Raw genomic sequence first — 67,665 nt, 5'->3', positions numbered from 1 at the left:
ATGATCCCTGACGACAACAACATTAACTCCATATCACACGTGTGTTTGACATCTTAGCAACCATATCGTTCAATTGTGTCCAGCAACTTAGTACAACTCATTTCCAGCAAAACAAACGATATCGCATAACGAGTTTAACCATACATTTGCCATCATATATTTTATAGAATTCTAGCTATGGTAAAAGATTAGCAACTTGGGCACTTCACTGATTTGCACGACTTAAATACTTGGGCAACTTGTAGACTCAATTAGATGTAACTATATCGACTATCATTTAAACCAAAGCATATCATGTGAATCATCGAAGGATTATCTTATTATAATTGTCAACATAGTTATCATAACAATCTTTATTTTAATGTAGTTAATAGTAACGACTCGAGAATATAAATATGCCAATTGTCGTGTTATACCAAACAGTTTCCTTTATATCACACTCATGCAATTGCAAGAATCACTTTAGTATTTTTACGATATTGTAATAACGAACATATTCAATAACAAAAATAACGACACTGTTTATTATCATGTTATAGGTTTAGGTTCAACCGAAATAATTTAATGCAATGGAAGCAATAGGTATAACTATAGGCACACAGGCTCACAAAAGGGACCTTAGGACTCAGAGGACATCCTACATGTGGTAATATTTAGGCATAACTATTACTACCGTTCCTGTGTAAAATATTTAACATCATTATAGTAAATATTCATGCGAGTACATTAGGACATTTAACGCCACCAAATTTACCAAGATATGATAATATGGTTTTATGTTTATGTATACCCGACCACTATACGAATATGATGAATAACAGAGGTATTACAACATGCCACAAAATATGCAAACAACTGGACTCGTACAAACATTTCGCCCTCGATTAAGAATCAAATTAAGCTATCCAAATTTTACTCATGCTATCATGCCAACAATGTTATCAACTAAGTTTTAATTGTATCACTTGTTAAGATATATAACTACTGAACATGCGTGCTACTATCATCATGTAAAACATTATAATTTCACTTTACTAAGGCTCATTAATTAATCAAACAAGCGTATGAAAACTTAACATAGAACGTACATTTTACAGGTCATGATTCACGTTGTAACTTTCAAAATCACGAATAAAAACAGCCGTCAACGAAAACTTGAGTTACATTAATTTTCATAACATACAGAGAGTTAATAGTTCGTGATAAAAAGAATGAGGTCGAAAGTTCAAGAATTCAATTTCTAAAGAATTTTACAACTCAGTTGGTCCAAACAAGTATGTGACAGCAATTGGTCCGAAACTTGGGTCAGTTTGCAAAGCTTACCATTTAATATAGAGACATCAAGAATTTTCGTGGCTTATCAATTTGGAAACATGTGCGAAACCTCTAGTCGATGGAGTTGGAATTATGCAAAAATCATTTACACAAATTAAATGAGGATTTTTACAAAAACGTTGGTCAAAACATCACTGCACAGGAACTTCCCGACCACAGCCCACTAAAACATTTATTACTCTTAATCCGTATACCCTATAAGCATGAAACCAACGCCAAAAGAACACTAACTCACGAGGCTATTTCTCATAAAATTTTCATCCGTAGAAAATTAACAGGAGGGAAATGACAGCAAGATCAATTACAGAGTAAAATCAAACAAAACGGATTTCAACACTACATCATTCATTTTCCATGTTCCAAGCTCTTACAACCATACTATCGATACTAACTCATCCTAACTTAAATCTCACGCTTTTGTATTTACGTAAACATCTATCCCATAGAAGTCCCTTCGCCTCCCGACCTACCCCTTACATCTAATCACGATTGCTACAACTAGAAACAAGCAATTCAATGGTGTCTCTCATTACTATCACGATACTATACTAGCATGGCTTTGGGATAACCACATATTACCAGACATAATAGCACTATCAACACGTCATTCACATCCATCCAGTTAAATATCATAAATTCGCAATTATTCTCATGCTCACGATTACCACAATCCAACGCTTCATTGATTATCCATCCGGGTAAATATCATAATTTCAAAGACTAGGTCTCAAGGTATACATCAACTCGCTTATATCCAAGGTTTTCCTTCTAACTACCCCATTCACTCGTTTTCTCTTGGGTTGCCTGGTTCAAAACTGAGAGGGCAAAAGAGCACGCATTAAGGGCGCCTTCTTAACCGCATTGTGAGCTCCTATCAGTTTATTCCCAGGGGTTCATTTTATTTAGACACATCCTACGTTCATTGGGTTCATTGGTTTAGGCCTGAGGATCGTTCGCTCTGATACCACTTTGTAACACCCCGGTTTATGAAGGAGCCTTTGGCAAGACATTCCCTAATAAACCGAACTGTTACCATCTCGGTTTCCCGAGGTAGTGAATAACAAATTAAACTCCAAGGCAATTTATTTAACATTTTAACTTAACTATTACAAATTCTCCTTCTAAATTAAATTACAAGAACCGCGTAAATAAAGGTGAAGTCTTCTAGATGATGAACTAGCCACTAGGTCATCCGATCCCGATGTCTCACGCCCATCCGCCTCCGTCCTATCTCATAAACCCTGTCAAGTCTGCTCCCATAAAACGGTTCATCACGGTGTTCACGAATACACGGGGTCAACCACGAGGTTGAGTAGGAAAACAATAAAAATAAATATGATATGCATGATACTCCGTCACCTCCATCTCCATCTCAACTCATCACACACAACCCCAAGCACGCCTTGACCATACCGATCCCGGTAGACTATATATATCGACCGTAGTCGATCTGCCCTTCGCGTGTAGCGGAGGACACAGGGCAAGTCTGCAGAACCGACTGGGCCTTATCACAACATCACATCATATCTCATCATCGTCACCACCACACCATCCTCCAACTCCAATGCATATGCAATGCTCCACGATAATCAATGCAACATGATATGTATATCAATGAATGAAATCATGCCAGCTATCAAAATAACGAAATAACATAATCAACCCGAACAGTTCAGTCAACCACACTCCAGTGTATGAATCATAACACAAATTACAACCACACACAAGTCATCGATCACAGCTCGGTCACATGTAACACAACAACTCAACACAATTTAACAACACCGGTAAGTCAAGTGTATTTCCCTACCTCAGATCTGCAGTCAAATAGTCGGGTGCTCAGTGATAATCCACAATAATTCGCCCTCTGAAAGATAATGAAATGATAACCAATTACTTAACTATTCCCGTTCCCAAAATAGAAATTACTAAAAATAGAAACTTTCCCGATATAGAAACTTTTCCATTTTAACAAACCGACTCGAAACCCGTCCCCAGCTAATCAATTATTATTAATTATTATTTTATTTTAAATAACTCGGAACTTAAACAAAAACGATAATCAAAGGTTTAAACGAACAATACGATAAAGCGAATCAAACATTAGTAGAAGTAATTTAGCGACGACAACTAATTTGTTCACTAATAACATACTAACACTTTATTTTGTAAATAACTAAACCCGACTTATGCACTAATATAAACACGTTACAACTATCCCAGCGGTTATCGTCCCGACTCAAATTACGAACTCGAAACAAGGCTTTGTAACCCGTTTCAAACCGGCCCCAACTCCCAACCCCCGACCGGATGCCGCCACCAACGGTGGCGCCGCCACTGCCACCGTGGTCCCCCATCTGCCCTGGACCCTACTGACCCCCGCCACCGTGGTCGACTCAGGCAGGCGAGTCTGACCACGGTCACCAACATCACCGGACGCAGACAACAACCCCACAAACCCCTTTGACTACCCCATCGACAATACCCCCGCCGCCAAATCCACCGCCCAAAACCCGCCTAACCACCACCAATAGGAGCGACTCCAACCACCCATCACCAACACCCCGACACCAACCACCCTCATCGCCTCCCTAGGACACGCAATACCGCCAAAAGCCCGACAGAAAACAAAAACGAAGGGGAGGTTGTACTCACCTTTCTTACCGCCACCACCGCCACCGGGGCCGCTCACGGACGTCGACAACCACCGTAGGGTCTTCCTTCTTGCGCCGTCAACCACCCACACGCACTCTCCCTCTCTCGATTTGTGTGAAGGTTGAGAAAGGTGTTGAAGAAGGAGGGTGGCGGGTTGAGGGAGTAGGTTGTGTAGAATTAGGGTAGATAGGTTAAAGTTTAGGTTAGATGGTAAATGGGTCATGGGTAATCGTGCCCGGGTAAAAGGGTAAATGTCATGGGTCAGCGTGGTTGGTAAAAGGACTAACTATCGTGACTTCGTCCAGTTAAACCCGTCTCGACAAGCTTACGAATAACTCACTCCTACGATATTAATACGACCAAACAATTACTCGACTCAACTATTATCCCGACATAATAGTAACATAAAATACATAATAATAATATATATAATAATATCCGTTTACACGATTATATAAAATACGGGGTATTACAGTTTGAGAGAGCTACACCTACTTGCAAGCGGGTATGTATTTTTTCTATGGTGAACATACTAATAATTTACAGTAATTGCAAGCATGTCCATAATCTTTGATAGTTGATAATATGTGGATGATAGATGGTCCACTGTTTTATCATATGGTACTACAGATGCTATCAAACTATCCGGTACAATCTTTCGGGTTAGAAAAAAAAATAGATTATCTTCAAAACTCCACGAGATCTAAAAAATCTCTAGTGAAATCTTGTATTATGAAACAACGATATAATCATATAACAGAGGACTGAAAGAAGTATGAACTTAGCTGATCAAAAATACATTTAATCGAGACGACGTGTAAGACACTGCCCTAAATCAGTTAGACCCTCACACAGGTGCTCCTTAGGTTCCGTGATCACCGATTCTAGGGTTAACGCCTCCTTCCGCACAAGTAACAGAGAAATAATAGAGAAGAAGATGTTTTGTATGTAAACTATGAATTCGGAATTGATTGTGGAATAAAATCTCATGTCACGAAGCCGAGCCGGACGGACGGCGACAGCGCGCGCGTGGGGAGACTATAGTCTACCCTCTATAGTCTAGTTAACACTTATTAACCCTCCTCCGTATATAAATACAACACTCCCCCACTATTCTTCCAATGTGGGACAAATGTTGTCTTCTTAAGTTTTGGAGCAACTAAAACTTCAACAAGGATATGCAAAAGTGGAGTAAATCAAATTTAAAGAACTTTGTTTTATGGATAATTTATTTTGTTTGATTTTTATAGGGTTGTACTTTTTTCAAATACACAATTTTCTCTTTTACATTTGTCTTTTACGACTTTACCTTTGTCATTTTTTTTGCTCCTCCCCCAATTGTTTTTTTCTTCATCTCCCTCTCTTAACCTCCGGGCTCCGAAAACCCACTATACCCATCCTCCAGCAACCATCATCCCCTTCTCCGACATCCTTTTCCCACACCGAACTTCCTGATATACACCAGGTACAAATTTGCAGTAATACGTATGAACATCTTGCGTTGGGACTACATTTGCAATCCAGGAAGTTAAAATACCTTAATACTTGTGCAAAGAAATTGCTCGTAATGTTTGAAACGGTATTTTTTGCATTAGTGATGTATTGAACATTACAAGTAATAATTGATTAAGAACTAAACATCTTAATTTCATTAATTGATAAACCCTAGTAATTTCAACACAACATATTTAATAATTGATAAACATTTAAATTACTTAGTTAATTAGAGAATTATGATCCATTGTCAAGTTTTTAGAGCAATCTTGATTTTAGGGAAAAAAGTATATAAGATCGAGTTAATTTGATTAGCTTTAGCAAAGAGGGTATATAACATGGAAATTAATTTAAGAATAAATTATCAAAAACTCCCTTTTAAAATACACTTTTTAAAACTTACTCCCTTTTAGAAAAAAGTTTAAAAATTACACCAAAAATATTGCAAAAATTAAAAATGGTTTCCTAATCTATATTTTTGCAATTTTATAACAAAAATGCCCCTCGTTTTTTTATTTCTCATATGTTTATCTACCTCCATTACAACTCTGTCCACCTTTCTACCACCCAAGGACCCCACGGTAAACCACCACAATCCTCCACCCAAAATCCACCAACATATTCGTTATACGGAGTATGATAATAAAAATTTAGAGGCATTTTTATCATAAAAATGTAAGAATAGGGGTTTGGGAACAATTTTTAAATTTTTGCATTATTTTGGGGGTAATTTTTAAACTTTTTTTTAAAAGGGAGTAAATTTTAAAAAGTGTATTTTAAAAGGGAGTTATTGATAATTTACCCTTAATTTAATGAAAAAAGTACATGTAAAAGTGTAAAGTTCGTATCTAAAAAAATAATTCGGTTTGTATATTTGTATTTCGACACATTTTTCATATAATGATTATCTTATGATTTTTATTAATGATGAAGTGATATAGAGTCCATTTTTGAAATAATGGTCAAAAATAAAATATTTGTCGTTTTGGGTCGGTTTTGAAATTATTTGTCAAAATGGTGTCCACGTAGGCTCGGGATTTCTAGACCTGAAACACGCCACTACTAATGGCGTGTTTTGTAAAGGAAACACGCCATTAATAGTGGCGTGTCTTTACAACAATTTTTTTCTCAACTGACTGAACTTAAAAAAAAAAAAAAAAATTACATAAGACACGCCATTAGGGGTGGCGTGTTTCCCCTCCGAAACCCGCCATTCTCAATGACGTGTTTGTTTTAGTTCATTTTTTAATGAAGTTTCTTTCCGTACTCATTATAAACACGCCACTGGTAGTGGCGTGTTTTAGGTCCAGAAATCCCAAGCCTACATGGATACCATTTTGACAAATATTTTCAAAACCGACCCAAAATAACAAATATTTTATTTTTGACTATTATTTCAAAAATGGATTCAGTGATACGAGTATTCGCTAAAAAAACCGAATAGGTAAATACTAAATAGGAAGAAATCCAGACAGCACCTGCACGTCATCGAACTAGAATTGGCAAAAGCATGGACACCCACATCAAGTCCAAGAACCCAAACCCCACCACTTCAATGCGAGTCCTTACTCGCCCGCCTCCTTCACCTCCGCCTCTACCGCCGCCGCACTCCCAACCATCTCCCACTCCACCACCGCCAACTCCGCCAGTGTCTACCGGTGTCGCCGTCGTCGGATTCATATCCCGGCGCCGCACCGACGTCTCAGACCTCATTAATCGAATAATCGACGCCGATATCTTCGGTTCTAGCCGCCGCGACACGCCACTCGTTATTCCCTTCTCCGACGGCGACGAGGATGAAGCTAATGATTATGCTAAGGAGTGGTTTGACTGCCGTAGAATTAGCTATTATCATGATGCAGATACTGCTACCGTCTTTCTTCAACTGTCTTCTACTAATTGCCCTGCTATGCGCAAGGTTTCCGAGTTCGATTCCATTGTTGATGACCTTGAGTTTGGGGATCTTCAAGCCATGCTCTTCATGTTCACTGTATGTATACTTACCTAATTATACAGCTACGAGTATTGATTTTCCTATTTCTTGATTATATTTCGCTTTGAGTATGAATTGTACTCCCTCCGTCCCGGTCATTTGTCGTTCTTTGGTTTTGGCACAAAGACCAAGAAAAGGGGCTCCGTCCCATTCATTTGTTGTCCTTTGGTTTTGGCACAAAGACCAAGAAAAGGGGGAGAGGGCCAATAACTAAATGACAAGTGGAATAAATTGAGTGTGAATGATCAAATTACTCATCAAATTCATTCTTAAAATAGAAAGGACAACAAATGACTGAAACACCCAAAAATGGAAAAGGACAACAAATAACCGGAACAAAGGGAGTATTTGTTAATTGGATGGAGTATAGTGATTGTTTTTATGTGGTTCGCGCTTTTGTGTACTGGACAATTATAACATTCTGAAGCATGTATTGTATAATTGGTGGAGTTTTACGACATCAGAGAACTACGCTTTGTTTCTCTAGGAAGAGATGAGTCGAAGTTTCTACGTTGCCAATGCAGTAGCTGATTTATTGCTCATTGTTGGCGGTGTTGTGGTGGTCGAGATTTATATTTATTCCTAATAACTTGAATTGCTTGAGAGTAATTTTTGTCGAGGTAATAGAGGAAAGTAAGAAGTTGTAGTTAGTTAACTGGCATTTACAGAGTTAGTAGCGAAATTGTTTTCAAGACCCTATTTAGAGATGACTGACATTTTAGACCCTATTTAGAGATTAAATGGAGATGTTAGATTGTCAATTCAGTTAATCTCTTTGAATTTGTGAGAGTATGAAGTTTGGCTTTCATCGGGGATGATAATAGTTGAGTTCAAAGTGGGAGTTATGTCAAGTTAAAAGAAAGTTTCCTCCGTTCCAAACTACAATGTTGCTTTATGTTTAAGATTATGTCAATGGATAATACAGGCGGTATTTGCCTATTTGCACGAGTTCCCATGTAATCATGTATAGAAATTCGTGTGTTTTTTCCATACAGATGTATTTCCGAAAGGCACAAATGTTTACTTCTACTCCATGTTCAATAACCCTATGGTTAGTTAATGGTAACATACAACTGGGGTAAGATGTTCTAACGGTGAGACGAGGAAGTGATTATTCCACTATGGGGACTTCTTGACGATTTACTCTTTTGTCCTTATTATAGGAGATAAAATTTCCACAATGTTTTAAATGCACCCCTCACTCTATCTTTAATTGTTTTCATTTCATTTTATTTTATTTTTTTGTGAATGAATCTATGTAGTTACTTCTACTATAGGGTCAATTTTCAGACCAATAAGTAGAATGGGTGATAGACTAATAATAGGCAAGTGACGAAATAATTACTGATGTATTATTGTCATTGTGTTATCTCCTTCCGCTTTTGTACAAGGCTAACAAGAAAGGTTGCACTGAATTAATTGAAATAGCAACTTTATTGATTCCTGTAATAGTTTGCTGGTTTTGAAGCCATTGCTCATGCCTGTTACTCAACTCCACGACATTAAGGCATAATTTGCAACCCAATTGCAGGTATGCCATGTAATTATTTATATCCAAGAGGGCGCAAGTTTTGATACCCAGAATTTGAAGATGTTGCGAGTTCTGCAGTCTGCAAAACATGCCTTAGTACCTTTTTTAAGGTCACATAGTATATTGCCATCACTTGGTAGGCCTTCATCGTCGTCATCACGTCCTACTCAAGCAACATCATCCAAGAGTCCTTCCCCACGAAGAGGCAGCAACATCTCAAGTCGTAACAACTCTCCAATATCTGTCATGTCAGGCTTAGGTTTGTATCCAGCCTTATTTCCTGGACAATGTACTCCTGTTACTCTCTTTGCTTTTGTTGATGATTTCTCGGAAATGGTGAACTCTAGTGCTGCATCCGAGGAGTCAAATGATGCTTCGTCATCTAGTCGATCGAGCACGAGTAGCATGGTTAGGTCCAATCAGTCCCTGAAGGGTTCTAGTTCTGTCGTAGTGCTATCTCGGCCAGCAAATAAATCTGAAAGCAGTTTTTGTAAGAAAATGCTTTCTTCTCTTGAAACACAAATACGTTTTTTGATTAAAAAATGCCGGCCCCTTACTGTCTCCGAAAACAGTAGCCTTACAGGATCAAGAAGTGGGTCCATTTCTAGTTCAGCTCCATTGTTGACACTAGACGCATCTAGAGCTGTTGTGCTTTTAGACAGCTCTGGTATCCGAAGGGGTTCGTCTCTCGATTATGCAACAAGTCTCGTGGAGGATGTTGTGAGTGGAAAGATGACTTCAGATTCTCTGTTACTTGAAATTCATAGTCAAAACGGCATGAAGGAGGACATTTTGACTCTAAAGGAATTCATCAATAAGCAGACTGATATCCTAAGAGGGAAAGGAGGGTTGGTTACAAATGCCAACAGTGGCTCAGCTGCAGGTGTTGGTATGGTTGCTGTTGCCGCAGCTGCAGCAGCTGCGGCATCCGCTGCTTCTGGAAGGCTCACCACCACTCCTGAGCTTCCCAGCTTGGAGATGTGGATATCTTCCAGCCATCTCATTTTAAAAGGAATTTTACTTGGAAAATCCGTTTCTCTTGATGAGACTTATGCAATCAGAAGGAAATTCCGGCAAAGAAGTGGTGCTCCACCTCTTGTTGAAGGGGTTGCTGCAAGACCTGTGGATCCTCCGGATATTGCGGTATCTCAATTAGAGAGTGGGAAGGGGATTAACAGAAAATTTTCATATTTGTGGTGCTTGAAAGCTCTACCAGCCGCTAAAGAAGTTTATCTGAAAGATTTGCCTCCTTGCTACCCTACTTCAGTACACGAAGCTCAATTGGAAAAAGCTCTGCATGCCTTCCTGTCAATGGTGAAGGGCTCATGTGTACAAGAATTTGTGAAAAAACTGCAAGAGGAATGCCTTTCAATATGGAAGTCTGGGAGACAATTATGTGATGCAATTAGTTTGACCGGAAAACCATGCATGCACCAAAAGCATGATATTGAAAATGACAATCTTTCCACGGAGGCGACGGGCACGGAACATAAAAGTGGATATGTTTTCCTTCATGCTTGTGCTTGTGGCCGTTCTCGAAAGTTACGAGATGACCCTTTTGACATTGAAACTGCTAACGTCAAATTTAATATTTTTCCCGACTGTGATAACCTTCTCCCCATGCTCCAACTGCCAAAACTAAATGAGAGTCGGCTTTTTCAACCTTTTCCGTGGACTCTGGTTCGTCTTGGAGGTGCAAGGTACTATGAACCTTCTAAAGGATTGCTCCAAGCTGGATTTTCTCCCAGTGAGAAGTTTCTTTTAAGATGGACTATTGTTCTCGAGAACGATAATCCCCCAAGTGTTTCATTTGCTAATGCTCTCAGGCAAGGATCTGCAAGTTCCAAAGTAGACTTAAAGATAGTATCAACTGAAGCTGAGGATGCCAAGAAAAGCAATAAAGCGGCGGTAGAACCAGGAGAATTGCAAACTGGAGGTGAAGGCCATGGGAAGGCTGTGAATTTTTCACATTCTGAAAACAAGATTAGCTTTGGTAAAGGCCTTCCAAATATTACAATGAGAAAGGCCTTTTCTGAGGTCGTTGCAGGATCAAATTCTAATTCAGCATTTCCTCCTTTACAGCCCAAGGCCCAATTAATTTCTGGTCCTGGTAAAGGTGGTAAGAGGACTGCAAAAGTTACCAGCACTGTGCAAACTATTATCTCCAGTGGTGATTTTCAAATATCTGGAAAATCGAAAGAAATCACCTCAGCAGGTTCAGAAAATTCTAAGACAAGAAGGGACAATAGCCACGGTGATGGCAACTCTATGCTAGATATCAGTAAGAGTGTGGTCCCACTTGATGCGAATAATGCTAGTAATGCTTTTGAAGTCAGTGTTACTGATAGTGGAAAAACTAGGTTTAGTCCTACTTGCAGGCACTTTGTAGTTTATGTTGGCTTTGAGCATGAATGTCCTCGTGGCCACCGCTATATTTTATCTCCCGAGATTTTGAACCAGCTTGGGCAGCTGGATTCCTTGCCTGAAGAATCTCCTCGTACTCGCCCCGTTGAACATGGTAACCGTAAGCACAGAGGCCCAGTGAAATTGGGTAAGAATGATGGTCACAATAAAATTCCTCGATTATCTAATGGTAACACTATTAACATGGAGAAGGTAGGCAATTTGGAACGGCCTACTGAAGCTAGGACTGGCAGTGACACTGCCGTAAACGGATTGCCACACTTGTTTAAACCACTAGACCAGGCAACACATGATTTATCATACTCTGGTGCAGACCAACAGAATCCCCATTATATAAGCCTTAATGATAACGGGCCTGCATTTTCATTGCTAAACAGAAATATACCGATATACCTGAACTGCCCTCATTGTAGCACTTCAAAAAATAAGGATGCACAAAACTTGAAGTTTGCGAGTTCAATATCTCAACTACAGAGGATCTTTGTGGTAAGTTTCTATTCCTGTAACCTTCCTGATTTGTCTCTTAATAATTGACACATTGATAACTAGTACAGTTTGGCCTCAGTTGGTGACATGAATGTTAAATCTTTCACGTCATCACATGTCTGCTTCTATGTTCTTATGTGGCCTGAAATCCCTTTTTGTCCCAAAGAAACACTTCAAGACTTGAGATGCTTTATGTGGTTATTGCATGATTGTAGTTGAAAATGCTGCGTGAATCCTTCGTAAGGTTGATGGCATCTATAGATGGACGTTAGTTTGTATAATAGATCTTGAACTTTCATGTCCCTGCATCGTTTTTAAACGCTTCATGAGCCCATCATGATGGTAATTTGTATTTGTTAATGCAGATACAAGAATGTAATTTATGTAAACAGTTGACTTAGACCTAAATTTTGGCGAATACCTTAAATGTAGGATCACCTGAACTGATGTAACTTTACTTGTAGATATATTTATATGGATCACGTACAAAAGGTTGAAGTGGGTGATCCAAATATTGCATTCTGAATGTCAGTAAGTTGGAACAGAATTTTAAAGCAATAATTTACACGGACTTCTTATAATTCACTCTTGTTAACCTCTTGAACTTTCCATTTTTTGTGTGGACTGCTATGGCGTGCTATTTACTTATTATCAATTTTTACTGGTCAATAACTTTTGTTCTGTTATGACTGTTGCAAAATGTCAAGAGATGATGCTTTAACTAAAACCATTAAATCATGATACCTATAACCTTATAACTGTTGACTACTTATAATTGCTCCATTTGAACCTTCATCTTGGGTCCTTCTACTATGTGCGTCAAATAAGTACTGTGTCCCATCAGAGCATCTTTACCAGTGCCTCCAAAGAGGCTGCTGCTCTAAACAGTGCAAGGGACAGAGGGTGGAAGTATGAAGCCTTTCCTTGCAATATTTCCAAGGGACCTTGGTGAAGCCGAGGCGATCATGTGCATAAAAAGTAGCACAAAGAGCATTGAGCTGTTTGACTTGGTCCATTATAACCTAGATTCTGAAGAACATTAACATTTGCCTCCACTGAAATAGGTGGAATCATGGCTATAAAAAAAATAATTCTGTTTCCTACAGAGCCATAGATATATAAATCTTTGGTTTTGGGACGATGATTAAATCAAAATGGGTCTTTCAAACTTCTATTTTGGCGAAGTAGTATTAGATTGTCTTACTTTGATTAATGATTAGTGCCACTTTGGTGCCCTTAGGTTTGGGTTAATTCCAATTTGGTATCTTGATGTTTCACTCAGTACACTTGTCATTTGTTTGAATCAGGGAAACAGGAGGGGTAGGAATTGGAGGGAGGCAATTTAATTTGTAAGTTAGATAATTGGAGGTGGAGGGATTTGGAGAGGAGGCAAAATGGATCGCTCCATTTCCCTCGTACTAGGCAGATTATTTCCCCTTCAACAAAGGAAAGATTTGGAGGAAAAACTCCCTCCCTCCATTCCCCCTCCCCTATCCTTCCTTCCCCTTCCCTTCCCTCTCTCCCCCTTCCCTCTCTTCTCCATTTTTTATATCCAAACAAAGGGTTAGGCTGGGAGGTAATGGTGTGACAATCAGAATGGACACAGTACTTATGCGCAGGAAATTTGTTTGTTTAGACAAGTTTTGCTTTTATCCAATGTTCTAAGCCCAATGGTAAACCTTTTCAACTCGCACTTTTGTTTTGTCCCTCCATTTTCCTTTTCTGATCAGTGAAAATTCATTATTGAAGGACAGCTACTAGTAATGGTGTTGGTAATAAAGCTTGTACCAGCTATATGGTTATGGCGCTATACATAGCTATGTGATTAGTTTCCTGTGCTTTGTTTCTTGTGTGTTCCCTCTTATACTTTTATAATCGAATTACCTTTACAAATAATGCATGATTGAGCTCATTGGAGGAATTCATGCCTGATGCTTTATATTGTTTTATATTTCTTTACAGGTTACACCTCCTTTTCCAATTGTCATTGCAGCGAACCCTGTAGTACATTTTGAGGTATGCATCTCACTTGATTCCTATGCCTTGGAGGATGGAGTGCATCATATTTGATTTTTAAAGTATACCCACACGTTCACAAATTGTCTGTGTAAATCTTTCATATATCGGCAACACCCTTAGCCATTCCAATAGATTAAAGTTTTTGACTGTAGACATTGTTGAAGGCACTAAGAAACTAGTGACATGTAGCTGTTAAGCAGATTACATTTCTCCTTTTTATATTATTATGTCATTCCTTTCTTTTGTACAGGCTTCCCGTCAACCTACCAGTGTTATAGACCATGATCAGCCACTTCAATTCAGCTTAGGATGTCAAGTTATTTTGCCTCCTGAGAGTTCCATCTCCATCAGGCTGCCCTTTGTGTATGGCATTGATGTCAAAGATAAGGGGTTCAATCCTCTTAAACCCTTTGAACCTGAGCCTGAGTTAACTGGCTGGCTCATGCAAGGCACGGCATTACAGGTCATTGCAAAGGGAGCAGCACAGACTGAGAGCTTCAGTAATACATAATGCATGCTATAGTAGGATGTTGATCATGTTTCTACAACTCCACTGAGCTCTTAACGGTGCGTCTGTCCATCCTGAGGTAGGTTCTCTGTCTACTGTGGCTCTTTTGGCATTTTCTTAGTTTATCGTTTGTGACATAATATTATAATGATTAATTCAAACTCCACATTTCTTTGTATGCTCCGTTTACGTTATGTAATAGAATTTCATGTCAGTGTTACGTGATGCCATAGAAAAAAATCCGTTCTCTTGTCTTCATCAACCGACATTTCAAGATATCAATGTTATTTTACTGCTAGTTCCGCATCTTAATTTGTATTATCTGCCATTTTGTGAAACAAATATAGGGAAACATGTGTACTTGCAATGTAGCACGTATGTGAAAAAATTTGGTCATAATATGTAGAGTATAGACTAGAAACGTAGGGAAGTTAACTCTTAAGTTTCATATATTAAAGGGAAAGATGAAAATATTCAATGCATCTACTACACGTTTTTGAAATTTCGACCGCATTGCGATCCATTACCCTGCATTCATGATATCCAATACCCATGTCACGATCTTTACCGCATCTGTGATCAGTACTGCATTTTAAGACCAAGACTGGAAATGTTTTATACTCCCTCCAATCCAATCCAAACTACCCACTTGCTTTTTGAAGGTCAAACTTTTCAAAGTTTGACCGTTAATCCACGGAAAAATATAAAACTTTGAACGATAAAATTTACATATTTAGTTGTATTATGAAAATATCTTTCATAAATTATAGTATCTTTTTTGAAAAAAAAAATTATATACAAAGGAAGAAAAACGCGGTCAAAGTGTCGCCTCGAAGACCACCCAAAAGCAAGTGGTAGTTTGGATTGGATTGGAGGGAGTACATGTGTAGAGCTAGGCCCTGTTCTCTTTTACTTAATTTCAGTTTACTTCACTTCATAATTAAATTAGATTATATCAATGTGAAGCTATCCTCATGAGAAAATATAATAGGGGATCTGAAAGTCTGAAATTAGCACGTATATGTGATATGACCCCATCTTCCAATTGCGCAAAGATTGTTGGCATTCCTTTAAGCAAACAATGGCACTTCTCAGCATACTCTTAAACTCACAATTCTGAAAGTGTTTTGACTAGCCTTCGTCATGACGATTGGTCTAGTAGCTAATTGTGGTCTTGTTATGGTAATATAGTTTGCCGCCAAATTTCCCTTGATGATAGTGTTTACGGCAAGCTGCTCTGCGAATGCGCGGTTAAATACTTAAATGTCTTTGTAACTGTTGCATGGTCGGCGTTTAATTTGAAATGGAAAGCATGGTTGAGTTTGTGGAATGCTGATAGTTTGTGCGCGAATGAACTCCGTTCCATGATGGGCAATTCGTCCTATGGATTGGCTGACCGAAAATAGTATCATGCGATGTTTGTTATCCGTCTCAATATCGTGTTTTTTTTCTTTCTTTCTGTGCACTTGTTTTTCTCAGTTGTACCTTTCCTTCAATTTTTTTATTTTCTAATTTTCTTTAATTGTCCCTTCCCTTTCCTTCACTTATTAAATGTTTGCCTACCTTGCATGACAGTTCTATATGTCGATTCTTATTTGCTTAGGTGTTTGTTCATGGGTCGGATTCGGTTGGTTTTAGGAAATATATGCATATTGCTTAAAATGAGGTGCCCAAGTGCCATGTCCTTGTCCAAATATCAAGTGTCGAACTCGGGCATGCGAGGAAACATGAAGAGTAGGAGTAACATAGCTCATCGTAAATATTTTGGGACTAAGACTTTGTCGTTTGTTCTTTATGACAAAAATAAGACGTTTCATTTTGGGACTACTCAAACTAGGAAGATTTTTTAAAAAAATTAGCAAATTGTTTAATCCCTATTCTTTATACCCCTCACGTTCTTTCGAATTCCCTATTTTGTAAAAGATTTTTGGGTTCCTTATTTTGTCGAAGATTTCCCTCGTTTTTTTTTTTTTTTTGAAAAAGGAGGCAATTCCAAACAATCGAGATATATGTTTTTGCATTAAAAAGGGCATCTTAGTTTTCTTTTTCACCTTATCGTGCTACTTGCGGAAGCCGGGAGCCCTTGAGGCATTGGGGTTAATTGGGTAATGGTAAATAGTGCTCATATTGTAAAAGTATGTCCGTGCATGAGACTTCTCCCGCCACATTTTAACTTTTATAATCATGGGTTTGTTTCATTTCTGCAGCCATTCAGGGCTTGTTGTGACCTATCATCCGGCATCAGTATGGAACACCTTTATTCCACACTTCCAGAGTTGTATGGAAACATCAAAGATTACATGAATGAGCAGGTCACTCGTTCTAGGGAACTGCTTCAGTGTAGCCAAACTCTAAATTCTGTCTGGGAATTCCAAGGTCTGTCCAAATGAAACTAACTCCACTGTTCATTAAGATGGACATTAAGGTCAATTGACATTCTTCTGCGTGATATGTGTAGGAAGTATATCAGCCTTTTGGATCTGATTATCAGCGGGGAGGATTGCCCAACTTCTCATTTTGAGATGGCGTTTGGATTGATCAAGATCACTCAACAACTCATTTTGGCGGTATGCCGTTTGTACTAATTTGGAAGACTCAACAATCCATTTCACTGGTATGTCTTTACTATTGAAGCTTTATGTTTGTAGCTATAAATCAGTTCCTTTTAGACTCTTTTGTTACTTTGCTAGTCGAGGCCTTAGCAAGCATGTAGGGCCTGCATGTTGAATTGTTGTGAATATTGTCATGTAAGTAATTTGAAATCATTCAGAAAATGAAACAATGCCTGCGTTTATTTGTAGAAAAAAAAAATCAATCAAATTAACAAACTGGTCTAGAGTCTAGACTGTGTAATTTATTTGTGGGAAATTCTACATGGTACCTCTACGTTTTCGCAATTCTAAAAGGTACCCCTCATTTCTAGAAAATCTATACGGTACCCCTGTTCTTTTTAAAATTCTAATGCATGTCCCTCGTTTATAACTTCTGTTTAATTATTTTGTGTCTAGTGCTGGAAGTTTCACCATCTTCGCTCACCATCTACACTTACAATCTTCATCATTTTCACCCATCACCTTCATAACCTTCATCATCTTCAACCTCCATCTTCATCATCTTGAGCCACCCATCATTTTAAACCTCCAACGAGGCCTACCTTTCAAACTTCTTTTTCTTTAATTCGGAACTATTGAACTTTCTCGTTTCCTTATCAAGTGAATAGAAAGTGAAAAATCGTAACAATTTCTTTGATCTACAAACAATGTGATATTGAATGTAAAAGTAAACTTCACAAATGCAATTATTGAAAAATATGTTCATTGGACGTTGGCTATGCTCGTAGTGGTTCCCATATGAAGAGGCCCTCTAATCGAAGTCGAATTTTTGAGTAATAGATTCAGGACTCAGGTAGACGATAAGCTAAGAGCGTAAGATCTTTGAATTGATTGATAGTTTAGGAGTATCAGAATGTGATGGTTGAAGGTGGGTATAAGCAACATAGGAGTTGACTATGGTGGTTGTGTTTAACTTCAACATAGGAATTGACTATGTAGGTTGTGTTTTTATTTTTGTTCACTTCAGTAAACTCTGATCATTTAAATAGTTTGACTTTGTTAAATTCAGTTCAATTTGTTTTAGAATTGAATTTAACTCAGTCAAGTAGTTTTGCTCAACTCAGTCAAGTTGAGGGGGTAATAATTTATAGAAGGGAATCCTCACATTCCAGTTTTCACAATTACCAACCCTTATTTTCCTAACACAGCAACACCTTCTCATAAGCAGTTAGTCTTATATAAAGGCGGTTTTACACAATGTTATTGTAAAACAGATCTATACATAACTATATTATTTGGTAAAGGTAGTTATTTAAACATGCTTGCCGATTAAAGCTTGGTTGGTGAACAGAAAATCTGTATCCATCTCCTCAAGGCAAGCACATCCATGCTTGCATGAATAGTTATTTTTGTCAAAAGAAAAATCAGGTTTTAGCCTAAATCATGAGCTCCCCTCTTTGAGCGTCATGCTGAAATAAGTGGTTTCTATTTGGAGAAGAATCAATAAAATCTCTGGCTTGTGTAGTTGTGTTTTTCATATGAATTGACCTTTTTCTGTTGTTTTAAGTTGGAGTTAAACTTATTTATCAAAATGATGTTCACGTAGGTTGGGAAATCTTAAACCGATGGCGTGTTTATATCATAGCATTACAAGAGGAAAAAAGCCTACGGCACGCAAATATGCCGTTGGCAATGATGTGTTCAAACAAGGAGACATGCCAATGGCACAAAGAGACCCGTCCTGCCATTGGCATGTCTCTTAAGGTGAATTTCCCCCGCAGGCCGCAGTGCAATATTGGATGCTTATTAGCCAATGGCGTGTTTATGGCTAGTAGCGTGTATTAATATCATCCAACAGTTTTTTTTTTTTTTTTTTTTTTTTTTTTTTTGGACTTTATTTCCCTACATCAACACAATTTGCAACATCATTATTTTATTAAATCTAGTTAGAAGGGTTAGGTGATCGCCACAATTAAAGATATTTTGTAAGACTTCGATTAGCCATCCTTGAAATATTGATTTCTTTGTACACATTACAAAGTTGCCTCATCTAGGCATTGTTTGGGAACCTTTGACCGACAACTCATTCCCATTTTTAATGTCGATGTCCAATTGCACTTGCTCGTAGCTGCCTTTCCATTAAAGGAAATGGAAGAAAACGAAGAGGGAAAGAAATGAAGGGGATTCTTACAAATCTAAAAGCGAGCTACTATTCGTTGTCTACAAAATTAGTGAAATGAACAATTTTGCTCCTCTCACAAAATAAACTCAATCGCTCTTCACTATGTCGGTTCGCTCTAATCAACTTCAAAATTAAGTGAATTAACTATCAATTAATTGACCAACAAACAAGCCAATTAAACTTAATCGACAAACAAACCAATAATTGAATTACTAATAACAAACAATATCAATTTCATTCGGAAATAATTTAAAAAAAATTACTAATCCAATTAAAATTAACTGAACTATTTACAAAAAAGGGTTGGTGAAAGTTTTATGTCTACCCCTGGGTAGAGACATGGGAGTTCCACGTCTAAGCCTATGTTTGAGAGTGGATCTCCAACGTCTCGACCTAGGTCGGGACGTGAAAGATTCATGTCTAAAGGTCGAGACGTGGGAGATCCACGTTCGATTTTTTTTTGTAAGTAATTTGATAAATTTAACATTGTTTAGATCAGTTTAATTCATTTAGTAATTTGTTGTCCGATAAGTTGTTAGTAATTCGATCTTAACTATTATTTTCGAGTAATTGATTGTTGTTAGTAATTTGATCTTAATTGTTAGTTTCAATTAATTAATTAAATAGTTTGTCGATTAATTTAATTAAAGTGTTTGGAATGAAAAGATACTTTGAATAGCTCATTAAAATTATCAACGACGTTAGGAGTTTGTTGCCAATTGGGATGTAAAACCTACACCCAAAATCAACCCACTTTACAGAAAACAATTAGTCTCAGGGTAAACGAATACTATCCGTCGAAAGATGTAGACGGGTTAAATATGTTATGAGTCCTGCGAAACGTCGTCGACGTTTTGTAACGAATCGTCGACATTTTTAAAAAAAAAAGACCATCACTACCCTTCCCCACTCTCTCTCCTCTATTCTCTCCCAATTCTCCAAAACAACAAACATTTTTTTTAAAAAAAAGATTTTGTTAATGTTATTCGGATTCAATGTCAAAAACGAGTCACCTAAGTCAAAGGCTAGCGACGAATCATCGGTATAAATTTATTTTTTCTCATTTGAATCGAATTACTTTGAATTGAATTTATATTCAAATCACCTTATGAATGTGGACTAGTATGAATTACCTTATGATTAACCGAATCCCCACTAAACTAAAAGAATAAGAACTACTGAATATTTTCCCGCCTAAATGATTAACAATAGTGATGAGCCCATGCTAAAATTATAATAATTGATAATTGATTGACTAACATATTTGCCACATAATACAATATCTCAATAAATTATAAAGTCAAAACAAATTATTTTTTTCGAATTCAACGCAATTGATATACGGAGTACAAAAGAAAGTGGGACCCATATTATACAGTAACAAATGTAAATTATATGGTGAAGATAATTGTATAGAAATGGGGTTGATTTGGTGGTCGTCGACATACGGTGTCACATTATGTTATGGTCTCATTCTGGTGACTTATTGTTTGTAAGAATATGGAGTAAAAAGTATTTTTTTTTTTGAAACAAGGGTAAATAATATTTTTAATTGTTATGAATCGTCCTTCAAGATGTGTCGTACAATGTTTATATATGTCTCCGTTATAAAGTCAATATGCGTTTTACTTACATTTCGTTTCTAACTCAATCCTCCTATCCCTCAATAATCCTCCTACAAATGACTAAAACTAAAAGATTAACCCATCTATAAATTTTTCCGATCAATGCAATAACAAAGTAGTGACCCTATATTAGATTATGTTTTCCATAATAGTCGGCTATCATTATTTTTAATAATAAAAATAGGTTCGCACAAAAATAACTTAATGTTAAAGTCCTTTAAATAGTACATTTTTTTTTTATAATATCACTAACATTATAATCAATACATTACAACAATCTATTATAACTACAACTAATTTTTACTCCATATAAATATTTTAAATTCTTACTAGCTCTATATAAGAAACCCACAAATATCGTGCTTTAGCACGAGATCTCAACTAGTTAGAATCAATAGAATTGAGTTTCAACATTTGGGCCATATGGGGACGTTGAAATCCAACGTCTGGGCCATATAGGGACGCTGAAACCCAACGTCTGGGCCATATATGGACGAGCAAAAGAGGCGTCCATCTCCAATATGGACGTTCAGTTTCAACGTCTACCGTCTACCCTAGTTGGACGGACACCTTCAACGTCCCCCTCCACCACCAACAAGCAATCTGCTCGTCTCACTCCACACCCAACATTGGGTTACAACGTCCCTAGCCATCATGGACGTTGAAACTCAACATCTATCCCTTGAATCAAACAAGTGGCGATTGTTTTAGTTGTGGTTTCCGCCCCGGTATCGGTTCGAACCGGGCAGATTGTTTGCCCAAAATTCATGCGTGTTGGGTTCTTGGATGGTAATATTGCATGTCACTTAGATGGCAACAAACAAGGTAATTTTGATAGTGCTAATCATGTTTAAGATAACTTGTAGTTTTGGGTTTGATTTTGAGTGTGAGATTGTGTTTTTCATTCATTTTGGTCGATGGTGATTGTTTTTGTTATGTATGACAGCCAACAAAGTGAGATAAACGAATAAACGATGTGAAAGCCGGGGTTGAGCTTCTAGACTTGATTTTTATCGAAAAGGTATAATCTTTCAAGCTTCTAGACTTGATTTTTATCGGAATTTGAGAAGAGAAATGGAGAAATGTGTCTGCGGTGGGTGCGTGGTGTTGCTGCGGTGGGTGCGTGGTGGTGCAGTCGGGGGTAAGGAGGAGTTAGAGAGGGTAAGATTGAAAGAGGGAGTAATGAGAGGGTAAGGGTATATTGGTCTTTTTTTTTTAAAACGTCGACGATTCGTTATAAAACGTCGACGACGTTTCGCAATCGGGTTTTATAACAAGACAACTTCCACCATTTCAATTCCACTTATTGTTTGTCTTATTATGAAAATTGTGATATATTTGATCCGTCTACAACTTTAGACGGATGGTAAGTGATATTTTGTGTAAAAAAATAATAAACACCAAATGGCGTAGAATGGAATCCAAGTTGGCAAGTTGGTGTAATTGGTGACAAGTGACAAAGTCACAAGTTCACAGGTTAGGCCTTGTTCTTTGGACTGAAACTTATAGGATCTGAACTGAACTGAACTTATAAGATCTGAATAGAACTGAACTGAACTTATAGGATCTGAAATGAAACTTATAGGATCTGAACTTAACTGAACTTATATGATCTGAACTTAACTGAACTTATAGGATCTGAACTGAACTTATAAGATCTGAACTGAACTTATAGGATCTAAACTGAACTTAAATTAAGTGACGTATAGGATCTGAACTGAACTTATAGTCTTATAGGATCTGAACTGAACTGAACTTCTTATAGTATCTGAACTGAACTGAACTTATAGGATCTGAACTAAACTTATAGAATCTGATCTGAACTGAACTTATAGGATCTGAACTAAACTTAAATTAAATGACTTTAAGTCCAAAAGAACAGGGCCTTAGTAATTTACGATTGGTTTCCCAATTTAGTAAGACTAACCCACTAATCAAAATCAAAATCCGGGTGCCGATGTCATCCACTGATCCACTGGATATATTCCTTGTTTATTACGCACAAATATTAATCATTGTATTTAGATCTATCATAGATTATGATAATGTAACCGGAATTTATCTGATCCAAGTCAGCTCTTACGGCTATCCAAATCAGCAGTATGTATGTGTCATAGACTCATAAGATAACATAATTATAATTATTGCTCCTCCTTCCTATAAATACCCTTTTTCTCTTTCTTGCTTCCTTCTCACAATATTATCATTGCCACTTAATTTTTCTACCACATTTTTTTATTTTATTTATTTTCTTGTTCTCATAATTCAACTCATTTGTTCATCAATTATTCCATTGTCATTGATCCATTTTACATTAAAAGCTGAAATTAATGGGTTTTGGTTGTGACACACAATTGCCCATTAAGGGTTCTCAACAATTTTATATGTCTTCCACTTCAATTGCTTCGCTTGATCTTCCATTTGGGAATCATGGGTATTTCTTCATAATCATTTCTTCATTTTTACTTATAAATAAATGATCATTTAGCGGATTTAGCATCTTTCAGGGTAAGACTGTGTACATCCGATCCAAAACTCTAAATATTTCACACTTAGCTGAATCAAACCTAGGTTAAAACATAGGAGTTTCACGTTTGAGAGTGGATCTAAAGATCGAGACGTAGGAGATCCACGTCCGATTTTTTTTTTTTATTTGTCCAGGGGATATGCGGTTCGAACCCTGTGGACTAAATTGCTTGATGTAGGATTCGAACCACAGACCTTTAGATGACTTATCAAATTTTAAACCACTAAACCACCTACATTTGTTATTAAATTTAGTATTAAATTCTATTATATTCTATAAAAAAAGAGATTATTTTAACATATATTTAGAATTTAATGTATTTTAGAGAAAACATTATTTTTTGAAAAAAAATATCTATAGGACCAATTATTTTTTTCATTCTTTTACTTATATAATACTTCATCCGTCATCTGGCCAATCGATTGTTGTCATTTTAATTTTTGCGAAGATCAAAGATCAAACAAAGAGAAAGGGGCTAATTATAAGATAACAAGTTGACCAAATTGAGGATGGAATATCAAATTGTTCGTTAAGTCATTCTTAAAATAAAAAGGACAACCATTAACTGAAAACCCAAAAATGGAATAGGACAATAAATGACCGGGACGGAAGGAGTAGCTAATTTAGGAAAAAAATGCAAAATTTGTCTTAAACACGCGTAAATAACGCGTGAAAAAAATTTACACGTCAAAAAAATTTAGTGCCCCCGACACTAAATTCCTGAGTCCGCCACTGCCTCTCAATGGGTATTTTGTGAGAGAAAACGGTATCCGTCACAAGCTTGTGACGGATATCGTTCGTCTTCAATGAGATTGTGTTAAAATTATCAACGACATTAGGAGTTTGTTGCCAATTGGGATGTAAAACCTACACCCAAAATCAACCCACTTTACAGAAAATAATTAGTCTTAGGGTAGATGAACACTATCCGTTTAAAGATATAAACGGGTTAAATATGTGACCAAGTTCACAAGTTAGTAATTACCATTGGTTTCCCAATTTAGTAAGACTAACCCACTAATCAAAATCAAAATCCGGGTGCCGATGTCATCCACTGATCCACTGGAAATATTCCTTGTTTATTACGCACAAATATTAATATTAATCATTGTATTTAGATTTTTAGATTATGATAATGTAACCGGAAACTATCTGATCCAAGTCAGCTCTTACGTCTATCCAAATCAGCAGTATGTGTCATAGACTCATAAGATAACATAATTATAATTATTGCTCCTCCTCCCTATAAATACCCTTTTTCTTTCTTGCTTTCTTCTCACAATTTCTTGCCACTTAATTTTTCTACCACATTTTTTATTTTATTTATTTTCTTGTTCTGATAATTCAACTCATTTGTTCATCAATTATTCCATTGCCATTTATTATTCAACACTAGTTATTATTTATCCATTTTACATTATATAAGCAGAAATTAAATAATGGGTTTTGGTTGTGAGACACAATTGCCCATTAAAGGCTCTCAACAAATCTATTTGTCTTCCACTTCAATTGCTTCGCTTGATCTTCCATCTGGGAATCATGGGTATTTCTTCATAATCATTTCTTCATTTTTAATTATAAATAAATGATCATTTAGCGGATTTAGCATCCTTCGGGGTAAGACTGTGTACATCCGATCCAGAACTCTTTGGTTGGCTCTCTTGGAATGGATTGGAATGGATTTGCTCCATTCCAATGTTTGGTTGGAGTATTTTGGAATGGAGTTAGATACTCAATGGATTCTAACTCCATTCCAACCCCCTAGAATCTCATACCCAATTTCTACCCTTGGTATCAAACTCCATTCCACCCTTGTACAATTTTAAGATGAACCAAACAAGTTTATGAAGGAATGGATTTAGAACCCCATACCATTATGGATTCATATTCCAATCCATTCCATTCCATGCTAATGAACCAAACGCCCCCTAAATATTTCACACTTAGCTGAATCAACAATGACTTACTCATGTTCTTCATCATAGCTCATAATTATCAACTAAATTATTAAAAAGAATACTGGACTTTCTGATCTTCCAATATCTATATCTATTTTTGTAAATAATAATAATAATTGGAAAAATAAATCATAATTAAAAGGTCTCAAGAACATATTCAAACAAAACTAATATTTAAAAATGAATGATGGGTTGTTTGTAAAACAGATGCAAGCATTATAAGAGAAGGTGTAAGATAAGAGCACCTTGCTGCAATGCCATATTTGATTGCAGGCATTGTCACAATGAAGCAAAGGTTTGTTTCATCTTACAAATTTAATTATTATAATTATAATTTTACAAGAATTGCTATTACTTTGATGATTGTTTATGTTAGTTTCTAATTTAAAGTGTGTTGGTGTTTTTGTATTGGAGTAGAATGGCATTGAGATTGATCCTATGGATAGGCATGATATTCCCCGTCACGACATTAAAACGGTTCGCCTTACTCGTCTCCCTTTTGCTTTATTCTTACTATTTGCCATTTGCAAAGCACGATAGGAGATTAATGAATTGGCTTTTCAAGTTGGAAGTTAATATTAATATAGTTGCTCTATAAACTCGGTTTTTTTTCTAAAGAATGATTTTGATGTTGACGGGAATTGATAGTGTTTGGTAAGGTGGAACTGAAATCAATACCCTTAAATTTTACTTCCGATTTTCAAATCTTCTTGATTTAAATTTTAAGTTTTATAAAAGAAATTCGGACTTCGTTCTTTAAAACCTATAAGTTGACTTTTGTATTAGGTTTCACCCCCTTTTCTATTTTGTTCGCATTTTGAGGTGTGCGTTCACCCATGCACAGTTCTAAAGGATGATTCATGTCGGCCGACCCAAATCATTTTGGGATTAAGGCTAGGTTGTTGTTGTTGTTGTAATGATCCCATGGATATGGCTTCTTGTAGTAATTGTAAATGCTAGCATATTATTGACATGGAGAAATCTTTCACCTGTTTGTGAGGTCTAGAGTTGTTTACTAACTTTACTTCCTACATGAATTAATTATAATCGCCTCCTTTTTTTTCTCGGGTTTCTTAGGTGATATGCTCCCTTTGTGGTGAAGAACAAGATGTAAGTAATGCAAGCATCAAGATATGGATAATTGTATAACTCTTGTCAGGAGAATAAACATGAGATCTTGTTTTATTTAAATGCTGCAGGTTCAACAAAACTGCATTAACTGTGGGGTTGTAATGGGAAATTACTTTTGTTCAGAATGCAATTTCTTCGACGATGATGTAAGAAAACACTTTTGTTTAGTCAATTTGATTCAATATTTGGCTGCCAACCACAAATCGTAATCACTAACATTGGTACGATGACTTTGATGTTGCATGTAGGTTTCTAAAAAACAATACCACTGTGATCAATGTGGAATATGTAGGTATGTATCTTGATATCTGGCGTAATTTATTCGTCCTTGTAAAATGAACTGCTTATGACGGAAATTGAAGTATCTGAAGTAGTTTTTCTGTTTGACTGTGATCTCGCTCGTAGTTTGATTGGTTTTCTTAGCAAAGTAAACCATTTCTTTCTTCCCTTTTTAGTGATAAATTTAAGTTCAGAATAACCAAGGTAGCTTTAAGAGTTAAGACCGAGTGTGACGACCAGTCTGTATCGAGAAATGACAAAATATGAGAACATAGAACAACAATAAACACCATCACAATGTGGACCATTTATTTCTGAACCCTGGAGATAATGTCTTCCGAGTATTAAATTAAAATGTCAAATTATTGTTTTACGTTTCACAAAACAGTCGGTTCATTTTATTTTGGTAATTGGGCAGGACTGGCGGCAAAGAGAATTTCTTTCATTGTTCATCATGTGGTAAGTTGTTATCTCATTTTGGTAATTCCTGCCTTTGCTTTGTTACGTTGCCTTTACGATATTTGACTCTGGCCTTCCTTCGTTAGGTTGTTGTTATCCAATGGCTATGAAGGGCACACATAGATGCTTGGAAAAGGCAATGCATCATAACTGCCCTGTTTGTTGCGAGGTAACCACAGTCTCTTCACTCTCTTGTTTGCATATTTGCTTATGTTGAAAACGGCAAGATACGTGAGAACTGTCGTTTGGGATGTGTGGATTGTGTTAATCTGGTTGACGTTGTTGCTGCTCTAAAATCTGCAGTATTTATTTGATACAACAAAGGAAGTCAGTGTGCTTCTTTGTGGCCACACAATGCATTTAGATTGTGCTAAAGAGATGGAGCAGCATTATCGGTAAGAACTCAAGTTGGATCTCTTGTAAACTATGCATGACAAATATTTTAAGGGTCTCTACCTATTATTTCTTTTCCCTGATACATGATGAGAGGTTTTGGGTTCAGTATGAGTAAATCGTTCGTAGGCCAAATCAGGGATGACAAATGAGTCCAATAGCGAATAGAACCGGCTCACATGAAAGAAGAATTCTATCCAAAAATAAATTCAAAACGCGCACTTAAACCGTTTTTTAAGGAACCTGCACCCAAACCCGTAACTTTTAAACCTTTAACCAAATCCATTACCAATTGAAATCAAATGCAAAAGCGACATGATCCCATTCAAAATATAAATTGCATATTATGCAAGCTTTGTTGGGTGATAAAATATACATTTAATGGAAGATTAAAAAAAATAGTCTAATTGAGTATTGATCGGGTGTCTGGTTTGGGTTTGAATTGCATAAAATTATTGTGGATCGGTTACAGGGTGGGTAATTTGTGTTTGGATTTGGACCAGTAATACAATAAGAAGAATTCGTGTCGGTTTTGGGTTATTCTGAATAGAGTCCGGAACTGATCCGTTGACAAATGCTTCACATCTATTTCAGATAAAAAGAGAGAATTCTTAAGGAAAATAAACTCTGTAAATTTTCTTGAAAGTGAAAATGACGATTTTGTACAACAGAAGTAATCGCGCATGTACATTGGTAGTTGCTTGTTTCTTGGTTGAAAGTGAAGTTGCTTCATTCTAACTGTTTCTTATATTGTGGTTGTTTACCTTATCTGGCAGCTTCTTTCAGCCGGTAATTATCTAAAATATTGCAGGTACACATGCCCTATTTGTTCCAAATCTATGTGTGATATGTCGAAAGTATGGAGGAAACTAGACGAAGAGGTTTGTATTTCAACTCAAAACTTTTCTACCAAAATATATAGCATCATTCCAATAAGTAGGTTACTGAGTTAGGCTCACCAGAGGCATCTAAGGTTTTACAGTAATACTACTGTGTAAGAATCGAGTCTGAATTCCCTTAAATTAACCTTTTTAGTTAAGATCTGCCACTAGTTAGGCTCACATGTAAGACTATATCGTTTGAGTTATGTTGTCGTCTTGTCTATAGGTTTTCCATGCATTTGGTATCCCTTTTCTGCTTTCTGATCTTATACCTTGGAATTGCTTTAATTTAGGTTGAGTTTACGCCATTGCCGGAGGAGTGCCAAAGGATGGTAAGTTGTTTGAATTCTCAAGATAAGACATGTCAGACACCATAGATTCTAAATCTTTTGTTTTATGGATGACTTTCAGGTCCGGATCCTTTGCAACGATTGTGAGGCGAGTTCCAACGTGTCATACCATATAATCGCTCATAAATGTCCAAACTGCTGTTCCTATAACACTAAATTGATATGATGAGCTCCCAGAATACCACAGCTGCAAATTTACTTAGCATTGTTTAGAGGCTCCTGAAAATATGGTTCAAATTTCTCGATTGGTCGGAGTTATGATTAGAACAGCCTCCAGATGAAATTCTTCAATGATCATTGATCCTTAAATTATGGTATTCATCCATTGGTAATGATTGTAATCGGCGACTAGGTTATTATATACATGCCTAATTAGGCTACAGTTCATTTATTTATCGAAGATATCATTTCTATTTTATGCTTCGATTTGTGATTAATGTTAAATCCCTTGGCTCTCAAGTCTGCCGGTGATTGTAGCGAAACATTATAATAGAACATGTCCTTCTGAAAGATGCAGTCATAAGTTTCAGAAGTTGTGCACCCAAGCCCCTAAGAGGAGGAGGGTTAAATTAGGTGCCTTCAACATATTTCAACCATACTTTATTGATTAAGAGGGCAGTTAAATATCAACGACGTTTTGGTAACTATCGACGATGTTCTGGATAACCAAATTGTCTTTTACACGCTAAACTCCCTCACTCTCTTCTCTCCTTTTGTTCTCAAACTCTCCTAAAACCACTAAATTTTTAAAAAAAAAAAATAACTAACAAATTCAATTGGTATTGCGGAACCCGAATCTCCAATATGTTAACAAATTAATGGCATTGTAAATTATGTTAATTTTTTTCTAATTGTTAATTCATTCGTATTAATTCTTTCGTTACTTGAATCACGTTATAACTAAATTCGACATGCGGAAATTTACGGACATTCGAAATATGTGCAGGACTAATGGAACAACATCTACAACCAAGCCCGGTGAACCCGGAAGTTCTCACACAACATGAGTTTCAAAGGGGTCTGTCTATGATAAGTGATCGTGTAGTTGATTTCATTAATTAGGGAGTCCTAATGTTTATTTATTCATTGGATAGTAGATATGAAGTTTTTTTTTTTTTTTTTTTTTTTTTTGAAAGGCAGTAGATATGAAGTTTAATTTGGATTTAATACTGCTTCAGTTGAGAGATGGAGGTCGGAGAACCATACCTTTCACTTGACTGTTGGCAAAGCTACTATGAGTTATGACTTTGCATGATGTCCAAGTTTAATGTGGATTCAATGTCCGTTTCACTGATCTAGAACCAAATTATACACGTGTCAATCTCTCCTTGCTCCTTTTCCCGCCTAACACAACTCTCTTCGACATAACCCTAAAATAACCTCTTATTTACTACGGAGTACCTTTTATCTAATCGCCATTGTTTTCCTGGCTGTATACATCATTGCACCTCCTTCATTCTACTTCTTCATCCTCCAAACATACGATTAGAGTTCAATCAATCAATCAATCAATGTGCATCCATTGACTTTTAAGCCAAATTTCTTAATCTATCCTATTCCCCTACAATTTTACTCTTCAGTTCGTTTCTCTCAACCATTGGCGCTTCGCTTCGCTGCAAAATTGATTGGAGATTATCGAATGCCAGTTTTCTTAATCGGGTATTTTCATCGTCTATTAGATTTCGGTAATTAGCTTCAGTCATTTATATGTATATATCAGATAGGATTATAAATTTGCATTATAATTGACAATTTAATTAAATTGATTAATTATTAACCCTAAAACATACCAAGTACTCCGTATTTCTCTGTAACTTTTTCTACTAAGTACTCCGTTATTTTTTGGGCGATTTATGTGAGATTTGCGTGACATAATGCTTTTGAGGATGTTTTGATGCTCATCACTTTACAATTAAGAGCCCTTATCCATTAAATTTAAGCATTAATTATAGAAAAAGATGCACAAAGTAGTTACTGAAGCATGAGAGTTTTCAAATCAATTGTACCAAGTTCTTAAGAGGTCAGTTAGGAATCTCTATTAGTATTAGTATTAGAAGTGTCGCTGTTTAAGTTTCTGAATTCCGATCAATTGGAAAAGAAAATTTGCCAAGTTATAGTCATCTCTATTATGATTGACTATTGCGATTAAATAAATTTAATTAAACGACTTAGGGTCCGTTTGGATTGAAGGAATTGGAGAGAAGGGGAGGGGAGGGAAAGGGAGGGATTTAATTTCCTTTGTTTGGATAAAAAATATGGGAGAAAGGAAATGGAAGGGGAGAGAAATGAGAGGACTTATTTTCCCTCCTATAGAACAAATTATAATCTTTCCAAAGGGTGGCAAGATTTGGAAAGAAAACATTATTTGGACTCTAATTATACCACCACCATTCTTCAATCCTCCATCCATTCTTCATCTCCCTCCTTCTTCCCCTTCCATTTCCCTTCATAATTTTTGTTATCCAAACACCCACATTCCATTTGCCCTCCCCTTCTCTCCCCTCCCTTCACCTCCCCTCACTCCCCCTCCCCTCCCTTTCCCTCCTAAAATTGTATCCAAACGGACCCTTAGGGTCATTTAAGACAGGTATATCGGGGATATTGAAATGGAGGAAGTATTATATAAGACCGGTATATCGAGGATATTCGTTTTAAGCTTAAGACGGGTCAAGTAAGTAGAATAAAACATACATCCGTCCTAAGGAAGGCTAACAAACTTTAATACTTGGCTTTTATTTGCATTTGAAACATAAAGAAATGGTTCATTTATAGTATCAATCATTCCTAGACATGGCTACATAGTTTAGTTACCATACAAATGTAATTTAATCACGCATTTTCGGCTCAAGATGTATTGAACATTGATTTTATGTTTCTTTTAATTTCCACAATGATATTTTTCACTTATATATAGCTGTTAGAAATGGTGATGCTTGACCGCCCACCATATAGATTTTATGCATTTTCGGCTCACTGTGTATTGGGCATTATAGAAATGTAACTTAACAAACCAAATGAGTTTGGTGTGGTGGTTGCTCACCTCATCCCTTAACCATGAGATCAGGGGTTCGATCCCTGTCCATGCAAATGGAGCAAACTCTTTGGCCAGCCGTTTACCTCTTCGTGAGAGCACCCGCGGCGAGGGGATTATACACTGTTATCGACGGTGGACACCCCGATTACACCCAAAAAAAAATGTAACTCAACTAACATCAGGCTTTACTAATTAGAACGGAGTAGTATAATGGGATGAATTGAATAATCCTTTAGGCCATGTACTCGATCCGTCTCAGTTTTTTATCTACTTATTTTATTTATGGGTGTCTCATTGTTTGTTTACCTTTTTATATTTGGAATATATTCAAACGGTAATTTGATCATCCATATAACCCATCGTTCATTTGATCATTCACATAATCCATCTTTCATTTATCTAATGGTCTTATATTGAGTCTTTGCACCGAATTTTCCAACTATTTAGAACTAATAAACGGTAATCTATTTTTTTGTGATATTTAAACATAATACAACCTTAGAGAGACTTTTTTTACTTTTGGGTTGGGTCGCAGACTCGCCGGGGCCTTGATTATGCTCTGAAAATAGGTTTTGTCGGAGGAAGTGAACGATTAAAATCATTAAGAATTTAAGATGACTTCAAGATTGTGGATTTTTAGTGTCATCATTTTGTTATGGCATACTCATTATAAATTTGTTCGATTGAATATCATGGCACCCTCATAATTTCGGACTCTATTCATTTTTATAAGATGTTTGTACAATATTTTATTTTTAGCTAAAATTTAAGACTTTTTATTCATATTATTTATTTATATCCGTGCAATTTGAGGAATTTTAATCAAATCTAGAACCAAATTCTATGGATTGTCAAACCAAGAATTTGGCCCAAATATTAATTATAGATCCAAATGACTGTTTCCTCGAATCAATGAGATAAGCGTCTTATAAAACTTTACTTGAGATTATACAAGTTGAGTTGCTAATTGCTAATCATTTTAGTTTATTGTTTGGTTCATCTTTACAGGTTGTGGGTCAATTGCAATTCCTTATCAAGTGGAAGGATCTAAAAAATGATTAGTGGAAATGAATGGTTGGCTCCGATGGCAGAATCAAATGGGATTCTAATGTTTGCTTTCACACTTCTGACATTGTTTCTGGTGCGGTTATTACATGTGTTTTATAATACCGGGAAAGCATTGAGATCCACGTGTATGAAACCTCGTAGTACCCTCATTGTTCTGGGTTCTGGTAAGTCTTTGTTCTACCCTTTGTTTTGTAGTTATTTTCACACATAGTAATGAGGTTTGTTCCAAGCTGGGTTAGTATTTGAATATTTGATGGTGTGTAGATCAAAATGCTTTTTAGCAGTCTTTTTGAAACTTTCAATCTCTCCTTTTGGGTTCTTGATTGAAATATAGGATTTTGGGAACGTTATTTATTGATTGTCTTCTTTGTTCATAAACCTAAACCTGTAAGTCACATGGAGTTTGTTGGGCATCTCTCAAGTTATGTTGATTTCAGTTGAACATTACTTCCTATCTCCTTATATTGCCAAAGTTTGGAGTCTTTGAGGCATTGAGAAGTAATGTCGCTGCGGTAATTGATAATAGCCACATAATGTAATTGATGTCTTTTGTTAAGCAGAGCATTTGAAACTATTTAGAATTAATTCATGAGAAGTACATTATCTATTGTCATTGGTTGTGATTCGTGTAGGGGGTCACACAGCCGAGATGCTTAATCTCTTGTCTGTGCTGCAAAAGGACCGGTTCATGCCCATATATTATGTTGCAGCAGCCACTGATAATATGAGCCTACAGAAAGCTCAGACATTTGAGAGCTCATCTAATAATGCGGTATGTTTCCAAATGGCACTCTGTCTGGCTTTTCTAAGTCTTAAGTCAACTTATGTTTGAATTGCAGTGAGTTTGTCTTGTGCAAAACCTTTTGATGCAATATACATACTGAGAAGATATTTACCCTACCTTATTGTCACTTAGCTAGATAATCTCACTTAAAGTTTTCATTATTTTTCCACCGGGATCTAGGTTATACTCAGTATCATAGACCACTTCAAACATTTGTTTTTACTTAGCTCTCTTACATCAGTTAGAAGGAAGTTAAACTGTTTTCCAGATAAAATTCACTTGCTAATGCTTTTATGGTTAAAAGTTTTGGCCATGCATCTTAACCACACTTGCCTGAGACTATTCTTACCGTACAAAGCTGTTTCCCCTAAATTTCGGTTTAAATAATGGCACAAATGCAAAGCGGTCTGCAGCAAGCAAGACTCACTGAAACACAATTTTCTAACAAGAAAACACTCTACAGTCAGAACTCCCATCACCGGCCAAAAAGGGGACTTCAAGGAATAAAAAAGCTCCACCTAGCAGAGTTTAGGATCGCTGGCAAACACATAATAGATATGCCACCTCAAAAGGGAAAAAATCTAATACCTGACTGTTATAATGTGGACAATGCACTTTTTTTTTTTTTTTTTTTTTTTTTGGTAAGGTAAGAAAACTAGGTTGATCCTCTAGGGTAGGACCAACCTATCTCATCCTTTCGAATGAGAGAGGTAAGTTGAAGCCACCAACTATTTTTGCTTAGTTTCTCTCAACTGTAAAAACTGTTCCTATTTCAAGTGGAACCAAAGACTCATTATTTGTTCTGGATCATGATCAAATTGTGCAAAATGACTCACTAAAAGTGGGCACAATTCTTTTTGTTGTGAATCAGCAATTTCTTGATGCACTTCTCGACAATTTTCATTTTGAAACATCCGGAAATAACACTCTTTGCTGGGGACTGTGGTGCTAAGGCTGTGAACATCCAACCCCTTTGCTCTGCAATTAGTGGGATCCCTGAGGCAGTGGGTTTATGTTGTTGACGCCTCTCCACCATAAAGCCATGAGCCCATGATAGCCTTTAATATTTCGTGTTTTGGTCCGACGTCATTGAGAATAAAATTTCTGAATTTCCTTGGTTAATTGTCATCAATATCTGTTTATTCTGGTTTTGGTGCAGAAGGAAACTGGAAATGCACAATATATGCAAATCTATCGAAGTCGAGAAGTTGGACAGTCGTACATAACGTCTGTTCTTACAACGTTGATTGCGATAGTTCATGCAGTGTGGCTGATGATTAAAATCAGACCTCAAGTGGTATTGGTTCTCTTTCCTTTCTTTTGGCCGGTATAGACTATCGATCAAAAGCAGATGTGACAATGGAAGAGACCTTGTATAATTCTGCAATTTTACTGAAACAATTAGATTCACGATGAGTTTTCTTAATGTTATCTTCCACTACTTGCAGATCCTCTGCAACGGCCCTGGGACTTGCATTCCCTTGTGCGGAATTGCCTTTGTCTTTAAGGTCAGTTAGTTACTTATCAACTGTATTACTCCGCCTCTTCATATTAGCTTGCATACATATTTCGAACACTTGATACTCAACACTCGATACTCAGGTAAGGGTATGACACATCGACACACTCTTTTAAAGACGAAATAACATTAAAAAAATTTACGCACATGTGTGTCGTATCCTTCCAACTAGACCTGGATTAAGTGAGTTTGGATTGGGTCATTTCAGTTTGGATCATTTAGGTATGTTTCAATTGTGTTATTTTTCAGTCGTTTCATGGGTGGGTCAACTGGGTTGATCAATTTTGCCAGATCTACTTTCAACAAACTGACAAAGTCCGAGTAATATAGTCTTTTAGCTCTTTATTAAAATGTGACTAGCCTATTGCATTGATGTATTTGATGCTAAATGTTTAACGATTCATTGGGGGAAAAACTATAATTGCCTGTGCAGGTGTTAGGGATAAGATGGTCGTCGATCTTTTATGTGGAGAGCATAGCAAGAGTGAAACGGCTTTCTTTGAGTGGGTTGCTGCTTTACAAACTAAGGATAGCGGATCAAGTTTACGTACAATGGCCTCAACTTCAAAGGATGTATCCTAGATCCATCTATGTTGGTTGCCTGATGTAAATAGCATGTAATAGCTGGTTTGATGTTGCTGCAAGCCTTGCCAGGAGTATAATGTATATTGACGAGGTTTTCCGATTATACAAATTACAAATGTAGTTATAGAACTTATCCTGTTCAAGGTCGGTCCTAAATGGGACAAGGTAATTGGCAAGTATACATTTCTCCAAAACAATTTTGTACCAAAAAACGCATTTACCACCAGTTGTGTAGAAGTTGTCATTTTTTTGTTTAAAGGAAGCTATAAGGGCAATTTTTTATGCTGATGGGATTTGAACCCGTGTTATTTTAAAACGATATCTCCGTTTTAAAATTATTAAGATGTACTGCCATTCAGACTTGGTAATGTTGTACTATCACTTCTTTACGTTTAGGTGTTGGGGGATATGGGGATGGTGTTTTAATGCTCTGTTTAATGCGTCTCTTTTGTATTTTCATTCTAACAACACAATTATAAGAACAAGAAACATAAGGATAAGTTTTTGCAATTTTGATATTCTATTCTTAAGTACGAAAAAAGGATTACGCGTTTAATACGAATGTATTACATCATACCCCTTCTTGCGCGAATACTTACCTTTACTCCATATTATTCACTGCATTTTTCTTTCACGGGATATGTATAATACTTACCTCTGTGGCTCTGTCAAAACCATTTTGGGTTAACCTTGCATAAATCATCATCATCAAAATATAAATCGTTGATGAACATGAGTGCAATATGATTTCAGTTTATTCAATAATCATTACCACAATTACGGAGTACTATGCATTGTTATTCCTTGTCTAATTCAATCAATCAAGTAAGTATCTCATACCGACGATTTACAAAAATACGGATACAGTTTGGACGTGAAACATACACGTGTATGGTCCACATCCGAACTTTTTTTTTAAATGGATTCGTTTAGTTTTACGTAGTTAGTTACAGGGTTACGATTAGTAATTCATCGTTTTGATTTTTGTTTTTAAATCGATTCGTTTAGTTTTACGTCGATTAGTTTAATTTGTTTCACTGGGGCGTTTGGTACGGGAAAGGGTAAGAGAATGAAATCAAGAAAGGGTAAGAGAGGGAAATAAATGGGATCACCCATATTATACTTGGGTGTTTGGTTGACAATTAGAGGGAAAGGGAATTAAAAGCCAACATCTACCACCTCCTCCACCATTATCTACACCGACACCACCACAAGTAGCGGCGCCGACGATCTTCCTCACGGTACCCCACGGCGAACCTAATCACCGCGCCTCACGCCCTCAACAAACACCACAATCACGACCCCAAACACCTTATTCATTCTAAAAAATCTACCACAACCCTTCGAAAACCCCTCCCCCACCCCTTAAAACACCAGATATGGTGTGGCCGGCGTCGGGCGGTTGCAGTGGTGTGGCCGGCGTCGGGCGGTTGCAGTGGTGTGGCCGAGGAAGGTGTTGGTGGTGGTTGGTGGGAGAGTTAATGAAGGTGTTGGTGTGGTGTTTAGTGGTTGAGGATATGGGGTAGCGTGGACAGGCGGCGTCGCTGGTGGTGGTTGTGTCGGCTTCGCTGGTGGTGGTTGTGTCGGTGTGGTGGGTGTAGGGTGTAGGTGGCAGTGGTTGACGGTGTGAGAGGGTGTGATGGGTGTTGGTGGGAGTGGTGGAAATAAGGAGTAGGAGGAAGAAGGGGTTATGGGGTTATGGGCTTTTACCCAAGGGGGGGAAGGGTATTGATGAGAATGGTTTTGGGGTAAAGGGAGAGGGGGGTGGTATGTGTTACCCTTTCTTTGTGTCAAACAAACAACAACAAAAGGAATCAACCATTTTTATTCTCTTTCCCTTTCCGTATTCACCCAACCAAACGCCCGAAAAAGGGAAATTAGATGATGTATATTTTTTTTTTTAAAAAAAAAATGTCGTGCATAGACACACTATTGCAACTGGCGTGTTTCCCTTATAACAACCGCCATTCTAAATGGCGTGTGTAGGGTTATATGCACATTATAGCAGCCCTTGAAAGTCATGGAAAAATGAGACGCATAGACACGTCATTCAGAATGGTGTGTTTCCTTCTCAAAACCCGCCATTCTTAATGACGTGTTTTCTTCTCAAAACCCGCCACTCTTAATGATGTCTCTTCTTTGTTCCAGTTTAAAGTTGTTGTATAGACACACCATTATCAATGACGTGTTTACTCTATAAAACCCGTCATTATAAATGGCGTGTTCCTTTAATAAGTTTACATTTTACTCACTAGAAACACGCCATGTTATAAAATTTGAAAATCCGAACCTACGTAACACATTAAGGCATTAACCCAAAACGACAACTATTTCATGCCATCCGACCCCACCTAGTTTCCTACAGGGCGCAGTGAGGTGAAGAATTAACCCTGCATAGACTTCCCGCCAATTCCACCCCTCTTCTCCCTCCATTAAACCTCACCTTCCGACCTCCATTGTTGGGCATGCTCAAGCTCTCTTCTTCTCACCTCCCGCTCTCCTTCTTTCGTTTCAAACCCATTTTCTCTCTCCTTCCCTTCAAAACCCTCCGTTTTCCCCGGAACCCTAACATTCTCCGTCCTCGATACGCTTCATCAATGTCTTCCTCTCGCCCTTCCGCCTTCGACAAGCTCATGTCCGGCGCACGTGCCGCTGCAGCAAAGAAAAAGCCCCAATCCTCTTCTTCTCCTCAAAAGCGTAAAACCCTAAACCCTAACCCTAACCCTAGCCCTAGCGTTGATGAGGAATTAATCCCAAAGGAAGTAGATTCAGCCGCCACCAACGTTAACGACATTGTTACTGTGAGTGAGGTGCCGCCTCAATCCAAGAAATCCAAGTTAAGCGTAAATATTGATGAATATGTGATCAATTTGAAGAAAAAACCGCCTAATTTCGACCCGAAATTGGCGGCGTGGTGGGAGGATGGGGAGAAGGTGCCGTTTCTTTTACTGGCGAAGGCGTTTGATTTGATTAAAGGCGAAAGCGGGAGGATTGTGATAACGGATATTACTTGTAATTTGTTGAGGACTGTGATTGCCAAGACTCCTGAGGATCTTTTGTGTGTTGTTTATCTTTTGGCTAATAAAATTGCTCCTGCTCATCAAGGGATTGAGCTCGGCATTGGCGATATTTCGCTTATTAAGGCTCTTGCTGAGGCCTGTGGTGCTACTGAGGCCGTCATCAAGAAGTCCTATAAGGTAATCCAGGTTTTGTGCTTTGTGAATCTTGATCGCGTATTTGTTGGATGTTTTTTTGGATGCATTGCGTGGTTTGAGCTTGCAGATATGTAGATTTTGCAATGTGTGGTAATAGTAACAAAGGCGAGCAGGAGGAGTGTGGATTGTGATTCGAACTTGGCATAATTTGTCGAGTTTTAATTATTCAGTTGTTCTTCTTTATTGTATGGTAAGGAGTGTAATGGTGAAATTGTCATGTGAAACAAATGGTGGTGCGTTGCCGTTGTGGTGCATTGGTTTCTCGTAGTATTATGACCGATAAAGTAGTAAAGAAGATGGACAAGGCGAATGGATTTGTGGTTTGAACTTGGAAATGATGGTTTTATTTGCATTGTACAATACTCCCTCCATTTATTTAAATTCCATATGTTGTTCAAAATTCTCCTCACATATGCATGACATTTGAGTGAACTACTTGTCGTGGACTGATTCCTTTGAATTTTGAATGGTGCATTCAATTATGCTCTTGTGTAATGTAATTTAAGAAAAAAAATTGATCATATGTTCTTTTTATGAAATGGCTGCTATTATGTTAGGCTTCTCATGCTCATCTCTTGCTATGAGCTTTTAGTTCTTGTTGTCTTGCATGGTGTGGACAATTAACTTGTGTAGACTTTTAATTTTGCATCTATTTTCCGTTCGAGTCTGGCATTCTTCCGGAGATGTATATGCTCATGCTTCCTTGTTTTGGGTGGTGATACTGAAGCTGTGTTAAAGGTATTGCATAATGTAATCAGCTTTTTGTTCCACAAGTGTGCATGTGTAGGCCTTTTGTTGTGGTTGGTTCCTTTTTCAAGACAATACATGATGCAAGTGCTAAGATGTCATGTAAGGGATATGTTGACTACTCGTTTCTTATTGTGCGGGATAGTTGCTTCTTGTTGTATGGCAAAGTTTTGATAGAACATTCTGAAACTATATTCTCACCAATAGGATCTTGAACTACTGGTTGGTTCAGAGTGAGAAAATGGGTACATTAGGGGATATCATGAGTTTTTTTCTTTCTCATGGCATCTACAATTGGGAAATGCAGTCGGGAAATTCTATTCTTTACATTACACCATTTTCGCTATTGATTTTCTGGAAACAACCTCTCTTAGCTAAGGTTGCGTACGTCAAATTGCTCGGCCCCTTACCTATAAGGAGACTGTTGGCATCTTGTTTTTTAATCTTATATGAACCTGAAAACAAAAAAATCCTTTAGAATGTTGATTTGAGTCTTTCACTATTCAAGGCACCTTTTGGGACATTGATGAATATGCTGGTGTACGTTTTGGGGTGGTTCTTGTAAGAACCAATGTACTAAGTGCGTGAAATGAGGATTCGTAAAAAATATGGAAGTACGTATTGTTTAGTTTTACAGTCTGGCTGTTTTCGGTGGGTTTCAACCTGTGTGAACATATAATCTTTTTTTCTATTCTTCAATTTGTCATTTGAAATCCTCCATTGACAGGACTTAGGTGATTTAGGGGACGTTGCTAAAGAAATCCGTTCGAAGCAAAGCATGATGCGCCAACCTCCTCCATTAACCATTGCTAAGGTTTTCAGTACGTTCCACCTCATTGCCCAGGTGAGGTTTTTCATGCTAGTAACTGCGCCTGTTAATTTCTTTCATGGTACTTTTTTTTTTTTCGTGGGGAGGGCAATTTTCATCCTGGGTCATTCGGAAACAGCCTCTTTGTGTTGCTACCACAAGGGTAGGGCTGCATACATTCGACCCACTAAATTTCCTCCCGATTAGTAGTTGGTTTTCTCTGAGCCAGTCCTTTTTATTCCAATTAGTGAAGGAAATATGCAGAATCTAGATTCAGGGACCACTCAAACAATATTTAAATTCCCTCCTTGCCCGATACTAGTACATGACTTTTCTAGTGACATTTCTATAGGCATCAGGCAAGGATAGCCAAGACAAGAAGAAAAACTACATCAAGTCACTTCTTGTTGCAGCCAAAGATTGTGAACCTGTGTATTTGATGCGTCTGCTTCAGGTTTTAGTTTGTATATCAAACACATTTGATTTTTTTTTTTCCCATATTTGATGAACAAGTTTGTCTCTGTGGCAGTCAAAGTTACGGATTGGTTTAGCAGAGCAAACTCTTCTTGTTGCCCTGGGACAAGCTGCTGTATATTCTGAGGAGCACTCAAAGCCCCCTTCTAATATACAATCTCCATTCGAAGAGGTGATTTAAGTTTGTTTGCATGGAATTTTGGGTAATTGGGTTATGCTGCATGTTGCATGCTGAAAGTATTATGTGATGTAAAATGCCGCAAATTTATGTCTGTTGGAATTTCCATCTTCATCTGCATTTATTTACTATCGATGGTTACTGGGACCAACTTATCAAGTTACTTGATGATTTGATTAGCTGTCCTTCATTGTCTGTGTTGAATTGTTGTGGAATTATATGATGAAGATGATCTGAGATTGGGAAAATTAAGCTAGTATCTTTCAGAAAGCTTTACTTTTCTGCTTTCTTAAGAACTACCCCCTCATTTTCTTTGGAAATTCCCCATTTTCATTTTTGGCTCATTCAATGGAATTGCCCCATTTCTAAATTTGTCTGGGTTGTGAAAGTTCTTTTTGATCATCACAATCTAAAAGTATGAACCACCATTTCACTTATGGCCACGCCTAACAACCTACTCCTCTCCTTGACAATTACTCACCACATACTATCTTAAATATTTGTGCCCAAGTAAATGAGGCTATTGCAGAGTATATGAGGGAGTAGTTATAATTGTTAAAGTCAGTCAACCCCCCCCCCCCCCCCCCTTTTCTCTGTATAACATTATGCCTCTGTGTGCTTTTCGCTTGGGAGATGTATATGTTCACATTATTTGACATATTCCTTAAGATTAGGTTGGTTGGGCTTACACAATTACGGTTGCTGTCGAGGCTTTATTCTTATAAAATCTTCAGATTGATGGACTTGGTTGGGGAATTAAATTGCCCTTTAACCTAATTAATTGCAGTTGTTTTTCTTTCATCAATTCCTGGTTAGAAATTCAAGTAACCGAATAAGGTTAGACCTTTGAATTTCCCTATTCATATGACTAGTTGAAAAAATGTATTTTCTGGCTATGTTTTTCATGGACAGCCACACATCTGGTAGTTCTTGGTGGAGCTAGCTAGGTGCTATATCATTTGGATGCTTTGTTCTTTTAATGAGTTGTTTTAAGCGAGCAAGGAGTCGGTTGGCAATGCTAGTCTTCAAGTTGTCAAGGCTAACTTTCATTATACTTATTTCAGTTTATTTAATCACTTTTCCACAGTAACTGATACTGTCACTGTTGTTTATATGCGTCTCCTAAAAAATACATTTGATTTCTCTATTAGGCAGGGAAGATCGTTAAACAAGTCTACTCTGTCCTTCCTGTGTACGACAAAGTAATCCCTGCCCTCCTAAGTGGTGGTGTATGGAATCTATCACAGACATGTGCGTTCATGCCAGGTGTTCCAATAGGGCCTATGCTGGCAAAGCCCACAAAGGGGGTGTCAGAAATTATAGATAAATTTCAAGACAGGGTATTTACTTGTGAGTACAAGTATGATGGAGAACGTGCTCAAGTAAGTGTATTGCAGTTGTTTCTCCCTTTTTCTGGTTCCCTTTCTTTTTTGCTGTTAGGGGTGTAACCATGCTGAGCCGAGCTCGAGCCCACCTTTGAATCTTTGATAATTTAGCTCATATTGTCAAAATCGAGTCGAGCCCGGGCCCCAGCTCTTAAAACCAAAGCTTAAGCTCGGCTCTTATGAGATTTTACAAGCCCGAGCCCTAGCCCGAGCCACAGCTTTGTTTGAGTACATTTTTTTCGAGCATTATTTGTAAGTAAATATTATTGAAAAAAATTTACTTTTAACATTAATTAAAAATAAGAGCTCAAACGAGCTTTGAAGTCAAGCCACTGTATCGGTGAGAATGCATCTGTAGATAGACACGGTACTATATTACCGTATCAGTTGCAGTCACTGTAACAGTCATGTGTAGTGGTCACCTGTCTTTATTTATTACTTCTACTCGCCCACTTTGCATAACGAAAACTCAAGGAGTTGTCCTTCTTATACCTTCTTATTTTTGTGCTAAATTGTTCGCATCATCTTTGTGTGTTTGGGGTTGAGTCTCATATTATTCATTCTTTGTCGTGCATGTTTTTGAGTTTAATCTTTCTTTATCCATGAAATATAGATTCATTATATGGAGGATGGCTCAGTCGAGGTATACAGCAGAAATGCTGAAAGGAACACTGGAAAGTACCCTGATGTAATTGCTGCAGTGAGTAGGTATATTCTTACGATCTTTCGCTTTTCTATGCGCTTTCTGGAAGTAGTTTAAAGGAACCTTAATGAAATTTCTGTTTTCTGTGCTCTGTTGCTATTGGTCAGTTCATAAGTGTACACGAGATTAGTTTTAACATATTGTATTGGCGATGAACTGATGATATTTTTGCTATTGCCACAAATATTTTGGTTAGCCTTTCATTCTCTGGGAATCCAAAATAGGAAATAGAAAGAGGAAGAACAATTGAAACAAGAAATGTTCTGATAACTTTAATAGAGGAATTATACAAGTGTACAGTGGTAACTGGTAACTAATATAGCCAAAAATGTCGAATGTTTTTGAAAGAATATTTGGCACTTGCACTTCTAGGTGGCCTGATTACTTCATTACTTTTCTAAGATGACTTGACAGCATCAATGCTGTTATTGATGTTTTCTGACTTTATTTCCTTTGTTTATCATTATTCATTACTAATTTCTAAGTTTGATTTTGCCTTTGAGGGCTTCTTGCAAAATTTCCATCTTTATTAATTTTGACTCTTTAGAGAAGCTTGCTCCTTAATAGGCCTATGTTTCAACTCTTGCAAGATATAGAACTTCTTAGTATAGTTGAAATGCACATTGTTCTTTGTTCACATTCTTCCTTGGCAGTTAACATTAGAATTATGAGTGGTATCTTAATCAAGATATTCCATGATGGCATTTCGGCTTGTATTCACCCATGAGTCTACGTTTAAACGTGCTCCAGTCTTGCACAAATAAAATTGTTGGGATTTCACTTTACTGACTCTATCATGTGCTCTCCATCCCTCTGATTGCTTTATTTTGTCTCTGATTTCATGTCCAGGTTCAAGAAGTCACCTGTAAAATCTTTTGTTTTGGATTGTGAAATTGTCGCATATGACCGTGAGAAGCAGAAGATTCTTCCTTTTCAGGTACTACATATGCAGATAAATATTAGAATATGATGTGTGATGTCATCTTCCTCTGGGAAATGGTGTCAATTACATTGGTTAAGCTTGATTCCTCCAATCTTGTGCATGCTTATTTAGGGTCTACTTTTGTGCCTCATTTAGAGTCACGATTCCATGTAGAGAGATTTCTGCTTCAAACAAATTGAGAAACAATGGGTATACAGCTGTACACAATCTTTCCCCTCCAACAATAGGAATGCTGTTTCCAAGGGACTTTTACCTAAATTTGGAATGCCATTTACTAAATGAGCCGTTTTGATTTAGAATACCTTAGCTTGACTCATTTTTGACTATAAAAATAAAAATAATATATTGGTAAGTTGCCATCACACAATATGAAAACTGTAATTCATCTATTCCATTGGGGGTGCATTCAACTCATAACCATTTTTAAAATTTGAGACATGGTCTTGATGCCATGCTCTACATGAATATGTTCTAGTGTCACATATTTGCTTATTTAAAATGAAACCATAATGACCATTTAACTCATTTATCTGGACAGCTAGATTTCTGGCTCTTAGTACATAAATATATTGATCGCTGGCGCTTTTTGACAGATTCTTAGCACTCGAGCTCGCAAAAATGTTGCAATGAGTGAGATTAAAGTTGATGTTAGCATCTTTGCTTTTGACATCTTATACTTAAATGGAAAATCCCTTCTTCAGGAGCAGCTCACATGTCGTAGACAGGTACTCACATCATGCGTCTCTCTTGTACATCAGGTTTCACCATCAGATTTAGCTGACCTTTGGTTAATTTGCTGATAAAATATTGTTGGGCATTTGAAACATAAGAAAAAAAATCACTCACATAGATGTCGAGATCACATCTCACTTTGTCTTAATTTCATCAGGACAACCTCCTTATGTGAGATGTAAACAAATGTGTATATATATTCATACATTGTGGTACAACCTATAATAGTATTCATATAAATGATTGCCCAGCATTATAATACATATTGAAAATATGGGGTGAGGTGTCCCAAAACATTTTCTAAATAGTTTGATAGTTTACTTTGACGTTAAGGTGCTCTCTGTACTCCAGAACCCCTTCAAATAAGGCATTGACTTTAGGAGTACCATAAAATTAAGCATGATGACATGAAACATTTCAGTAAAGCTCATAGAAGGACTTTTCATTTTCGGCCTAACACTTGCTGCATTTGACTTCCCCAATGGTTATCCACTTCCCCAATGGTTATCCTTGGTGGGACTCAGGGTACCTAAACTAGTATTTGAAAGCTCTTTTCCTTGTGAACTTTGGATTGTGGAGACAATGGATTAAGATATAAAAGAATCTGACCTACGTACATTTCCCTCGAAATTTAGTATTTGAACTATAAAAGACTACAACAACAGTAAAGTAACTACATCAACAAAGCTGTAGTCGCAAATTGATTTTTGTAAAATGAGCTATCTTCTGAAACTGTCAACGAGAGGTAAAACATTGAAAATGGGACAGAAAAAGTAAACAAATTAAAGAAAAACAGTAATTGATGTACATGAATAAGGCGTGAACCAGAAAAAAATCTTTTAATCAAAAGGCTCACCACAGCCAGGCTATAAATAAAGGTAGTCATATGCTCATACTCACATAGTCTCTATTTGACCCCAAAACTTGTATCCTTTTTTTTTTTTGCAAGATATTGCACTCAATGGGAAACAGTGTTTGTAGTAATATTGGAAGTAGGGATCCAAAACTTGGCCATGACATTCCTTCTTTGAGTTTGTGATGGGAATGTTAGGTTGTAAGTTGTGACAGCCTTAAAGCATTCACATAGTCTGTGAAAGTTTTGTTTGTCACGAACAATCCAATTCCTTGGTGAGGAGGGGTTTAGTCGGTTTATTGGGAGCACCAAACACTTCTTCATTCCTGAGGACTTATTTTAGCCTCAGTACACAGGAGTAATAAGCTTAGGTTATAATAATGTTTAGCTGACGCTATGGGTTCTGGATTAGGCTTTGTTAGTACTTTTCTGAGTGTTATGTAGGCTTGCACTCTGATTTTTCTCTGGTGTGATGCGGGGTATGCTGCAGCATCTATATGATTCATTCGAGGAGGAACCTGGGTATTTTCAGTTTGCTACAACAGTCACATCGAATGATATTGAAGAAATACAAAAGTTTCTTGATGCTGCTGTTAATGCCAGGTAATGTTTCTTCCCAGCAATGATGTCGAAGAAATACAAAAGTTGTTATTGACTTATTGAGTAGGCTTTGGGAGGGCTTTAGTTCTTTTCCATGTCAAACATTTTCGTTGCAGCCTGTTCACAACAATTAATTTTTATTTAATATTTAGTGTCTAAAGGTTGGTTGTGGTATTAGGATAATAGGATTTGAATTATTTGCATTCCTGTAACGGAGTTTTTTATCTTTTCACTATTAGCGCCCTTATTATCTTGCTGTATTTGTTGTATGGTTCAAATGAACAATACAAGCAATTTTAAATCTACTCCTTTGGTCACTTTTCTCTTCCAGTGATGTCACTGTCCTTCAGTAAGCCAGTCCTTTTTTTGTTTATTGCAGTTGCGAAGGGTTGATTATCAAAACATTGGAAACGGAGGCGACATATGAGCCTTCAAAGCGGTCAAATAACTGGGTTAAGCTGAAAAAGGATTACATGGACAGGCAAATGACAATCTCTTTGCTTAATTGGGCATTTGTCTTCGGTTTGACTACTTGCCTTTTGAAACTAGCTAAAAATGCCTTAATGAGATGGTTTGCTCCATCTGTAATTGATTAAACAAAAACCTTCTATTCCGATCTATCGTACAGAGTGATAGCAACGATCTACCTCAATGGGAGTACAAATGTACAAGAGAAATGAAAGTATTCTGCAGCAACTCCTAAGGCATAAAGAAAAACAAAAATACCTAGGACGACAAAACTATACCAAAAGAAAACAGAGTTTTTTCAGACCGATAATGCAAACAAATAGAAACTTTTGAGTGTTAACACCTGCACAGTAGCATTAACAATTTGCTGATAAACTGAAAACCATTCTTGTTGGATCAGGAGCTCTATTTTCTTACTAGAATATGAAATGGATACGCTGTCAATTTGGTATAAATTCTTGTTCTAGACGAAAATAAATACTTTAGGACACTTGGTTCAGGACGCCAGAAATGGAACAGTAAGTCAATGAAACAATTGGAATATTAGTCTCAAGATTGTTTTTTTTGTTGTGCAGCGTTGGGGACTCTCTTGACCTGGTGCCTATTGGAGCATTCCATGGCCGTGGAAAACGAACTGGTTAAGATTACATTCTCATTTTCTGCTCAACATATAGCAATATATAACTATGTTTCTTTGTTTGGTATTGTCTGGAATGCAGGGTTAGCGTTTACCCCAGTCTTTGTTTGAAGTTGTGATGAATTTTTTATTAAGAAGCCGTCTTCATGGATTGATGGGACTGAGAGGGGATATGGTCAGGGTTGTTGATTACAATATTTGGCTCCTGTGTTTTGAACTGGCACGACATGAATGCTAATGCTTTTTTCATAAATGCGATATATGTATCTTTCTTTGGTAGTGTATGAAGTGCTGAGATAGAAGTAACCTTAATCTTTGTTTGAATTGCGATTAAAAGTTTGATAGGAGTTATGCTATCTTATAGATGTGATATATGTATCTTTGTTAGATAGTGTATGGAGTGCTGAGAAGGCAGTAATCTTGATCTTTGATTTGAATTGTGATCAAAAATTTACTAAGAGCCCCTTTGAAGCCATCTTTATGGCTAGATGGGTTGCGACTTGCGAGGGATATGTTCAGGATTATACAACTTCAATATTTGGTGTGCTTGTGTTTTAAGCTGTCATGCAGTGGACTGTGTATTACTCCATATGTATGAATTGTGATTACAAGCATGTGGTCTATTTTATTTACCACATGTTTTCCTATAAGCTTCACTCAAGCCTTGATATTTAATCCCTTCCCTGAATGCTTGAGGGTGTACATAGTACTGGTCTCAGGCAGTATATGACTCCCAAGTCTACCACAATTTGATTATAGTCCCGATTTAGTAATTCACCTGCATGTATACCTATCTACGGGAGTCTCTTTGCTTTGAAATTGTTAGTGACTTCTAAACAGTCTCTAATGCTGATTTCATTGCGAAAATAATTCTTCCGGGTAATATGTACATATTTTGTTGTCCTCTTGCTAATTGTTACATTACCTAGTTATTTGGTTTTATCCCCCTAACATGTTTTTGTGCTGTCGTATACGTCTTTGGAATTCTATGCCTGTTTCTACATGCACCTGAACCATCTTATTTAGTTTTAATTGGTTGTGCAGGTGTTTATGGCGCTTTTCTCCTTGCTTGTTATGACGCTGATAACGAAGAGTTCCAGACCATCTGTAAAATAGGTAATGGCTTTATGTAATACGCTGTCTGCTCTGGTTGTCCTTTTGATTTGTGCCACTCATGTTTTTTCTTGCTGTAAATTGTGTGCCAAAGGTACTGGATTCTCTGAAGTAGTGTTGGAAGAACGTTCTTCTAGTCTTCGCTCTAAAGTCATTCCCAATCCCAAGGTTCTCCCTTCTCCCGTTTTTCCCACTCTTACCTTTCTCTTTCTTAATTAATTGATACTACGGCATTTTTTGTCTCTTGTAAATTCACGTTTCAGTTTTTCGAATTTGTTTTTTCAGCCATACTTTCGTTTTGGAGATACCCTTAAGCCAGATGTTTGGTTTGAGCCTTCTGAGGTACATATCAAACCCTATTTGGCCCTTTTGGTCGGAATTCCAGTCTTGGAGTATTTTTATCTTTAAATGTAACCTGATGGTGTAAGAAAATATCATACTCCCTAATTTTGAACTTGCAGGTCTGGGAAGTAAAAGCAGCTGATTTGACCATTAGTCCGGTGCACCGTGCTGCAGTTGGAACCGTGGATTCTGAAAAGGTTATCTCCCCCCTTCCTCTTTTTAAGCTGTGCATTTTTTTATTTTTCAAGTTGATATTTTTTGTTATTACTGTTACTCCCTTCCTCCAAGTCATTTATTCACTTTTGTTTATAAAAAAATTCAAGGGAAAAAAAACATAAACTGACAGAGATGGGCGACAGTATTTTTTACATGTAAAGAGTGCAAAATTGCTCAAAAACACTTTGCACTACCTTATATTGTGACGCAGTAGTCTTTTAAAGGCAGTGTGGGTGTAAATCTGCGTTACTCAGACACGCCGACACGTGTCGGTGTCCGACACATGTCAGCGTGTCGGACACGGCTATTTGGGGTGCATTTTCATGTTTTGTGGTCTAAATTGAAGTGTCGAAGTGTTGTGTCGGTGTCCGACACGTGTCTGACACGCGACACGGCAGTTAAGTTAAGTGTCGGAGTAACATAGGTGTAAATTATAAAACCTCTTTAATGTATGAATATGAATTTGTATGTCTCATGAACAGGGAATTTCCCTGCGATTTCCACGCCTTCTTCGTGTGAGAGAGGACAAAGCTCCAGAGGAAGCAACCTCGGCAGATCAGGTGAAGTCATGGATTCTACTTTATGGCATATATTATTCCTACAACCATACAGTTGAGGACTGCAACTCATTTGTCAGCGAATTTCGTTTCAGGTGGCTGAAATGTATAATTCTCAAGCACACACTAAAGGCAACAAAAGTAAAGATGAAGATGAGGACGAGGATTGAGTGAAACCACCTTGGTTAGTAATCTGTTCACAGCTTAATGAGATTATCTGTTGTGCTATGACCACCAAGATGTTCTCTGGGAGAAGAGAGAAGCGAAGGGGAGGGAGAATTGAGCAGGAGTGTTTTCCTTCCAATTTTTTCCGATTGATGAATGATTTCTACCTTATCCCTCCCCTTTCCCTTAATTTTCCTCTAAATTCTCCTTCCAAACAAAGGCGTCTCGTATTGTTTGTGTGATTGTAATATACCCTTGTTCAGCATTTTTTATATATGAATGGATAGCCAAAATTGTCATACTCAAAAAAATGCCTCACACCCTAAAATTGTCCCAATATTGATTCGATGTACCCGAATCTTAACGGCCGAGTCTTGTGATACATTTAGCAGTCCGTCTCATTATAGACAGCCACTATCAGTGGCCCTCTCACAAAAATAAAGTGGGAGGGCAAGTTGGGGTATTCATTTCCCACCCACTTGCACTACCCACTTTCATTTGTGAGAGTGTCCGTCTATAACGAGAATTTGTGTACATTTAGAAGTCTAGCAATGTAAGTGATCCATTTATATAGAAATGGACGCAAAAACATCAAACAAACTTGAGTCGATCAAATAACTAATTTACATTAAGCCCAGAATTAAACGCAGTTTGAGCTGCATATATATAATTACACGTAATTTATAATAACTCGATTGAATTAACCCTAATGCCCAGTTACCGGTTCTATATGAACATATTGAGTAGGAAACAAGATGTGGAAAAAACAAGTGAGGAGGCATTTTTGTCAAGAAAAAGAAAACAGGTTGGAAACGTGTGGAACATGAAACAGACTGTTATGGTTTATGGTCGTGTTGGTCATGATTTCATGAATGAATATGTCAAAGCTTAGTACGCTATAAGACGATTTACGTTTATGAGTTTAAAGACTTTGTTCTGTTTGTTTCTCTTTGAAGTCTTAGGCATGTCAATTTTTACCCAGTCAATTCTAAACTCTCTAACATCTTTAACTAAATCCAGCTATGACCCAGTAGAATACTTGACTCGATTCTCTTGTCTGCTTCTTAAATTTCAACATCTTCGGCTTCTATGACCTTGAGCACCATTTACTTCGTCAATCTTCCTGCTTAATTGCTAATGGCTGGATTTTGGGGGTTTAGGTGTATACAGTCTTTTTGAGTATCTCAAATTACGGAGGTGGTAATTAACACCCTTAACTTTGTTTAAGAGTAAAATGAAGGTTTTTGCATTTCAGTTGTGGCGATCAAGTCTCATAACTTTAATTGAAAGTGAATGTGAATTTCAATCCCTTTATTTTATTTTCACAAATATTTCAACAGAAAATCATTTTAGTAGATTAATTAAGTTGTAACTTTTTTGTTTTCTTATTTAGTGAATGAACATAATTATCATTAGTTCCCTTTTTTAAGAATATGTATTTTGGCGGAAAATGATAGAAATCACCTATCCTGTTAGTAGTAAAAAAATAAAAATAGGGGATTTATACATTAAAGTAGTATTGTATTCCAATTTTATTTATATTTGAGGTGTGGTTTGGGGCGGCACATGTTGAGAAGCGGGTTGTCGGGCAAAGCATCGACATGGGTGTGGTAGTTGGAATCAAGGCTGTGTAATTCTCCGGTGGGAGGTGGCTTCTAGCCCTGTAATTCGTTGGCAATCGATCAACGGGTTGCAAGTGCGTGATGGTTGTAGGTAGGTGGTGGTAGCCGGTAGGGGCGGCAAACAAAGACATGGTCCGAAAACACGACACGAATCCGACACGAAATTAACGGGTTTGGGTTAAGCCTTAATGACCCATCTATGTAAGTGGGTCGAGAGGAACACAACACAAGATTTAATTGAGTCGGGTTTGGGTTGAGCTTTCTAAACATGAACCCGACAGACCGACACGAATGACCTATTTACTAAATTAATCCTATTTTTTCTTGATCCCCCATTTATCAGATTCTTTACATTTATTTTTGTAGTGTGGCTTTTTAGGACATTTCATGCATGCATGACTTTTGAAGAGCACTTTTGTTATTTTAACCACTCATTTAGATTAAAAAGAAAAATGTAAAGAATTTATTTAACATATAAAAAAGAAAACGTAAAGAAACCGGTGAATAACTAATACAGAATAGCGCGGCAAAAGATAGAGAAAACAATCACTAATTGAGTTGGAAGCATGATTAGATGTTTGGATGGAGTAAACCAAGGAAGCATGATTATAATTCCCAAAGTGAACCAAGTCATCAGTAGTCAACCAGAAGTATAGCTCAAGGTAAACATGTTTGGATGGAGTAAACCAAGGTCTGTCCGTACTACTTATATTGCACACCACTATCCTCAACTAAGTTTTTTTTTTTTTTTTTAGGAGTATTCCTTATTGGTAACGGGGCAATTTCCTTTGGAATATTAAAGGCAATTTAATGGGTTGATCGCTTTTAAATTTGGCATTTTCATTCGCAAGAGTTGAAATCGAACCCCTAACTACTTATTTAAAAAAAAGAATCATTACCACTCATACCAGCCAACTTTAATAGTCTTGACTAAGTTAGGCAGCAATGCTTATAATACGGTATAGTTCACTCCTTAGGATATTCAACTATACACATCATTATTCTTAAGCTTATTGTATAGAATTATAAACGGAAGATATCCGTTATAGTTAGTTATAGACGGATCAAATATCCATTCATTTTAAGCATAAGATAAGTAACAAGTTGCATGGTGAGGCCTAAAAATGTCACCACTTTAAGTATATTTGACCCGTCTTTCACTTTAGACGGATATATCCGTCTATAGTGAGACTAATTGATTGTCAGCTAGTCTTGCTATAAACGGATGTATCCGTCTATAGTTAAAGACGGGTCAAATAGCTTGAAATTGGCGCCTTTTTTTGCCCCACCACCCCACTTGTTGCTTGTCCTATTAGGAATGTGGTATTGTATTTGACCCGTCTTTAGTTATAAATGGATATGTGCTGCCTATAATGAGCTTTTGTGCTTATTATATGATTCTTTTTTCATCGAGATTCCATTCAAGACTAGTACGGACTACTGACTACATTTGTAGATTATCTAGCTTCTATTTTTTAGACTCTATTCCTCCCAAAACAAATCTATTTTTATTTTTTTTGGTACTCATTCAAGATTGATTTTTACGCTATAGTAATGGCAAAGCTATTTTGTACGGAGTATGCAACTTCACAAATTCTGATTGAAGACATGACATATCCGTCACAAGCTGAAGACGGATACCATTTTACCTCACAATGTACCCACTTTTTCTCTCTCTGCAACACTATTCATGTGGTCCCCTTTCTCCACTAACCCATTTTGTTACCATTTTATCTCACAAAATATCCGTCACAAATGGTAACCCGTCACAAGGGAGACCAATTGATGCAACTTTACCTTTATGTTAGTGCACAAAGAGACTGTTTCTAAATGATCAAATATGAAAATTACATTGAGAAATGCATCAAATGAGCGCTACTTCAAAAGATAAAAGGAGCCCGACCACCTTAGACCATCCCCAAGCAAAAGGTCGACTTAATCGGGTCAATCGGAATTTTTCTCTTAATCACATCTTATTAATCTTGACCCACTTTCACCCTCCCAAGCAGAAAATCACGACCTAGGTCACCAACTCAATCATTTTTCCACTTTCCAACATTTTCAATCATTTACCATATTCACTACCCTACCAAAACCTTTTTCTTACTTCAACTTTATTTAGTTTTTTTTTTTTTTTTTTTTGGTTTTAAATGTTGTAACCAATAAAATTGTGACACATGAAGGGTCAATTGGTGGGTCAATTTACTCTACCTTAGGTCACAAATTGACCTTCTCTACCTTGGGTCATCCTAATCCTCTTCTTAATTTGTAATTAACTTGACCCAAGCAAGGTCATGACCTACCAATTGACCTTGCTTGGGGATGGTCTTAGTGAACCATTTTAAATTACACGGTAGAGCTTTATTGAAAAATAAAAAGGAGTATAGGGGTGAAAAATGTTGGATTCTTTCCGCAAACATATTTTTCTTAGTTACTTTAATTTCCCTTCTTTTAATACAAAAAAACGCTCCTATTAACAATCCACTAAACCAAAAAAGCAAATTTCGTAATTAAAAATCTTGTAAACGGTGGAAAGTAGATAAAATAGTGAAAAAGACGTGAAAAAGGGGTGTGAAAATAACCAGCAAAACACTATTGATATCGACATTACTTTTTGACAACCGTTTCTTCATTTTCATTCATTCATGCATTTTAATTATAATTGGGAGAAGTTGGGATACACATACACTGACTAATATCCTATCCTACTTCTTCCTGCTTTGCTTTTGGGAGATAATTCCCCTTTTGTTTTTACACCTTAATTAGTGGGAGCAGATATAAACCATAGACTGACTCAGTGGACCGAGAATTTGCCTTTATTCATCTGTTATTTTCCGTTTTAGTCATTTGTTTGTCTTTTATATTTTATGTAAAAACAAATGATTGATATGAGGCGTTGGAGGGAGTGTATTGGATATGGAGTTATAAGATATTTCCCCGATTTTTTGGGTCATTTGTTTATCTTTGTTTTTGGTATAAAGATTAAAATTAAGAAGGAAAATGACCATTTATGAGTGTTGTTATTGGGCGATAAATATACAATGAGTTATGAGAATGATTAAATTATCCTTCAAAAATATTCTTAATATACAAAATTTAACAGATAAATGAGACACTTATAAATAAAACAGATATATAAAATGTTACTCCATAGTTGAATGATGAAGATTCAAATAACTTCACTACTATACAAACTCAAGTTGCTCATAGATTCTTGTTGACATCATGATCCGGGAATTGAGTAGAATGTGATACTAGTACTAATTTGGGTAAAAAGGTGATGACAATAACCAACTAACTATGGTGTAAAAAGTTAAAATGTGTGTGCCACTCATTTTGTAGTAGTAATAATTTATCGGTTAACCAACCAAAATTTAAACGACATAGTATATTTCTGAATGACGTTATGATCATCCTAATGAAAAACAAGACTCGACTATTTTTGCATTGTTGAGATATTAGATACTAATAAAGCATTGTAAATAAATAAAACAAAATTTGAAGAATTATTAGAGGTCTATAGATTATAGTCTTTGATTAGTGGGAACCACATTGACCCTATAAGTTAGGCCCCGGCTAACCTCCCTCCCTGGTTGGTAGCCTACACCCAACCCAACTTAACCCTACAATGTAACTACTTGTGTCCACACTTGAACATTCATTTTCCATATTTTCTACTACTTGCTACTTCACTTCTTGTGCAACAACAATGTCTGTCTTGCTAGATCATGTTTTAGTCCTAGACTCGACCGAGTATTCCGAATACTTTTGTGATCGGCAACTCTTAGACTAGACGCTTCAGCGTAGTCGAAATGAATTAGTACATAATGACAACTTTCTTGTAAGGAAAGATAATTCAACGACATGAATTCAGTCAAGTAAATGCAAAATAAGATAAAATAACAAAGTTTAACAATTACACACGGAATATAAAATTTTTAACTCTCGCAATTAGGATAGAAGAGAAAAAAAAAAGTGGACATAGGAAACCTTCGGCGCAATTTCGGCATGAAGGAAAAAAAAACTGTCCAGAATTTCAACTTGTCCTCTTCCGCTACATGCACCTTTCCGGTTTAGTCTGGATTTGAATCTCATACGACCATAAGAACTCCAAACCTTCTGATAATCGAACTTGAGACCTCTGATTGAACTAGATCAACTTACTTTCGGCGATCTAAGAGCTCAGGGTCCAATGCACTAATAATATCTAACCTAAACACACTTTTTTTGTCACTCTTTTTTCTTCATAGGGTCTATACATTATGCAAGATGAGCACCAAATCTAGGCATAATTTGGATAATAGTACTATAATAATAATTCTATTTTGAAGCTAAATTTAATTTTTCGGGAAATTAAGTAAGTTCGGAATGACTAATGAAAAAGTATCCTTTGATACTTGTTACTCTCTGATGAAGCACCACCATCATAATTTCTTTTCTTGTTAGAAACCGCTCCACAGTTAGTTATCTCATTACCTCGAAACCCATCTCCACCGGGAATTTGAACCGGAGGAATCTCGAAAGTCTCCAAGGGTGGTGGAGGGTGCCTCCATTGAGGCAGAGGACCAGCTAAAAGCAATGTTTGCAGAAGTGGACCAGCATTCATCATTGCTTGCAAAAGCTTACCTTTTTCAGGTAATGGTTTCTTAGGTGAAAATACCTGAAGTGCATTCTCAGGCAAAACCCCTTCTGTTGCCATTCGTGGCGGTGAAGAAACAATGCTTTCTTCACAGTCTGATAATGTGGAAAATCCGTCTTTTTTGAGATTAGGTTCATCTTCAATGCTGGAATTTGCAGAGTGTTTTGGGTGGTGATTTTGTTGAACGAGGAGTTTTTCAACGACAAGGTGTCGATATTTGTCTTGAGCTTCATCTCTTTCTTTGATTGATTTGTTGAGAAGTTGTTGGAGATGAATTATTTCTTGTTCCCTTTTTGTTATCTCTTCTTGAGCAGTTAGTCTTGTTGATTCTAGCTCTAGTGTTGTGTAGAACAATGACTGTCTTAGCTCTTCCATGCTCTGAATATTACCAGTCAACCATGTAAGTTTTAGTACACTTTTAATGAAAAAAAAAATGAAAATATTAGCAACAACTATGTACAATGTCACTAGCGGATTTAGGGGGCCAACAGGGGCACTCTCGCCTCTGCTGACCGAGGAAAAATTCAAAATTTTAGTTAAAACTTTCGATTTTTTTTAAAATTTACATTATGCCATTACTTGTTTATTCTACTGACATTTTTTGCCCCCTAACGATAAATCCTGACTCCGCCACTAATCAATGTGGTGCATTTTCAGATGTACTTTGTCCTACCTTGCATTGGTTCAACTCAGAAAAAATCCGGTATTTGGATGACCAATAATGAAAATTGTCTGAAATTTAGAGGACCAGCTAAAATTTGTGCATTATTATTAACACTATCAAGTACTTAAGTATCGATGCAATTCTCATTATGGGTCGGTCATAAACAACTTTTGTACGGGTAAGGTTGCATACTTCTGATCTCCTTGCGGAGCCATTGAGCATTGTGATATAAAGTTATTAAATATCACAAGAATAAGTAATAATATTACTCCAATGCCTCAATGACTCCACAAATTGCAAGATAAAGGGAGGGTTGGATGTGTAGAGTTCCATGTGTTAGCAACACAAAGAGATTGATTCTGAAAGAACAGCATAGAAGGACTACTACTTCGCGATAGAAAGAATTTACTAACCTTATCATAAAACACCATAAATATGAGCATTAAACAAAGTAAGTGTAGTAGAAGAGTAAGAGGAGGAATGTACTAACCTTGGCTTGGTAGTAGAAAGGCCAAGTGAGAAGAGGACTTCTTGGGTTCTCCATGTTGCAAAATTGACAAATGATGCACAAAAACGAGTGACAAAGTTTATAGAAACAAGTTGGGTACTAAGTGGGGTTTATGAGTGTCTTTTGCTGGTACCTACTTTTTATACAGAAAATCTCTCTTGTTACAGACATATTTGTCATAAGTTTGTGACAGATCAAGTAATATTTATGTGGGTAGATAAAACAAAACAAAATGCTACTCCGTATTAGAATTCCCTCCGTATTTTCCTTTTGTTTTATCTATCCACATGATTAATACTTAACTCATCGCAAACTTGCGACGGATATACCCGTTAGAATTTGTACTTTTTATAAGCAAGACTAAGTAGACTAGTTGGTAACTAGGTACTGCTAGTATGAAAATATGAGTAAATGTCACCCTTTTTTCTTTTGGTAACATTTTGGGTTTCAACTTTTACAATCATTTTTTGTTAGGGAATACAACCTTTTTAAATTAATGAGCGCCATTATTATATGAATTGAGAGTTTTATTGTTGATAAATCATGTCACTAAAAGTTTAGTTAATGATTAACAATTAATGATTAATGTTTCACATTCAGTAAACCTGTAAAAATTTAAATTAGACACAAGGTAGATTTAAATCTGTGAAAATTAGGCTATCACGTACATCCGAGGATTAACCAAATGTGTTTGGTGTGGTGGTTGCTCACCTCATCCCTTAACCATGAGGTCAAGGGTTCGATCCCTGCCAATGGGAATGGAGCAAATTCTTTGGCCAGCCGTTTACCTCTTCGTGAGAGCACGCGCGGCTAGGGGATTATACACTGTTGTCGACGGTGGACATCCTGGTTTACACACAAAAAAACGTACATCCGACTCTTTGGCCAGCCGTTTACCTCTTCGTGAGAGCACGCGCGGCGAGGGGATTATACACTGTTATCGACGGTGGACATCCTGGTTTACACCAAAAAAAACGTGCATCCGAGGATTTACCCAATGCGCACCGTAGGTAGCAGCTACGGTTCTCTCGTCACCCAAAAAAAAATGTGAAAATTTATATAAGCAATAGTTATACCAGTGAAAACGATCCTCGATGACAAATTAACTTAACAATAGTTTATACGGTATAGAAAAACATTTTTAGAATTGATCTTAATGATTTTAAATTAAAGGAAATGATAATACAACTAGTTTTGTGACCCGTGCAATGCACGGGTTTATCAAGACGCTTCCTTAAAACTTTGTTCTGATACGAAAATTTAATGAAGGGAAAGGAAAATGAAGACCAATTTTTTTTCAATTATAAATAAAAGATTTTAAGATAAAATGTAAAATGGTTGACATATGTTGTGAAATAATCCATGTTGGGTTAAGATTTAAAATAGGGAAGAATTTAGTTTGAGAAGTGGATAGTTAATACAGATTATAATCCTTCTTGAAACTTATTCATGCATATGTTTGCTCAAAGTGGGTTGCAAAGTCGAAATGTACTTTTTTATTAGTAAGTCGACGTGTACTTAATGTGATGACATTATAAACAAAGAAGGAACAAATAGTTTTATTACCTGAAAATTCTTATGTTAATGACAAAGTATGCAAACTTAAATTCAATTTGGTGGAATATCTTGTGAATTTGAGTTGTATTACAATTATAATCTTCATAAAATTCTAAACATGCTGATGTAACTTGTTGCCTCAAGTCATTTGCATAATCATTTTTCATTGTATTTAATTACTTTGTAGGGTAACAACCGAATATTCTACACCATGTTTCAAACCAAAACAATTGTTGTGACTAATCACATATTGCAAATGTGTCGGAATCTTGAAATAGGACGAATTTGTCTTAGCAATGTAAATCAAACTAAAAGAATGCACAACATCTTCCATATTGGCTTGTTCAATTATATAATCTATACGTACTACCTTTATTTCAACAAAAAAAAATATGTAAGCAAATTAATCACCTTATAAGCAGATTACAAATACTAATCACGTGATTTAGTGATTAGCAAAGAAGGAACCAGAGTTAGTTATTTGACTTCATAACTATGAAGTTGAACTTTTTTATTTTACGCAGAACTTAAGTAATTTTTTAAGTTTGTAGCTTTATAGTATGAAAACTATGAACAATCAGGAGAAATCAACATGGAAACAAACTAAAAAGTTTAAACTTTAGTAGCAATGTAGCGCCACTTTGAGATCCAAAATTTATCTGAAATTGAACCATTGATTTTCAAAGCAAATAAACGGAGTCGGATGAAATGTTTGTCTTCAATTTACATTTCACATGACCCATGGAGAATTAAGGATGCGTGATATAAAATGTGTTTGACTTTAGGGAGTTACAATATTGACTTTGTATTTGTTTGGTTCTCTTATTTCTCTATAAGGAAGTATTTATACAAACTCAATGAGCAACTGAAAAGTCACTACTAATACACTTAATTATGCAAATTTATTGTATAATAATTTTACTAATAAACTTAATTATGATAATTCATTGTGTCATAATTTATACATACCAACTTTGTATTTGCTTGGTTCTCTTATTCCTAATAAAATGCAAAGAAAAATAACATAAAATGTGGCACTTAAAATTGCATAACATGACCACATCAATTAATAAACTATTCATTATATTGTATAGATACTAATAGTTAAGTCATTTATCATACTAAACTTCGAAAAAACAATTAATTTACATTAAATTTTAAAGGATAATTAAACAATAAAAGTGGAATGGAGAAGGTCTCATTTAAATTCACCAAGAACACAAAATTATAAATATAATTATTTTAGTTTTACTTACTAAATATATTGCTAAACAATGTAATTTTTTTTTTATTTTTTTTATTTTTTTACAAAACCTTATCCTTTACGTGAAAAAATTTCATGAACTAAATACATGGTACTACCCTTTTAAAATTCTATTATTAGTGTTTATTTTGCTTAAGTATTTACAGATTTTTTTGTAAATTACTTAAATTAAATAAATATTTTCTTTTCCATATATTTTATATTTTCCAAAAACCTTATCCTTTACGTGAAAAAATTTCATGAACTAAATACACGGTATTACTACCCTTTTAAAATTCTATTATTAGTGTTAATTTCACGTAAGTATTTACAAGATTTGTTTGTAAATTACTTAAATTAAATAAATATTTTCTTTTTCATTTATATTTTTCTAAGAAAATATTTTATATGATCTTTAATACTCATTTGTCGATTAATTAGTTCTGTAAAACATATTCTATATACAACAAAGTTATAGTAACAACAATAGTGAATTAGTGCCTTTTAAAAAAAAGTAGTGAACCAGTGACAATACAATTTTTTTTTTTTTTTTCAACTTCATTTATTCTTCTTCGTTCTTAATTTCTTATGTATTCAGTTTTTTTATTTCGAATACATATAATACTACTCAATATGAAATATCTTGAAATTATTAACTATAGTTAATGCGTAATTTCATTATTGTAGTTTTTTTTAGTTAATTAAGTTTAAAGCTAATGGAATATGGATAGATTTTAAGGGAAGTAAGTGAATTAAATTAATACAATATAATAATAAATTGATAATCCATGTCATATTAATTTGTCACATTGTTATAGTGTACGTGGCTTTTTTTCATCACATGTGGCATTGTCTACGTGGCATTTTTAGGCTAACCTTTTAATAATATTGTATAGATTAGAAGCCAAAGTGATGATAAATTATAAATATTAAGGAGTATGATCTTCCAAAAACACTGACGTAAATGATAATCCTGCCGACACTATAATAATTTTGCCATCCCTTGTATATATATATAACGATCAATATAAACAATCTTATAAACTCGATTGCAATTCACTTAAAATTTTTATGCTCAGTGTCTATGGTACTCGGACTTGGGTACGACGTATAGGTACGGGTAAGAATTCTTGTGTCCGACACTTGAAGTCATAAAATCAAGGATACGAGGACACGAATAACTAACGGATACGGTGATTTTTGGACACGGTCAAACTATCCAATTTTCATATTTGGACACGAATAACTAACATCAACCAAGAGCCTCCATCTGCCTCCTTGCAGCAAAGCCGTCATCGTCCTTGGGTTGAGGGACAGAGATATATCTGGAGTTGGGTCTTTAAGTTTTCTCTGAATATCATGTTGTAGAAGTTTCTAGTTGTTTCCCCATCTATTAGTGCTGATTGTCCACGAGTCAATTTTGTGGCAAGGAATGAAGGGAAACATAAATCCCCTTTTTCCTCCCACACAAATGAAGGGAAATAATAAGCTCATGTTGGTTTGGGGTGTCATGTCCCGTTATCCATGGGTCATGTAGGATGAATGGTACATTGCATGCGGTTTGTGTTGAGCCTAGCTCTCGGTGGTATCCCGAGAGGGTTTTGGTCAGGGGGATTTGCAAGTGTTTTTCTCCATTGTTACCCAGTTTTTTACTTGCTTTTCAAAGCTACGAGGTCCGGGTCAGCAGGAGTTATGGTCCAAAGTGTAGGAGTGTTCCCATTGAAATGTGAACACGTGTTCCAGAAGTCTCTCCAATGGAGACAAATTTTTGTGGTCGGTGTTCATCTTTTCTTTCTACGTCTTTGGGGCGTGAGTGCACTTTTTTCTCTCTCGTTGGATCAAGGGGCTCGTTGGTTTCCTGATGACGTGTACCACAGCCAAAGAGACGAATCTCCGAGACGCTTTCTTGGGTCTTGTTGTAGGTATTTCTCTGAAGCTGTAAATTGTATTGAATTGATTGTCCATCAAAATATATACCCTTTTTTCAGGGACAATTCCATTATAACAGTCAAAATTACGTGTCTGGCCATCACCACTTATTCACTAACAATACCAATTTAACAAAAAAACATCAAAGTCCAAGATTTGAGTTTTCAGGTCCTTTTTCTTGATAACAAAACTCAACCACAACTGAAAAACAGAAACACACCCATACACCACCATCCATGTACCACAACCATCACAAGTACACCAATCACAAAATACCGACATCACCCAACATAATCCATGTCATATTAGTTTGCCAAGTCACGTTGTTATTGCGTACGTGGCATTTTTTCATCCTATGTGGCATTGTTTACGTAGCATTTTTAGGCTAGCTTTTTAATAATATTTTATAGATTCAATGGCTTGTATACTTGTATTTATCATTTCCCTTAAATTAAAGCTAAAATAACGCATCTAAAAATTCTTTAATATGAAATTTAGGTCTAAATAAAACTTCAAAACGTTCGACATAATGTATGTTGATTACATAAACTTAAAATGATTATTGACTAGCATTGTTCACAACCTAACTTGTCTTAAGATGACCTGAATCAATGATGACAAGACATGAACCAAAATCGACCCGAGCATGTTATAAGTTAACCATAAAGGTAGCAATCAGGTCACTTAGGCCGATTATGAGTAAAGTTAAAGTGAATTGTCATGTCATATTGGATTCGGCTTGTGACAAGTCACTTGAGTTTCACTCGGTTAGGGTTCATGTCAGCTCACCATCGGGTGATAGGTGATTTAATTCGGTCATTGTTAAGTCGTGCTATCAACATAAATATTATCTCATGTTTTTAAGTTTGAACTGATTATTTCATGTTAAAGTTATTCATTGGTGAAGTTATGCTAATTTTAGTCAACAAAATACTGTAAATGTCAATTTAATCTTATTTGGATCGTTAAGTTAATTAACTGATTATCTATTGGATTAAATTGTTATCGGGTCAATGATGATCTCGATTAGGGTCATATCGTGCAAATAAGTTTGTCGTCGCTATCACTATAATCTTGGTTCGGTTCCACTTCACCGAATGTTTTAGTCTTGTCGGGTTGAGTTAGTGTTGGGTTCCTCAAACTGGGTCAAGCTTTGTCTTCATCACCCGACCTACCTTAATTCGACTCATAACTAACTTAAGCGACCCGATTGTCAGTTATTTTTATATCATTGGTGAAACAAACTGAATGAATATCTTAAGAAAGTGAAATTTTCGAGACAATCTTCCTCATAGTGATCCTTGAAATTCAATAAAATTCCGTCAAAAATATAAATAACTTTCTAGTTTTATGAAGTACTCATAGTTTTTACGAAAAAACAAATACTCCGTATATGACAAATACTCAAGCTTAGAGCTAATAGACAAAAAATTAAACTAATAGTATGGTTTATAATGATTTGAGACTTATATAATGGGTTTTTTTGGTCAAAAACTACCTTATATTTAGGGGTATTTGTAAAAATACTACCTTATATTATTTTTCTTGTTACAGACTACCTTTGTTTTCTCATTTTTTTGCCAATAACTACCTGCGCTAAGAGTCTAGACATATTTGGTCTGTTTTGCGGCTTTAAACTATCTCACATGACTCTTTTATGTTTTAATCTTACTTAAGCCTGATCTTGGGAAGTCATGATGTACTTAAGCTTAACTTTAGTAGAAATTTAAGTTATTATTGAAATGTAAATTTCATAAATTTTTCTTATCTGAAGTCAAATTGTGGTTTGAATGCGATTGATCATTGTTGTTTGATGTTAACAAAGACATATGAGATAGGTTAAAGTCGCTAAATCGACCAGATCTTGCCATATTTTCGGCATAGGTAGTTATTGACCAAAAAATGAGAAAACAAAGGTAGTCTAAAACAAGAAAATAATATAAGGTAGTATTTTTACAAATACCCCTAAATATAAAGTAGTTTTTGACAAAAAATCCTTATATAATCACCAAATTGGCTTAATGAGGGTACTTAATACTTACTTACACAATATAGAGTTATGTGTTTTTTTAGGAGAGTGGTTTTTTAGGAGAGTGGTTTTTTTTGAGGAATGTTAACCCGTCAGGCCAAACAATTCAAATCGTGTTTTGACGCGTTACTTTAGGTTCCAATTAATAGGTTCACGAAACAAGTTCTACGGGTCTTGATATTAAAAAATACGGGCGGAGCCGGATTTACGGGTCGGATCATGTTTTAACGGTACATTGGTTGATGTAGGCAGCAACAGTAGGGTCAAAGTAATCAGGTGGGATCGGCGGTAAAGGCGGGGGGTTTTGTTATATCAATCTGGTATGTTTTGCTTGGACACTTATACTCTGTGTATTACTGCTACTCTAAACGATACTCACCCAATTCTAGCTATGGTCAACTCTTGATTGTTTCCCCCCTTAACTTACTCTCCTGTCACTCCTATGATGTTTTTTTTATTAGTTAGTCTTGCTGAAAATGGATCGGAGCAAGTGACGGGTAATATCACTCACAAAACGGTTAGGGGGATAAGGTGGGGGCACCTCCATGTGCTTCCCTCTCTCATCTATTTGGGTCATTTGTGAGAGGAAATGGTATCCGTCACTCCAAAGTGACGGATACGTGCCGTCTTCAATGAGATTTTGCGTTTTTTATAGACTTTCCCATTGTAGTCATGTGATCAACTTGGTTTTACACGCTGTGGGAGCGGAGAAGCCGATTGCATCTATCAACTGCATTATCCAAGATATTAAGTCTATTGCGTCTCATTTTCATTATTGCTCTCTTAGTTTCTGTCTTAGGGGAGTGAATAGGATGCTCATAATCTTGTTCAGGGAGCTCTTGTCTAAGCTATGTTATTTGTTGTTGTCAAAAAAAATTACTCATTTGTTCAAGGAGCCCATGGGTTTATTTGAATTGGTTTAAAAACAATGAGCGCGGGTCACATGTTATAAGTGAGCATAGTGCGGGTTAAATAGTTTATTTAGTGCATTTTCACCAATAATGGGAACAAGTATAGAACAATTCGGAATTTGGTTGAGTCTATCCATATAACACCTTAAAAATAGTTTTTATTTTATGTATCTTGTTTCACATATTGGTTGAATTAAAACCAAAGTTGGCTGGTGTGAGTGGGAAGGGCTCTCATCTCTTAAACAAGTGGCCAGGGGTTCGATTCCTGACTCTTGCGAATGAAAAAGCCAAACTTGGGAGGGGTCAACCCATTAAATTGCCTTCAGTACCCCGAAGGAGATTGCCCCAGCGGTCGGTAAGGGATACTCCTGGTCAACACCAAAAAAAAAAAATATTGGTTGAATTAAATATAAAGATATGAAAGATGAATAATAAATGTTGGAGAGCGTTTTTTTTTTGAGGGAAAATGTTGGAGAGTGTTGTACTATTTAAGAATAACTAGTTTTCAACCCGTGCAAAATTGCACGGGTATATTTTTAAGAACATTGATATAATGATTAACATTTAAAAATTGTTAACCAAAATACATGAATATTTTATTATTTCTTTTAGTTTTATTGTTTTCAACGGTAGTGATGATATTCATTATTTTCCTGTCTAGCGTTTAAAGTAATTTTTTGAGATTTTTTTTTATTATTTTTCATTATTCATAAAAAAAAATATTATGTTTTTTTTTTTTGGTAATAGTAATACTTCATGAGAATCAAATGGTAATTTTTTTTTTTAGAATTAGAAAATATGTAATCTGGTAATTGTATGCTTCAAAAATTATTTAAGATTGATGTAACTACTCCGTAAATTTTTATAGCTATCAATTTTTTAGCCCTTATTCTATCAATTTTAATTTGTTCAATTTTTGGGAACATTGTATTGATATTTTACAATTTACTTAATATTCCTAAAGTTGTAAAATTGTAAAATTAAAGAAATAAGAATTATTATATAAACATATTAACTTTTTAGATTATTTTTTTTTGGTGCGCATAACTTATCAGATTATAAACACGATAAATCTTTAATGAAAAAGAAATTAATTCAACTAACTGGCAAATGGGGCCCACGATTTATTTTATGGGAAAAATAAAAAAGGAAAAAGAAAATTGCATAAGGTGACGTGGATCAATGTGGATGCATGAAATGTTTCTGTATTTATTAAGATAAGATTTTTTAATTAAACCGTTGTTTGATATTTGGTTGTTAGATAAGACTGAGTGTATGAGATAAGGATAATATTGGCGAATATAGGTGATAAGAGATATTGTGGGTGCTCTAGCGTTTTATTTAGTAAGATAAGAATGACTTGTAAAAAAAAAAATATTGCTTTTAGTTTAAAGATGTGTTGTTTAAAATTAGTTAAATAATTATTTGATTTTCCTTCTTTTATCTGTTTTTTTAAAGACGTTTTCATACAACGACTTTCATTAGAAAATTGTTGATAAATTAAATTATCAAAAATCGAGTTGAAATCCATAGTTTTAATATAATTAAAAGGGTTAAATATGTTAAAATAAGAGAGATAAATCAATCAATCAATACTATATATTAATTCCAGAAACCAAAGAACTTTAATGTAATTAAATAAAGTTATACAAATTAATTATAATATAATTTTAAATCAATAGCACCGTGTGATGGACCCGATTAAGGGATCTCAATGCAAATATTATATAGTTTGGGTTAAAATTAATTTATATAGAAGCTTGGTAATTTTCCTAAACATTTGTAAGAGACTAAAACATGGTCAATTTTCTTAAAATAAAATAATTAATTAAGATGGTCAATTTACTTAAAATAAAATAATTAATTAAGATGGTCAATTTCAAGGAGATTAAAAAGGAAAATGCTTGGTAATTTTCCTGAATATTTATAGAAGACTAGAAGATGGTCAATTTCCTTGAAATAAAATAATTAATTAGTATAAATTTGCAACATTGGATATATTTATATGATATTAATCACTCATTTGAATAGTAAAAGTAACAATATTACCAGCGAGTGCGAGATTAGTGAAAGTGATATAAACAACAATGAGAGTAGTGAAATAATCAATATTAATACGGCAATAGTGAAAGTAACAATAATTACGGGAGGAATAGTGAAATTATCAATATTAATGTGGCAGACAGTAACAATAATTACGGCAAGTGTAGTGAAAGTAACAATGATTACGGGCAAGTAGTGAAATGTTATCAATATTATTTCATTAATAAGAGTAAAATATTAATAGCGGGAGTATTGAATTTGTCTCGAATTTTATTTCATCATAATTTTAGGATATGTCATAAAAAAAATATTAATGATAAATTTATGGGTTATGCAACTTAAAGTAAATTTATTTACAACAACAACAACAACATCAGAGCCTTAATCCCAAAATGATTTGGGGTCGGCTGACATGAATCATCCTTTCGAACCGTCCATGGGTGAACGCACGCCTAAAAATGCGAATAAAAAAGGGGGAGATAAAAAACAAAAGGGAGAACGAAAATGTAATGGAAAGTCAAGGTGAACTTAGGGGTTTTAAAAACGAATTCCGTCTTTCTTTTATAAAAACTTAAAATTTAAATCGAGAGAAAAGATTAAAACGATTTTTAA

At 36.1% G+C, this 67,665-nt stretch overlaps 5 protein-coding genes across 7 annotated transcripts; 4 read left to right on the top strand and 1 right to left on the bottom strand.

The window, feature by feature from the left end:
• The first annotated feature begins 6,937 nt into the window (after nucleotides 1-6,937).
• LOC141596143 (uncharacterized) lies at nucleotides 6,938-19,096 on the top strand. Its single transcript, XM_074416225.1, has 7 exons — nucleotides 6,938-7,474; nucleotides 9,009-11,918; nucleotides 13,881-13,934; nucleotides 14,188-14,524; nucleotides 16,653-16,821; nucleotides 16,904-17,059; nucleotides 18,604-19,096. Exons 1-4 carry the CDS (start codon nucleotides 6,995-6,997, stop codon nucleotides 14,446-14,448), a joined length of 3,705 nt encoding a protein of 1,234 aa, XP_074272326.1. The 5' UTR covers nucleotides 6,938-6,994; the 3' UTR covers nucleotides 14,449-14,524; nucleotides 16,653-16,821; nucleotides 16,904-17,059; nucleotides 18,604-19,096.
• A 3,902-nt stretch (nucleotides 19,097-22,998) lies between these two features.
• On the top strand, nucleotides 22,999-29,312 carry LOC141596126 (E3 ubiquitin-protein ligase RZFP34-like). 2 transcript variants are annotated; one of them, XM_074416191.1, is made up of 12 exons: nucleotides 22,999-23,238; nucleotides 25,497-25,584; nucleotides 25,707-25,766; nucleotides 26,367-26,399; nucleotides 26,489-26,566; nucleotides 26,669-26,712; nucleotides 27,118-27,158; nucleotides 27,245-27,327; nucleotides 27,462-27,553; nucleotides 28,363-28,432; nucleotides 28,726-28,764; nucleotides 28,844-29,312. In XM_074416191.1, the coding sequence occupies exons 1-12, from the start codon at nucleotides 23,135-23,137 to the stop codon at nucleotides 28,946-28,948; spliced, it is 837 nt and encodes a 278-aa protein (XP_074272292.1). In that variant the 5' UTR covers nucleotides 22,999-23,134; the 3' UTR covers nucleotides 28,949-29,312. The 2 variants fall into 2 exon arrangements, with proteins under 2 accessions (XP_074272292.1, XP_074272285.1); XM_074416184.1 differs by lacking the exon at nucleotides 22,999-23,238 and adding an exon at nucleotides 24,581-24,874.
• Nucleotides 29,313-29,986: 674 nt separating this feature from the next.
• On the top strand, nucleotides 29,987-36,161 carry LOC141596137 (UDP-N-acetylglucosamine transferase subunit ALG14-like). Of its 2 annotated transcripts, none has more exons than XM_074416203.1 (6): nucleotides 29,987-30,441; nucleotides 32,825-33,048; nucleotides 33,517-33,656; nucleotides 34,828-34,965; nucleotides 35,117-35,176; nucleotides 35,621-36,161. In XM_074416203.1, exons 2-6 carry the CDS (start codon nucleotides 32,871-32,873, stop codon nucleotides 35,795-35,797), a joined length of 693 nt encoding a protein of 230 aa, XP_074272304.1. In that variant the 5' UTR covers nucleotides 29,987-30,441; nucleotides 32,825-32,870; the 3' UTR covers nucleotides 35,798-36,161. The 2 variants fall into 2 exon arrangements, with proteins under 2 accessions (XP_074272304.1, XP_074272315.1); XM_074416214.1 differs by having other exon boundaries at nucleotides 30,203-30,441; nucleotides 34,831-34,965.
• A 1,971-nt stretch (nucleotides 36,162-38,132) lies between these two features.
• On the top strand, nucleotides 38,133-50,299 carry LOC141596113 (DNA ligase 1-like). Its single transcript, XM_074416156.1, has 17 exons — nucleotides 38,133-38,969; nucleotides 40,462-40,578; nucleotides 40,895-40,996; nucleotides 41,072-41,188; nucleotides 42,346-42,576; nucleotides 43,193-43,287; nucleotides 44,132-44,219; nucleotides 44,819-44,950; nucleotides 46,301-46,413; nucleotides 46,790-46,891; nucleotides 47,454-47,515; nucleotides 48,560-48,631; nucleotides 48,723-48,796; nucleotides 48,914-48,970; nucleotides 49,090-49,167; nucleotides 49,669-49,746; nucleotides 49,839-50,299. Exons 1-17 carry the CDS (start codon nucleotides 38,238-38,240, stop codon nucleotides 49,911-49,913), a joined length of 2,325 nt encoding a protein of 774 aa, XP_074272257.1. The 5' UTR covers nucleotides 38,133-38,237; the 3' UTR covers nucleotides 49,914-50,299.
• Nucleotides 50,300-55,385: 5,086 nt separating this feature from the next.
• LOC141596119 (uncharacterized) lies at nucleotides 55,386-57,432 on the bottom strand. Its single transcript, XM_074416170.1, has 2 exons — nucleotides 57,324-57,432; nucleotides 55,386-56,547 (listed from the first exon to the last, which is right to left on the bottom strand). The coding sequence occupies exons 1-2, from the start codon at nucleotides 57,375-57,377 to the stop codon at nucleotides 55,903-55,905; spliced, it is 699 nt and encodes a 232-aa protein (XP_074272271.1). The 5' UTR covers nucleotides 57,378-57,432; the 3' UTR covers nucleotides 55,386-55,902.
• Nucleotides 57,433-67,665: the final 10,233 nt, after the last annotated feature.

This window comes from Silene latifolia, chromosome 1 (assembly GCF_048544455.1).
Source record: "Silene latifolia isolate original U9 population chromosome 1, ASM4854445v1, whole genome shotgun sequence".
Taxonomy (NCBI): domain Eukaryota; kingdom Viridiplantae; phylum Streptophyta; class Magnoliopsida; order Caryophyllales; family Caryophyllaceae; genus Silene; species Silene latifolia.
This window is presented reverse-complemented; position numbering and strand designations above follow the sequence as displayed.

What these genes read in the sequence shown, in the direction of transcription:
- LOC141596119 (XM_074416170.1), bottom strand. Translation starts at nt 57,377, where the DNA reads ATGGAGAACCCAAGAAGTCCTCTTCTCACTTGGCCTTTCTACTACCAA. An exon ending in CTTTCTACTACCAAGCCAAG is followed by an intron (nt 56,548 to 57,323) that starts GTTAGTACATTC and finishes GGTAATATTCAG; the next exon opens with AGCATGGAAGAGCTAAGACA.
- LOC141596137 (XM_074416203.1), top strand. Translation starts at nt 32,871, where the DNA reads ATGATTAGTGGAAATGAATGGTTGGCTCCGATGGCAGAATCAAATGGG. An exon ending in TTAAAATCAGACCTCAAGTG is followed by an intron (nt 34,966 to 35,116) that starts GTATTGGTTCTC and finishes CACTACTTGCAG; the next exon opens with ATCCTCTGCAACGGCCCTGG. An exon ending in GAATTGCCTTTGTCTTTAAG is followed by an intron (nt 35,177 to 35,620) that starts GTCAGTTAGTTA and finishes TTGCCTGTGCAG; the next exon opens with GTGTTAGGGATAAGATGGTC.
- LOC141596113 (XM_074416156.1), top strand. Translation starts at nt 38,238, where the DNA reads ATGCTCAAGCTCTCTTCTTCTCACCTCCCGCTCTCCTTCTTTCGTTTC. An exon ending in TGGCCGTGGAAAACGAACTG is followed by an intron (nt 47,516 to 48,559) that starts GTTAAGATTACA and finishes TTGGTTGTGCAG; the next exon opens with GTGTTTATGGCGCTTTTCTC. An exon ending in AAGCAACCTCGGCAGATCAG is followed by an intron (nt 49,747 to 49,838) that starts GTGAAGTCATGG and finishes ATTTCGTTTCAG; the next exon opens with GTGGCTGAAATGTATAATTC.
- LOC141596126 (XM_074416191.1), top strand. Translation starts at nt 23,135, where the DNA reads ATGGGTTTTGGTTGTGACACACAATTGCCCATTAAGGGTTCTCAACAA. An exon ending in GAGATGGAGCAGCATTATCG is followed by an intron (nt 27,554 to 28,362) that starts GTAAGAACTCAA and finishes AAAATATTGCAG; the next exon opens with GTACACATGCCCTATTTGTT. An exon ending in GGAGGAAACTAGACGAAGAG is followed by an intron (nt 28,433 to 28,725) that starts GTTTGTATTTCA and finishes GCTTTAATTTAG; the next exon opens with GTTGAGTTTACGCCATTGCC.
- LOC141596143 (XM_074416225.1), top strand. Translation starts at nt 6,995, where the DNA reads ATGGACACCCACATCAAGTCCAAGAACCCAAACCCCACCACTTCAATG. An exon ending in CCATGCTCTTCATGTTCACT is followed by an intron (nt 7,475 to 9,008) that starts GTATGTATACTT and finishes ACCCAATTGCAG; the next exon opens with GTATGCCATGTAATTATTTA. An exon ending in ACCCTGTAGTACATTTTGAG is followed by an intron (nt 13,935 to 14,187) that starts GTATGCATCTCA and finishes TCTTTTGTACAG; the next exon opens with GCTTCCCGTCAACCTACCAG.